The 72,089-nt window shown below is 37.8% G+C and overlaps 1 long non-coding RNA gene across 1 annotated transcript; it reads left to right on the top strand.

Moving 5' to 3' along the window:
• The first annotated feature begins 36,624 nt into the window (after positions 1 to 36,624).
• LOC134808079 (uncharacterized) lies at positions 36,625 to 67,693 on the top strand. Its single transcript, XR_010150275.1, has 3 exons — positions 36,625 to 36,704; positions 38,149 to 38,225; positions 67,515 to 67,693. It is a non-coding gene; the product is annotated as an uncharacterized LOC134808079 (long non-coding RNA).
• Positions 67,694 to 72,089: the final 4,396 nt, after the last annotated feature.

Genomic DNA, 72,089 nt, shown 5'->3' with positions numbered 1-72,089 from the left:
GTGTAAATATTTCCATGTTTAAACAGATCGTGGTGTAGATATTTCCATGTTTATACAGATACCGGTGTAGAAATTTCCATGTTTATACAGACCGCAGTGTAGATATCTCCATGTTTATACAGATAGCGGTGTAGATATTTCCATGTTTGTACAGATGGCGGTGTTGGTGTTTCCATCTATACACAGATTGCCGTGTAGGTATTTCCATGTGTATGCAGATGGCATTGTAGATATTTCCATGTTTATACAGATGGTGGTGTAGATATTTCCATGTTTATACAGATGACTGTATAGGTATTTCCATGTTTTTACAGATGGCATTGTAGATATTTCCATGTTTATACAGATAGCAGTGTAGATATTTCCATGTTTATACAGACCGCGGTGTAGATATTTCCATGTTTATACAGATAGCGGTGCAGATATTTCCATGTTTGTACAGATGGAGGTGTTGACATTTCCATCTATACAGAGATGACCGTGTAGATATTTCCATGTTTATACAGAAGGTGGCGCAGATATTTCCATGGATATGTAGAAGGCGGTGTAGATATTTCCATGTTTATACACATAGCGGTGTAGATATTTCCATGTATATACAGATGGCGGTGTAGATATTTCCATGTTTATAGAGATAGCGGTGTAGATATTTCCATATTTATACAGATAACGGTGTAGATATTTCCATGTTTATACAGATAGCAGTGTAAATATTTCCATGTTTATACAGATCACGGTGTAGATATTTCCAGGTTTATAGAGATAGCAGTGTAGATATTTTCATGTTTATACAGATAGCGGTGTAGCTATTTCCATGTTTATACAGACTGCGGTGTAGATATTTCCATGTTTATACAGATAGCGGTGCAGATATTTCCATGTTTGTACAGATGGAGGTGTTGACATTTCCATCTATACACAGATGACCGTGTAGATATTTCCATGTTTATACAGAAGGCGGCGCAGATATTTCCATGGATATGTAGAAGGCGGTGTAGATATTTCCATGTTTATACACATAGCGGTGTAGATATTTCCATGTATATACAGATGGCTGTGTAGATATTTCCATGTTTATACAGATGACTTTGTAGGTATTTCCATGTTTATACAGATGGCGGTGTAGGTATTTCCATGTTTATAGAGATAGCTGTGTAGATATTTCCATGTTTATACAGATAGCGGTGTAGATATTTCCATGTTTATACAGATCGCAGTGTAGATATTTCCATTTTTATACAGACAGCAGTGGAGATATTTCCATGTTGATACACCTAGCGGTGTACATATTTCCATGTTTATAGAGACAGCGGTGTAGGTATTTCCATGTTTATACAGATAGCTGTGTAGATATTTCCATGTTCCTACACATGACTGTGTAGGTATTTCCATGTTTATACAGATGGCTTTGTAGATATTTCCATGTTTATAGAGTTAGCAGTGTAGATATTTCCATGTTTATACAGATAGTGGTGTAAATATTTCCACGTTTATACAGAGCGTGGTGTAGATATTTCCATGTTTATACAGATACCGGTGTAGAAATTTCCATGTTTATACAGACCGCAGTGTAGATATTTCCATGTTTATACAGACCGCAGTGTATATATCTCCATGTTTATACAGAGAGCGGTGTAGATATTTCCATGTATATACAGATGGCTGTGTAGATATTTCCATGTTTATACAGATGGCTGTGTAGATATTTCCATGTTTATACAGATGACTTTGTAGATATTTCCATGTTTATACAGATAGCAGTGTAAATATTTCCATGTTTATACAGATCACAGTGTAGATATTTCCAGGTTTATAGAGATAGCAGTGTAGATATTTCCATGTTTATACAGATAGCGGTTTAGCTATTTCCATGTTTATACAGACCGCGGTGTAGATATTTCCATGTTGATACAGATAGCGGTGCAGATATTTCCATATTTGTACAGATGGCGGTGTTGATATTTCCATCTATACACAGATGACCGTGTAGATATTTCCATGTTTATACAGATCACGGTGTAGATATTTCCAGGTTTATAGAGAGAGCAGTGTAGATATTTTCATGTTTATACAGATAGCGGTTTAGCTATTTCCATGTTTATACAGACCGCGGTGTAGATATTTCCATGTTTATACAGATAGCGGTGCAGATATTTCCATGTTTGTACAGATGGAGGTGTTGACATTTCCATCTATACACAGATGACCGTGCAGATATTTCCATGTTTATACAGAAGGCGGCGCAGATATTTCCATGGAAATGTAGAAGGCGGTGTAGATATTTCCATGTTTATACAGATAGCGGTGTAGATATTTCCATGTATATACAGATGGCTGTGTAGATATTTCCATGTTTATACACATGACTTTGTAGGTATTTCCATGTTTATACAGATGGCGGTGTAGGTATTTCCATGTTTATAGAGATAGCTGTGTAGATATTTCAATGTTTATACAGATAGCGGTGTAGATATTTCCATGTTTATACGGATCGCTGTGTAGATATTTCCATTTTTATACAGACAGCAGTGGAGATATTTCCATGTTGATACACCTAGCGGTGTACATATTTCCATGTTTATAGAGACAGCGGTGTAGGTATTTCCATGTTTACAGAGATAGCATTGTAGATATTTCCATGTTTATACAGATAGCGGTGTAGATATTTCCATGTTTATAGAGATAGCGTTGTAGATATTTCCATGTTTATACAGACAGCAGTGGAGATATTTCCATGTTTATACACATAGCAGTGTACATATTTTCATGTTTATAGAGACAGCGGTGTTGGTATTTCCATGTTTATACAGATAGCGGTGCAGATATTTCCATGTTTATACAGATGCCTATGCAGATATTTCCATATTTATACAGAGGTCTCTGTATTTATTTCCATGTTTATACAGATGGCTGTGTAGATATTTCCATGTTTATACAGATGACTTTGTAGGTATTTCCATGTTTATACAGATGGCGGTGTAGCTATTTCCATGTTTATAGAGATAGCTGTGTAGATATTTCCATGTTTATACAGATAGCGGTGTAGATATTTCCATGTTTATGGAGATAGCAGTGTAGATAGTTCGATGTTTATACAGACAGCAGTGGAGATATTTCCATGTTTATACACATAGCGGTATACATATTTCCATGTTTATAGAGACAGCGGTGTAGGTATTTCCATGTTTATACAGATAGCGGTGCAGATATTTCCATGTTTATACAGATGCCTATGCAGATATTTCCATATTTATACAGAGGGCTCTGTAGATATTTCCATGTTTATACAGATGGCAGTGTAGATTTTTCCATGTTCCTACACATGACTGTGTAGGTATTTCCAAGTTTATACAGATGGCTTTGTAGATACTTCCATGTTTAAAGAGATAGCGGTGTAGATATTTCCATGTTTATACAGATAGCGGTGTAAATATTTCCATGTTTAAACAGATCATGGTGTAGATATTTCCATGTTTATACAGATACCGGTGTAGAAATTTCCATGTTTATACAGACCGCAGTGTAGATATCTCCATGTTTATACAGATAGCGGTGTAGATATTTCCATGTTTGTACAGATGGCGGTGTTGGTGTTTCCATCTATACACAGATTGCCGTGTAGGTATTTCCATGTGTATGCAGATGGCATTGTAGATATTTCCATGTTTATACAGATGGTGGTGTAGATATTTCCATGTTTATACAGATGACTGTATAGGTATTTCCATGTTTTTACAGATGGCATTGTAGATATTTCCATGTTTATACAGATAGCAGTGTAGATATTTCCATGTTTATACAGACCGCGGTGTAGATATTTCCATGGTTATACAGATAGCGGTGCAGATATTTCCATGTTTGTACAGATGGAGGTGTTGACATTTCCATCTATACAGAGATGACCGTGTAGATATTTCCATGTTTATACAGAAGGTGGCGCAGATATTTCCATGGATATGTAGAAGGCGGTGTAGATATTTCCATGTTTATAAACATAGCGGTGTAGATATTTCCATGTATATACAGATGGCGGTGTAGATATTTCCATGTTTATAGAGATAGCGGTGTAGATATTTCCATATTTATACAGATAACGGTGTAGATATTTCCATGTTTATACAGATAGCAGTGTAAATATTTCCATGTTTATACAGATCACGGTGTAGATATTTCCAGGTTTATAGAGATAGCAGTGTAGATATTTTCATGTTTATACAGATAGCGGTGTAGCTATTTCCATGTTTATACAGACTGCGGTGTAGATATTTCCATGTTTATACAGATAGCGGTGCAGATATTTCCATGTTTGTACAGATGGAGGTGTTGACATTTCCATCTATACACAGATGACCGTGTAGATATTTCCATGTTTATACAGAAGGCGGCGCAGATATTTCCATGGATATGTAGAAGGCGGTGTAGATATTTCCATGTTTATACACATAGCGGTGTAGATATTTCCATGTATATACAGATGGCTGTGTAGATATTTCCATGTTTATACAGATGACTTTGTAGGTATTTCCATGTTTATACAGATGGCGGTGTAGGTATTTCCATGTTTATAGAGATAGCTGTGTAGATATTTCCATGTTTATACAGATAGCGGTGTAGATATTTCCATGTTTATACAGATCGCAGTGTAGATATTTCCATTTTTATACAGACAGCAGTGGAGATATTTCCATGTTGATACACCTAGCGGTGTACATATTTCCATGTTTATAGAGACAGCGGTGTAGGTATTTCCATGTTTATACAGATAGCTGTGTAGATATTTCCATGTTCCTACACATGACTGTGTAGGTATTTCCATGTTTATACAGATGGCTTTGTAGATATTTCCATGTTTATAGAGTTAGCGGTGTAGATATTTCCATGTTTATACAGATAGTGGTGTAAATATTTCCACGTCTATACCGAGCGTGGTGTAGATATTTCCATGTTTATACAGATACCGGTGTAGAAATTTCCATGTTTATACAGACCGCAGTGTAGATATTTCCATGTTTATACAGACCGCAGTGTATATATCTCCATGTTTATACAGATAGCGGTGTAGATATTTCCATGTATATACAGATGGCTGTGTAGATATTTCCATGTTTATACAGATGGCTGTGTAGATATTTCCATGTTTATACAGATGACTTTGTAGATATTTCCATGTTTATACAGATAGCAGTGTAAATATTTCCATGTTTATACAGATCACAGTGTAGATATTTCCAGGTTTATAGAGATAGCAGTGTAGATATTTCCATGTTTATACAGATAGCGGTTTAGCTATTTCCATGTTTATACAGACCGCGGTGTAGATATTTCCATGTTGATACAGATAGCGGTGCAGATATTTCCATATTTGTACAGATGGCGGTGTTGATATTTCCATCTATACACAGATGACCGTGTAGATATTTCCATGTTTATACAGAAGGCGGCGCAGATATTTCCATGGATATGTAGAAGGCGGTGTAGATATTTCCATGTTGATACAGATAGCGGTGTAGATATTTCCATGTATATAGAGATGGCTGTGTAGATATTTCCATGTTTATACAGATGGCTGTGAAGATATTTCCATGTTTATACAGATGACTTTCTAGGTATTTCCATGTTTATACAGATGGCGGTGTAGGTATTTCCATGTTTATACAGATAGCGGTGTAGATATTTCCATGTTTATACAGATCACGGTGTAGATATTTCCATGTTTATGCAGACAGCAGTGGAGATATTTCCATGTTTATACACATAGCGTTGTACATATTTCCATGTTTATAGAGACAGCGGTGTAGGTATTTCCATGTTTATACAGATAGCGGTGCAGATATTTCCATGTTTATACAGATGTCTATGCAGATATTTCCATATTTATAGAGAGGGCTCTGTAGATATTTCCACGTTTATACAGAGGGCAGTGTAGAGTTTTCCATGTTCCTACACATGACTGTGTAGGTATTTCCATGTTTATACAGATGGCTTTTTAGATACTTCCATGTTTATAGAGATAGCGGTGTAGATATTTCCATGTTTATACAGATAGCGGTGTAAATATTTCCATGTTGATACAGATCGTGGTGTAGATATTTCCATGTTTATACAGATACCGGTGTAGAAATTTCCATGTTTATACAGACCGCAGTGTAGATATTTCCATGTTTATACAGATAGCGGTGCAGATATTTCCATGTTTGTACAGATGGCGGTGTTGATATTTCCATCTATACACAGATGACCGTGTAGATATTTCCATGTTTATACAGAAGGCTGCGCAGATATTTCCCTGGATATGTAGAAGGCGGTGTAGAGATTTCTATGTTTATACAGATAGCGGTGTAGATATTTCCATGTATATACAGATGGCTGTGTAGATATTTCCATGTTTATACAGAAGGCTGTGTAGATATTTCCATGTTTATACAGATGACTTTGTAGGTATTTCCATGTTTATACAAATGGCGGTGTAGGTATTTCCATGTTTATAGAGATAGCTGTGTAGATATTTCCATGTTTATACAGATAGCGGTGTAGATATTTCCATGTTTATACAGATGCCTATGCAGATATTTCCATATTTTTACAGAGGGCTCTGTTGATATTTCCATGTTTATACAGATGGCAGTGTAGATTTTCCATGTTCCTACACATGACTGTGTAGGTATTTCCATGTTTATACAGTTGGCTTTGTAGATATTTCCATGTTTATAGAGATAGCGGTGTTGATATTTCCATGTTCATACAGATAGCGGTGTAAATATTTCCATGTTTATACAGATCGTGGTGTAGATATTTTCATGTTTATACAGACAGCAGTGGAGATATTTCCATGTTTATACACATAGCGGTGTACATATTTCCATGTTTATACAGATAGCGGTGTAGATATTTCCATGTTTGTACAGATGGCGGTGTTGATGTTTCCATCTATACACAGATTGCCGTGTAGGTATTTCCATGTGTATACAGAGGACATTGTAGATAATTCCATGTTGATACAGATGGTCGTGTAGATATTTCCATGTTTATACAGATGACTGTATAGGTATTTCCATGTTTTTACAGATGGCATTGTAGATATTTCCATGTTTATAGAGATAGCAGTGTAGATATTTCCATGTTTATACAGGTAGCGGTTTAGCTGTTTCCATGTTTATACAGACCGCGGTGTATATATTTCCATGTTTATACAGATAACGGTGTAGATATTTCCATGTTTATACAGATAGCAGTGTAAATATTTCCATGCTTATACAGATCACGGTGTAGATATTTCCAGGTTTATAGAGAGAGCAGTGTAGATATTTTCATGTTTATACAGATAGCGGTTTAGCTATTTCCATGTTTATACAGACCGCGGTGTAGATATTTCCATGTTTATACAGATAGCGGTGCAGATATTTCCATGTTTGTACAGATGGAGGTGTTGACATTTCCATCTATACACAGATGACCGTGTAGATATTTCCATGTTTATACAGAAGGCGGCGCAGATATTTCCATGGATATGTAGAAGGCGGTGTAGATATTTCCATGTTTATACAGATAGCGGTGTAGATATTTCCATGTAGATACAGATGGCTGTGTAGATATTTCCATGTTTATACACATGACTTTGTAGGTATTTCCATGTTTATACAGATGGCGGTGTAGGTATTTCCATGTTTATAGAGATAGCTGTGTAGATATTTCCATGTTTATACAGATAGCGGTGTAGATATTTCCATGTTTATACGGATCGCAGTGTAGATATTTCCATTTTTATACAGACAGCAGTGGTGATATTTCCATGTTGATACTCCTAGCGGTGTACATATTTCCATGTTTATAGAGACAGCGGTGTAGGTATTTCCATGTTTACAGAGATAGCATTGTAGATATTTCCATGTTTATACAGATAGCGGTGTAGATATTTCCAAGTTTATAGAGATCGCGGTGTAGATATTTCCATGTTTATACAGACAGCAGTGGAGATATTTCCATGTTTATACACATAGCTGTGTACATATTTTCATGTTTATAGAGACAGCGGTGTAGGTATTTCCATGTTTATACAGATAGCGGTGCAGATATTTCCATGTTTATAAAGATGCCTATGCAGATATTTCCATATTTATACAGAGGGCTCTGTAGATATTTCCATGTATATACAGATGGCAGTGTAGGTTTTTCCATGTTCCTACACATGACTGTGTAGGTATTTCCATGTTTATACAGATGGCTTTGTAGATATTTCCATGTTTATAGAGATAGCGGTGTAGGTATTTAAATGTTTATACAGATAGCGGTGTAAATATTTCCATGTTTATTCAGATCGTGGTGTAGATATTTCCATGTTTATACAGATTCCGTTGTAGAAATTTCGATGTTTATACAGACCGCAGTGTAGAAATCTCCATGTTTATACAGATAGCGGTGTAGATATTTCCATGTTTGTACAGATGGCGGTGTTGGTGTTTCCATCTATACACAGATTCCCGTGTAGGTATTTCCATGTGTATGCAGATGGCATTGTAGATATTTCCATGTTTATACAGATGGTGGTGTAGATATTTCCATGTTTATACAGATGACTGTATAGGTATTTCCATGTTTTTACAGATGGCATTGTAGATATTTCCATGTTTATAGAGATAGCGGTGTAGATATTTCCATGTTTATACAGATGGCGGTGTAGATATTTCAATGTTTATAGAGATAGCGGTGTATATATTTCCATATTTACACAGATAACGGTGTAGATATTTCCATGTTTATACAGATAGCAGTGTAAATATTTCCATGTTTATACAGATCACGGTGTAGATATTTCCAGGTTTATAGAGATAGCAGTGTCGATATTTTCATGTTTATACAGATAGCGGTGTAGCTATTTCCATGTTTATACAGACCGCGGTGTAGATATTTCCATGTTTATACAGATAGCGGTGCAGATATTTCCATGTTTGTACAGATGGAGGTGTTGACATTTCCATCTCTACACAGATGACCGTGTAGATATTTCCATGTTTATACAGAAGGCGGCGCAGTTATTTCCATGGATATGTAGAAGGCGGTGTAGATATTTCCATGTTTATACACATAGCGGTGTAGATATTTCCATGTATATACAGATGGCTGTGTAGATATTTCCATGTTTATACAGATGACTTTGTAGGTATTTCCATGTTTATACAGATTGCGGTGTAGGTATTTCCATGTTTATAGAGATAGCTGTGTAGATATTTCCATGTTTATACAGATAGCGGTGTAGATATTTCCATGTTCATACAGATCGCAGTGTAGATATTTCCATTTTTATACAGACAGCAGTGGAGATATTTCCATGTTGATACACCTAGCGGTGTACATATTTCCATGTTTATAGAGACAGCGGTGTAGGTATTTCCATGTTTATACAGATAGTGTTGCAGATATTTCCATGTTTATACAGATGCCTATGCAGATATTTCCATATTTATACAGAGGGCTCTGTAGATATTTCCATGTTTATACAGATGGCAGTGTAGATTTTTCCATGTTCCTACACATGACTGTGTAGGTATTTCCATGTTTATACAGATGGCTTTGTAGATATTTCCATGTTTATAGAGATAGCGGTGTAGATATTTCCATGTTTATACAGATCGTGGTGTAGATATTTCCATGTTTATACAGATACCACTGTAGAAATTTCCATGTTTATACAGACCGCAGTGTAGATATTTCCATGTTTATACAGATAGCGGTGTAGATATTTCCATGTTTGTACAGATGGCGGTGTTGATGTTTCCATCTATACACAGATTGCCGTGTAGATATTTACATGTGTATACAGATGACATTGTAGATATTTCCATGTTTATACAGATGGTGGTGTAGATATTTCCATGTTTATACAGATGACAGTATAGGTATTTCCATGTTTTTACAGATGGCATTGTAGATATTTCCATGTTTATACAGATAACGGTGCAGATATTTCCATGTTTGTACAGATGGCGGTGTTGATATTTCCATCTATACTCAGATGACCGTGTAGATATTTCCATGTTTATACAGAAGGCGGCGCAGATATTTCCATGGATATGTAGAAGGCGGTGTAGATATTTCCATGTTTATACAGATAGCGGTGTAGATATTTCCATGTATATAGAGATGGCTGTGTAGATATTTCCATGTTTATACAGATGGCTGTGTAGATATTTCCATGTTTATACAGATGACTTTGTAGGTATTTCCATGTTTATACAGATGGCGGTGCAGTTATTTCCATGTTTATAGAGATAGCTGTGTAGATATTTCCATGTTTATACAGATAACGGTGTAGATATTTCCATGTTTATACAGATAGCAGTGTAAATATTTCCATGTTTATACAGATCACAGTGTAGATATTTCCAGGTTTATAGAGATAGCAGTGTAGATATTTCCATGTTTATACAGATAGCGGTTTCGCTATTTCCATGTTTATACAGACCGCGGTGTAGATATTTCCATGTTGATACAGATAGCGGTGCAGATATTTCCATGTTTGTACAGATGGCGGTGTTGATATTTCCATCTATACACAGATGACCGTGTAGATATTTCCATGTTCATACAGAAGGCGGCGCAGATATTTCCATGGATATGTAGAAGGCGGTGTAGATATTTCCATGTTTATACAGATAGCGGTGTAGATATTTCCATGTATATAGAGATGGCTGTGTAGATATTTCCATGTTTATACAGATGGCTGTGTAGATATTTCCATGTTTATACAGATGACCTTGTAGGTATTTCCATGTTTATACAGATGGCTGTGAAGATATTTCCATGTTTATACAGATGATTTTCTAGGTATTTCCATGTTTATACAGATGGCGGTGTAGGTATTTCCATGTTTATACAGATAGCGGTGTAGATATTTCCATGTTTATACAGATAACGGTGTAGATATTTCCATGTTTATACAGACAGCAGTGGAGATATTTCCATGTTTATACACATAGCGTTGTACATATTTCCATGTTTATAGAGACAGCGGTGTAGGTATTTCCATGTTTATACAGATAGCGGTGCAGATATTTCCATGTTTATACAGATGTCTATGCAGATATTTCCATATTTATAGAGAGGGCTCTGTAGATATTTCCACGCTTATACAGAGGGCAGTGTAGAGTTTTCCATGTTCCTACACATGACTGTGTAGATATTTCCATGTTTATACAGATGGCTTTTTAGATACTTCCATGTTTATAGAGATAGCGGTGTAGATATTTCCATGTTTATACAGATAGCGGTGTAAATATTTCCATGTTGATACAGATCGTGGTGTAGATATTTCCATGTTTATACAGATACCGGTGTAGAAATTTCCATGTTTATACAGACCGCAGTGTAGATATTTCCATGTTTATACAGATAGCGGTGTAGATATTTCCATGTTTGTACAGATGGCGGTGTTGATGTTTCCATCTATACACAGATTGCCGTGTAGGTATTTCCATGGGTATACAGAGGACATTGTAGATAATTCCATGTTTATACAGATGGTCGTGTAGATATTTCCATGTTTATACAGATGACTGTATAGATATTTCCATGTTTTTACAGATGGCATTGTAGATATTTCCATGTTTATAGAGATAGCAGTGCAGATATTTCCATGTTCATACAGGTAGCGGTTTAGCTGTTTCCATGTTTATACAGACTGCGGTGTATATATTTCCATGTTTATACAGATATCGGTGCAGATATTTCCATGTTTGTACAGATGGCGGTGTTTATATTTCCATCTATACACAGATGACCGTGTAGATATTTCCATGTTTATACAGAAGGCTGCGCAGATATTTCCCTGGATATGTAGAAGGCGGTGTAGAGATTTCTATGTTTATACAGATAGCGGTGTAGATATTTCCATGTATATACAGATGGCTGTGTAGATATTTCCATGTTTATACAGAAGGCTGTGTAGATATTTCCATGTTTATACAGATGACTTTGTAGGTATTTCCATGTTTATACAAATGGCGGTGTAGGTATTTCCATGTTTATAGAGATAGCTGTGTAGATATTTCCATGTTTATACAGATAGCGGTGTAGATATTTCCATGTTTATAAAGATGCCTATGCAGATATTTCCATATTTATACAGAGGGCTCTGTTGATATTTCCATGTTTATACAGATGGCAGTGTAGATTTTCCATGTTCCTACACATGACTGTGTAGGTATTTCCATGTTTATACAGTTGGCTTTGTAGATATTTCCATGTTTATAGAGATAGCGGTGTAGATATTTCCATGTTTATACAGATAGCGGTGTAAATATTTCCATGTTTATGCAGATCGTGGTGTTGATATTTCCATGTTTATACAGATACCGGTGTAGAAATTTCCATGTTTATACAGACCGCAGTGTAGATATTTCCATGTTTATACAGATAGCGGTGTAGATATTTCCATGTTTGTACAGATGGCGGTGTTGATGTTTACATCTATACACAGATTGCCGTGTAGGTATTTCCATGTGTATACAGATGACATTGTAGATATTTAAATGTTTATACAGATGGTGGTGTAGATATTTCCATGTTTATACAGATGACTGTATAGGTATTTCCATGTTTTTACAGATGGCATTGTAGATATTTCCAGGTTTATAGAGATAGCAGTGTCGATATTTCCATGTTTATTCAGATAGCGGTTTAGCTATTTCCAAGTTTATACAGACCGCGGTGTAGATATTTCCATGTTTATACAGATAGCGGTGCAGATATTTCCATGTTTATACAGATGCCTATGCAGATATTTCCATATTTATACAGAGGGCTCTGTAGATATTTCCATGTTTATACAGATGGCAGTGTAGATTTTTCCATGTTCCTACACATGACTGTGTAGGTGTTTCCATGTTTATACAGATGGCTTTGTAGATATTTCCATGTTTATAGAGATAGCGGTGCAGATATTTCCATGTTTATACAGATAGCAGTGTAAATATTTCCATGTTTATACAGATCGTGGTGTAGATATTTCCATGTTTATACAGATACCGGTGTAGAAATTTCCATGTTTATACAGACCGCAGTGTAGATATCTCCATGTTTATACAGATAGCGGTGTAGATATTTCCATGTTTGTACAGATGGCAGTGTCGGTGTTTCCATCTATACACAGATTGCCGTGTAGGTATTTCCATGTGTATACAGATGGCATTGTAGATATTTCCATGTTTATACAGATGGTGGTGTAGATATTTCCATGTTTATACTGATGACTGTATAGGTATTTCCATGTTTTTACAGATGGCATTGTAGATGTTTCCATGTTTATACAGATAGCAGTGTAGATATTTCCATGTTTATACAGATGGCGGTGTGGTTATTTCCATGTTTATAGAGATAGCGGTGTAGATATTTCCATATTTATACAGATAACGGTGTAGATATTTCCATGTTTATACAGATAGCAGTGTAAATATTTCCATGTTTATACAGATCACGGTGTAGATATTTCCAGGTTTATAGAGAGAGCAGTGTAGATATTTTCATGTTTATACAGATAGCGGTTTAGCTCTTTCCATGTTTATACAGACCGCGGTGTAGATATTTCCATGTTTATACAGATAGCGGTGCAGATATTTCCATGTTTGTACAGATGGAGGTGTTGACATTTCCATCTCTACACAGATGACCGTGTAGATATTTCCATGTTTACACAGAAGGCGGCGCAGATATTTCCATGGATATGTAGAAGGCGGTGTAGATATTTCCATGTTTATACAGATAGCGGTGTAGATATTTCCATGTATATACAGATGGCTGTGTAGATATTTCCATGTTTATACACAAGACTTTGTAGGTATTTCCTTGTTTATACAGATGGCGGTGTAGGTATTTCCATGTTTATAGAGATAGCTGTGTAGATATTTCCATGTTTATACAGATAGCGGTGTAGATATTTCCATGTTTATACGGATCGCAGTGTAGATATTTCCATTTTTATACAGACAGCAGTGGAGATATTTCCATGTTGATACTCCTAGCGGTGTACATATTTCCATGTTTATAGAGACAGCGGTGTAGGTATTTCCATGTTTACAGAGATAGCATTGTAGATATTTCCATGTTTATAAAGATAGCGGTGTAGATATTTCCAAGTTTATAGAGATCGCGGTGTAGATATTTCCATGTTTATACAGACAGCAGTGGAGATATTTCCATGTTTATACACATAGCTGTGTACATATTTTCATGTTTATAGAGACAGCGGTGTAGGTATTTCCATGTTTATACAGATAGCGGTGCAGATATTTCCAGGTTTATAAAGATGCCTATGCAGATATTTCCATATTTATACAGAGGGCTCTGTAGATATTTCCATGTATATACAGATGGCAGTGTAGGTTTTTCCATGTTCCTACACATGACTGTGTAGGTATTTCCATGTTTATACAGATGGCTTGTAGATATTTCCATGTTTATAGAGATAGCGGTGTAGATATTTAAATGTTTATACAGATAGCGGTGTAAATATTTCCATGTTTATTCAGATCGTGGTGTAGATATTTCCATGTTTATACAGATTCCGTTGTAGAAATTTCGATGTTTATACAGACCGCAGTGTAGATATCTCCATGTTTATACAGATAGCGGTGTAGATATTTCCATGTTTGTACAGATGGCGGTGTTGGTGTTTCCATCTATACACAGATTCCCGTGTAGGTATTTCCATGTGTATGCAGATGGCATTGTATATATTTCCATGTTTATACAGATGGTGGTGTAGATATTTCCATGTTTATACAGATGACTGTATAGGTATTTCCATGTTTTTACAGATGGCATTGTAGATATTTCCATGTTTATAGAGATAGCGGTGTAGATATTTCCATGTTTATACAGATGGCGGTGTAGATATTTCCATGTTTATAGAGATAGCGGTGTAGATATTTCCATATTTATACAGATAACGGTGTAGATATTTCCATGTTTATACAGATAGCAGTGTAAATATTTCCATGTTTATACAGATCACGGTGTAGATATTTCCAGGTTTATAGAGATAGCAGTGTAGATATTTTCATGTTTATACAGATAGCGGTGTAGCTATTTCCATGTTTATACAGACCGCGGTGTAGATATTTCCATGTTTATACAGATAGCGGTGCAGATATTTCCATGTTTGTACAGATGGAGGTGTTGACATTTACATCTATACACAGATGACCGTGTAGATATTTCCATGTTTATACAGAAGGTGGCGCAGATATTTCCATGGATATGTAGAAGGCGGTGTAGATATTTCCATGTTTATACACATAGCGGTGTAGATATTTCCATGTATATACAGATGGCTGTGTAGATATTTCCATGTTTATACAGATGACTTTGTAGGTATTTCCATGTTTATACAGATGGTGATGTAGGTATTTCCATGTTTATAGAGATAGCTGTGTAGATATTTCCATGTTTATACAGATAGCGGTGTAGATATTTCCATGTTTATACAGATCGCAGTGTAGATATTTCCATTTTTATACAGACAGCAGTGGAGATATTTCCATGTTGATACACCTAGCGGTGTACATATTTCCATGTTTATAGAGACAGCGGTGTAGGTATTTCCATGTTTATACAGATAGCGGTGCAGATATTTCCATGTTTATACAGATGCCTATGCAGATATTTCCATATTTATACAGAGGGCTCTGTAGATATTTCCATGTTTATACAGATGGCAGTGTAGATTTTTCGATGTTCCTACACATGACTGTGTAGGTATTTCCATGTTTATACAGATGGCTTTGTAGATATTTCCATGTTTATAGAGATAGCGGTGTAGATATTTCCATGTTTATACAGATAGCGGTGTAAATATTTCCATGTTTATACAGATCGTGGTGTAGATATTTCCAAGTTTATACAGATACCAGTGTAGAAATTTCCATGTTTATACAGACCGCAGTGTTGATATTTCCATGTTTATACAGATAGCGGTGTAGATATTTCCATGTTTGTACAGATGGCGGTGTTTATGTTTCCATCTATACACAGATTGCCGTGTAGGTATTTACATGTGTATACAGATGACATTGTAGATATTTCCATGTTTATACAGATGGTGGTGTAGATATTTCCATGTTTATACAGATGACTGTATAGGTATTTTCATGTTTTTACAGATGGCATTGTAGATATTTCCATGTTTATACAGATAGCAGTGTAGATATTTCCATGTTTATACAGATAGCGGTTTAGCTATTTCCATGTTTATACAGACCGCGGTGTAGATATTTCCATGTTTATACAGATAGCGGTGCAGATATTTCCATGTTTGTACAGATGGCGGTGTTGATATTTCCATCTATACACAGATGACCGTGTAGATATTTCCATGTTTATACAGAAGGTGGCACAGATATTTCCCTGGATATGTAGAAGGCGGTGTAGATATTTCCATGTTTATACAGATAGCGGTGTAGATATTTCCGTGTATATACAGATGGCTATGTAGATATTTCCATGTTTATACAGATGGCTGTGTAGATATTTCCATGTTTATACAGATGACTTTGTAGGTATTTCCATGTTTATACAGATGGCGGTATAGCTACTTCCATATTTATAGAGATAGCTGTGTAGATATTTCCAGGTTTATACAGATAGCGGTGTAGATATTTCCATGTTTATACAGATGCCTATGCAGATATTTCCATATTTATACAGAGGGCTCTTTTGATATTTCCATGTTTATACAGATGGCAGTGTAGATTTTTCCATGTTCCTACACATGACTGTGTAGGTATTTCCATGTTTATACAGTTGGCTTTGTAGATATTTCCATGTTTACAGAGATAGCGGTGTAGATATTTCCATGTTTATACAGATAGCGGTGTAAATATTTCCATGTTTATACAGATCGTGGTGTTGATATTTCCATATTTATACAGATACCGGTGTAGAAATTTCCATGTTTATACAGACCGCAGTGTAGATATTTCCATGTTTATACAGATAGCGGTGTAGATATTTCCATGTTTGTACAGATGGCGGTGTTGATGTTTACATCTATACACAGATTGCCGTGTAGGTATTTCCATGTGTATACAGATGACATTGTAGATATTTAAATGTTTATACAGATGGTGGTGTAGATATTTCCATGTTTATACAGATGACTGTATAGGTATTTCCATGTTTTTACAGATGGCATTGTAGATATTTCCAGGTTTATAGAGATAGCAGTGTCGATATTTCCATGTTATTCAGATAGCGGTTTAGCTATTTCCAAGTTTATACAGACCGCGGTGTAGATATTTCCATGTTTATACAGATAGCGGTGCAGATATTTCCATGTTTGTACAGATGGCGGTGTTGATATTTCCATCTATACACAGATGACCGTGTAGATATTTCCATGTTTATACAGAAGGCGGCGCAGATATTTCCATGGATATGTAGAAGGCGGTGTAGATATTTCCATGTTTATACAGATAGCGATGTAGATATTTCCATGTATATACAGATGGCTGTGTAGATATTTCCATGTTTATACAGATAGCGGTGCAGATATTTCCATGTTTGTACAGATGGCGGTGTTGATATTTCCATCTATACACAGATGACCGTGTAGATATTTCCATGTTTATACAGAAGGCGGCGCAGATATTTCCATGGATATGTAGAAGGCGGTGTAGATATTTCCATGTTTATACAGATAGCGATGTAGATATTTCCATGTATATACAGATGGCTGTGTAGATATTTCCATGTTTATACAGATGGCGTGTAGATATTTCCATGTTTATACAGATGACTTTGTAGGTATTTCCATGTTTATGCAGATGGCGGTGTAGGTATTTCCATGTTTATAGAGATAGCTGTGTAGATATTTCCATGTTTATACAGATAGCGGTGTAGATATTTCCATGTTTATACAGATCGCGGTGTAGATATTTCCATATTTATACAGACAGCCGTGGAGATATTTCCATGTTTATACACATAGCGGTGTACATATTTCCATGTTTATAGAGACAGCGGTGTAGGTATTTCCATGTTTATACAGATAGCGGTGCAGATATTTCCATGTTTATACAGATGCCTATGCAGATATTTTCATATTTATACAAAGGGCTCTGTAGATATTTCCATGTTTATACAGATGGCAGTGTAGATTTTTCCATGTTCCTACACATGACTGTGTAGGTATTTCCATGTTTATACAGATGGCTTTGTAGATATATCCATGTTTATGGAGATAGCGGTGAAGATATTTCCATGTTTATTCAGATAGCGGTGTAAATATTTCCATGTTTATACAGATCGTGGTGTAGATATTTCCATGTTTATACAGATACCGGTGTAGAAATTTCCATGTTTATACAGACCGCAGTGTAGATATCTCCATGTTTATACAGATAGCGGTGTAGATATTTCCATGTTTGTACAGATAGCGGTGTTGGTGTTTCCATCTATACACAGATTGCTGTGTAGGTATTTCCATGTGTATACAGATGGCATTGTAGATATTTCCATGTTTATACAGATGGTGGTGCAGATATTTCCATGTTCATACAGATGACTGTATAGGTATTTCCATGTTTTTACAGATGGCATTGTAGATATTTCCACGTTTATAGAGATAGCAGTGTAGATATTTCCATGTTTATACAGAGGGCGGTGTAGATATTTCCATGTTTATAGAGATAGCGGTGTAGATATTTCCACATTTATACAGATAACGGTGTAGATATTTCCATGTTTAAACAGATAGCAGTGTAAATATTTCCATGTTTATACAGATCACGGTGTAGATATTTCCAGGTTTATAGAGATAGCAGTGTAGATATTTCCATGTTTATACAGATAGCGGTTTAGCTATTTCCATGTTTATACAGACCGCAGTGTAGATATTTCCATGTTTATACAGATAGCGGTGCAGATATTTCTATGTTTGTACAGATGGCGGTGTTGATATTTCCATCTATACACAGATGACCGTGTAGATATTTCCATGTTTATACAGAAGGTGGCGCAGATATTTCCATGGATGTGTAGAAGGCGGAGTAGATATTTCCATGTTTATACAGATAGCGGTGTAGATATTTCCATGTATATACTGATGGCTGTGTAGATATTTCCATGTTTATACAGATGGCTTTGTAGATATTTCCATGTTTATACAGATGGCGGTGTAGGTATTTCCATGTTTATAGAGATAGCTGTGCAGATATTTCCATGTTTATACAGATAGCGGTGTAGATATTTCCATGTTTATACAGATCACGGTGTAGAAATTTCCATGTTTATACAGACAGCAGTGGAGATATTTACATGTTTATACACATAGCGTTGTACATATTTCCATGTTTATAGAGACAGCGGTGTAGGTATTTCCATGTTTATACAGATAGCAGTGCAGATATTTCCATGTTTATACAGATGCCTATGCAGATATTTCCATATTTATACAGAGGGCTCTGTAGATATTTCCATGTTTATACAGATGGCAGTGTACATTTTTCCATGTTCCTACACATGACTGTGTAGGTACTTCCATGTTTATACAGATGGCTTTGTAGATATTTCCATGTTTATAGAGATAGCGGTGCAGATATTTCCAAGTTTTTACATAGAGCGGTGTAAATATTCCCATGTTTATACAGATCGTGGTGTAGATGTTTCCATGTTATACAGATACCGGTGTAAAAATTTCCATGTTTATACAGACCGAAGTGTAGAAATATCCATGTTTATACCTATAGCGGTGTAGATATTTCCATGTCTGTACAGATGGCGGTGTTGATGTTTCCATCTATACAGAGATTGCCGTGTAGGTATTTCCATGTGTATACAGATGGCATTGTAGATATTTCCATGTTTATGCAGATGGTGGTGTAGATATTTCCATGTTTATACAGATGACTGTATAGGTATTTCCATGTTTTTACAGATGGCATTGTAGATATTTCCATGTTTATAGAGATAGCAGTGTAGTTATTTCCATGTTTATACAGATGGCTGTGTAGATATTTCCATGTTTATAGAGATAGCAGTGTAGATATTTCCATATTTATACAGATAACGGTGTAGATATTTCCATGTTTATACAGATAGCAGTGTAAATATTTCCATGTTTATACAGATCATGGTGTATATATTTCCAGGTTTATAGAGATAGCAGTGTAGATATTTCCATGTTTATACAGATAGCGGTTTAGCTATTTCCATGTTTATACAGACAGCGGTGTAGATATTTCCATGTTTATACAGATAGCGGTGCAGCTATTTCCATGTTTGTACAGATGGCGGTGTTGATATTTCCATCTATACACAGATGACCGTGTAGATATTTCCATGTTTATACAGAAGGCGGCACAGATATTTCCATGGATATGTAGAAGGCGGTGTAGATATTTCCATGTTTATACAGATAGCGGTGTAGATATTTCCATGTATATACAGATGGCTGTGTAGATATTTCCATGTTTATACAGATGGCTGTGTAGATATTTCCATGTGTATACAGATGACTTTGTAGGTATTTCCATGTTTATACAGATGGCGGTGTAGGTATTTCCATGTTTATACAGTTGGCTGTGTATATATTTCCATGTTTATACAGATGACTTTGTAGGTATTTCCATGTTTATACAGATGGCGGTGTAGGTATTTCCGTGTTTATAGAGATAGCTGTGTAGATATTTCCATTTTTATACAAATAGCGGTGTAGATATTTCCATATTTATACAGATCACGGTGTAGATATTTCCATGTTTACACAGAGAGCAGTGGAGATATTTCCATGTTTATACAAAAAGCGTTGTACATATTTCCATGTTTATAGAGACAGCGGTGTAGGTATTTCCATGTTTATACAGATAGCGTTGCAGATATTTCCATGTTTATACAGATGCCTATGCAGATATTTCCATATTTATACAGAGGGCTCTGTAGATATTTCCATGTTTATACAGATGGCAGTGTAGATTTTTCCATGTTGCTACACATGACTGTGTAGGTATTTCCATGTTTATACAGATGGCTTTGTAGATATTTCCATGTTTATAAAGATAGCGGTGTAGATATTTCCTTGTTTACACAGATAGCGGTGTAAATATTTCCATGTTTATACAGATCGTGGTGTAGATATTTCCATGTTTATACAGATACCGGTGTACAAATTTCCATGTTTATACAGACCGCAGTGTAGATATTTCCATGTTTATACAGATAGCGGTGTAGATATTCCCATGTTTGTACAGATGGCAGTGTTCATGTTTCCATCTATACACAGATGAACGTGTAGATATTTCCATGTTTATACAGAAGGCGGCGCAGATATTTCCATGGATATGTAGAAGGCGGTGTAGATATTTCCATGTTTATACAGATAGCGTTGTAGATATTTCCATGTTTATACAGATCGCGGTGTAGATATTTCCAGGTTTATAGAGATAGCAGTGTAGATATTTCCAGGTTTATACAGACGGTGGTGTAGATATTTCCATGTTTACACAGATGACTGTATAGGTATTTCCATGTTTTCACAGATGGCATTGTAGATATTTCCAGGTTTATAGAGATAGCAGTGTAGATATTTCCATGTTTATGCAGATGGCGGTGTAGATATTTCCATGTTTATAGAGATAGCGGTGTAGATATTTCCATATTTATACAGATAACGGTGTAGATATTTCCATGTTTATACAGTTAGCGGTTTAGCTATTTCCTTGTTTATACAGATGACTGTATAGGCATTTCCATGTTTTTACAGATGGCATTGTAGATATTTCCATGTTTATAGAGATAGCAGTGTAGATATTTCCATGTTTATACAGATAACAGTGTAAATATTTCCATGTTTATACAGATCACGGTGTAGATATTTCCAGGTTTATAGAGATAGCAGTGTAGATATTTCCATGTTTATACAGATAGCGGTTTAGCTAGTTCCATGTTAATACAGACCGCGGTGTAGATATCTCCATGTTTATACAGATAGCGGTGCAGATATTTCCATGTTTGTACAGATGGCGGTGTTGATATTTCCATCTATACACAGATGACCGTGTAGATATTTCCATGTTTATACAGAAGGCGGCGCAGATATTTCCATGGATATGTAGAAGGCAGTGTAGATATTTCCATGTTTATACAGATAGCGGTGTAGATACTTCCATGTATGTACAGATGGCTGTGCAAATATTTCCATGTTTATACAGATGGTGGTGTAGGTATTTCCATGTTTATAGAGATAGCTGTGTAGATATGTCCATGTTTATACAGATAGTGGTGTAGATATTTCCATGTATATACAGATCGCGGTGTAGATATTTCCATGTTTATACAGACAGCAGTGGAGATATTTCCATGTTTATACACATAGCGGTGTACATATTTCCATGATTATAGAGACAGCGGTGTAGGTATTTCCATGTTTATACAGATGCCTATGCAGATAATTCCATATTTTTTCAGAGGGCTCTGTAGATATTTCCATGTTTATACAGATGGCAGTGTAGATTTTTCCATGTTCCTACACATGACTCTGTAGGTATTTCCATGTTTATACAGATGGCTTTGTAGATATTTCCATGTTTATAGAGATAGCGGTGTAGATATTTCCATGTTTATACAGATAGCGGTGTAAATATTTCCATATTTATACAGATCGTGGTGTAGATATTTCCATTTTTATACAGATACCAGTGTAGAAATTTCCATGTTTATACAGACCACAGTGTAGATACTTCCATGTTTATACAGATAGCGGTGTAGATATTTCCATGTTTCTACAGATGGCGGTGTTGATGTTTCCATCTATACACAGATTTCCGTGTAGGTGTTTCCATGTGTATACATATGGCATTGTAGATATCTCCATGTTTATACAGATGGTGGTGTAGATATTTCCATGTTTATACAGATGACTGTATACCTATTTCCATGTTTTTACAGATGGCATTGTAGATATTTCCATGTTTATAGAGATAGCTGTGTAGATATTTCCATGTTTATACAGATGGCGGTGTAGATATTTCCATGTTTATAGAGATAGCGGTGTAGATTTTTCCATATTTATACACATAACGGTGTAGATATTTCCATGTTTATACAGATAACAGTGTAAATATTTCCATGTTTATACAGATCACGGTGTAGATATTTCCAGGTTTATAGAGATAGCAGTGTAGATATTTCCATGTTTATACAGATAGCTGTGCAGATATTTCCATGTTTGTACAGATGGCGGTGATGATATTTCCAACTATACACAGATGACCGTGTAGATATTACCATGTTTATACAGAAGGCGGTGCAGATATTTCCATGGATATGTAGAAGGCGGTTTAGATATTTCCATGTTTTTACAGGTAGCGGTGTAGATATTTCCATGTATATACAGATGGCTGTGTAGATATTTCCATGTTTATACAGATGGCTGTGTAGATATTTCCATGTTTATACAGATGACTTTTTAGGTATTTCCATGTTTATAAAGATGGCGGTGTAGGTATTTCAATGTTTATAGAGATAGCTGTGTAGATATTTACATGTTTATACAGATAGCGGTGTAGATATTTCCATTTTTATACAGATGCCTATGCAGATATTTCCATAATTATACAGAGGGCTCTGTAGATATTTCCATGTTTATACAGATGGCAGTGTAGATTTTTCCATGTTCCTACACATGACTGTGTAGGTGTTTCCATGTTTATACAGATGGCTTTGTAGATATTTCCATGTTTATAAAGATAGCGGTGTAGAAATTTCCATGTTTATACAGACCGCAGTGTAGATATTTCCATGTTTATACAGATAGCGGTGTAGATATTTCCATGTTTGTACAGATGGCAGTGTTCGTGTATCCATCTATACACAGATTGCCGTGTAGGTATTTCCATGTGTATACAGATGGCATTGTAGATATTTCCATGTTTATACAGATGGTGGTTTTGATATTTCCATGTTTATACAGATGACTGTATAGGTATTTCCATGTTTTTACAGATGGCATTGTAGATATTTCCATGTTTATACAGATGACTTTATAGGTATTTCCATGTTTATACAGATGGCGGTGTAGGTATTTCCATGTTTATAGAGATAGCTGTGTAGATATTTCCATGTTTATACAGATAGCGGTGTAGATATTTCCATGTTTATACAGATCACAGTGTAGATATTTCCATGTTTATACGGACAGCAGTGGAGATATTTCCATGTTTATACACATAGCGTTGTACATATTTCCATGTTTATACAGATAGCGGTGTAGGTATTTCCATGTTTATACAGATTGCGGTGCAGATATTTCCATGTTTATACAGATGCCTATGCAGATATTTCCATATTTATACAGAGGGCTCTGTAGATATTTCCATGTTTATACAGATGGCAGTGTAGATTTTTCCATGTTCCTACACATGACTGTGTAGTTATTTCCATGTTTATACAGATGGCTTTGTAGATATTTCCATGTTTATAGAGATAGCGGTGTAGATATTTCCATGTTTATACAGATAGCGGTGTAAATATTTCCATGTTTATACAGATCGTGGTGTAGATATTTCCTTGTTTATACAGATACCGGTGAAGAAATTTCCATGTTTATACAGACCGCAGTGTAGATATTTCCATGTTTATAGAGATAGCGTTGTAGATATTTCCATGTTTGTACAGATGCAGTGTTGATGTTTCCATCTATGCACAGATTGCCGTGAAGGTATTTCCATGTGTATACAGATGGCATTGTAGATATTTTCATGTTTATACAGATGGTGGTGTAGATATTTCCATGTTTATACAGATGACTGTATAGGTATTTCTATGTTTTTACAGATGGCATTGTAGATATTTCCATGTTTATAGAGATAGCAGTGTAGATATTTCCATGTTTATACAGATGGCGGTGTAGATATTTCCATGTTTATAGAGATAGCGGTGTAGATATTTCCATATTTATACAGATAACGGTGTAGATATTTCCATGTTTATACAGATAGCAGTGTAAATATTTCCATGTTTATACAAATCACGGTGTAGATATTTCCAGGTTTATAGAGATAGCAGTGTAGATATTTCCAGGTTTATACAGATGGTGGTGTAGATATTTCCATGTTTACACAGATGACTGTATAGGTATTTCCATGTTTTCACAGATGGCATTGTAGATATTTCCATGTATATAGAGATAGCAGTTTAGATATTTCCATGTTTATGCAGATGGCGGTGTAGATATTTCCATGTTTATATAGATAGCGGTGTAGATATTTCCATATTTATACAGATAACGGTGTAGATATTTCCATGTTTATACAGTTAGCGGTTTAGCTATTTCCATGTTTATACAGATGACTGTATAGGCATTTCCATGTTTTTACAGATGGCATTGTAGATATTTCCATGTTTATAGAGATAGCAGTGTAGATATTTCCATGTTTATACAGATAGCAGTGTAAATATTTCCATGTTTATACAGATCACGGTGTAGATATTTCCAAGTTTATAGAGATAGCAGTGTAGATATTTCCATGTTTATTCAGATAGCGGTTTAGCTAGTTCCATGTTTATACAGACCGCGGTGTAGATTTCTCCATGGTTATACAGATAGCGGTGCAGATATTTCCAAGTTTCTACTGATGGCGGTGTTGATATTTCCATCTATACACAGATGACCGTGTAGATATTTCCATGTTTATACAGAAGGCGGCGCAGATATTTCCATGGATATGTAGAAGGCGGTGTAGATATTTCCATGTTTATACAGATAGCGGTGTAGATATTTCCATGTATATACAGATGGATGTGTAGATATTTCCATGTTTATACAGATGGCTGTGTAGATATTTCCATGTTTATACAGATGACTTTATAGGTATTTCCATGTTTATACAGATGGCGGTATAGGTATTTCCATGTTTATACAGAAGGCGGTGTAGACATTTCCATGTTTATAGAGATAGCGGTGTAGATATTTCCATGTTTATACAGATCACGGTGTAGATATTTCCATGTTTATACAGACAGCAGTGGAGATATTTCCATGTTTATACACATAGCGTTGTACATATTTCCATGTTTATACAGATAGCGGTGTAGGTATTTCCATGTTTATACAGATTGCGGTGCAGATATTTCCATGTTTATACAGATGCCTATGCAGATATTTCCATATTTATACAGAGGGCTCTGTAGATATTTCCATGTTTATACAGATGGCAGTGTAGATATTTCCATGTTTATAGAGATATCGGTGTAGATATTTTCATGTTTATACCGGTTGCGGTGGAGATTTGTCCATGTTTATACAGATAGCAATGGAGATATTTCCACGTTAATACACACAGCGGTGTAGATATTTCCATGTTTATACAGATAGCGGTGTAGATATTTCCATGTTTATATATATGGCTGAGCCGATATTTCCATGTTTATACAGAGTTCTCTGTAGGTATTTCCATGTTTATATAGATGACAGTGCAGATATTTCCAGGTTTATACAGATGACTGTGTTGATATTTCCATGTTAATACAGATGGCGTTGTAGATATTTCCATGTTTATAGAGATAGCGGTGTAGATATTTCCATGTTTATAGAGATAGTGGTTTAAATATTTCCATCTTTATACAGATAGTGGTGTAGATATTTCCATGTTTATACAGATGGTGGTGTAGATACAGCCATGTTTCTGAATATGGCAGTGTAGATATTTTCATGTTTAGATAGATGGCGGTGTAGATATTTCCATGTTTACAGAGATTGCGGTGTAGATATTTCCATGTTTAAAGTGCAAGTCGTGTAGGTATTTCCATGTTTAGAGAGAGAGCAGTGTAGACATTTCCATATTTATACAGGTAGCGGTGTAGGTATTTCCATGTTTATACAGACGGCGGTGTAGATATTTCCATGTTTCTAAAGATGGCGGTGTAGATATTTCCTTGTTTATACAGATAGCGGTGTAGATATTTCCATGTATATACAGATAGCGGTGTAGATATTTCCATGTTTACACAGATAGCGGTGGAGATATTTCCCTGTTTATACAGATAGCGATGTAAATATTTCCATGTTTATACAGATAGCGGTGCTGATATTTCCATGTTTGTACAGATGGCGGTGTTGATATTTCCATGTATACACACATTACCGTGTAGATATTTCCATGGTTACACAGATGGCGGCGCTGATATTTCTATGGATATGCAGATGGTGGTGTAGATATTTGCATGTATATACAGATAGCGCTGTACTTATTTCCATGTTTGTATAGAGAGCGGTGTAGATATTTCCATGTATGTACACATGGCTGTGTAGATATTTCCATGTTTATGCAGATGGCGGTGTAGATATTTCCATGTTTATACAGATAAATTTGTAAGTGTTTCCATGTTTATACAGATGGCGGTGTAGATATTTCTAACTTTATAGAGATAGCAGTGGAGATATTTCCATGTTTATACAGATAGCGGTGCAGAGATTTCCATGTTTATACAGATGCCTATGCAGATATTTCCATATTTATATAGAGGGCTCTGTAGATATTTCCATGTTCATAAAGATGGCAGTGCAGATCTTTCCATGTTCCTACACATGACTGTGTAGGTATTTCCATGTTTATACAGATGGCTTTGTAGATATTTCCATGTTTATAGAGATAGCGGTGTAGATATTTCCATGTTTATACAGATAGCGGTGTAAATATTTCCATGCTTATACAGATCGTGGTGTAGATATTTCCATGTTTATACAGATACCGGTGTAGAAATTTCCATGTTTATACAGACCGCAGTGTAGATATTTCCATGTTTATACAGATAGCGGTGTAGATATTTCTATGTTTGTACAGATGGCGGTGTTGATGTTTCCATCTATACACAGATTGCCGTGTAGGTATTTCCATGTGTATACAGATGACATTGTAGATAATTCCATGTTTATACAGATGGTCGTGTAGATATTTCCATGTTTATACAGATGACTGTATAGGTATTTCCATGTTTTTACAGATGGCATTGTAGATATTTCCATGTTTATAGAGATAGCAGTGTAGATATTTCCATCTTTATACAGGTAGCGGTTTAGCTGTTTCCATGTTTATACAGACCGCGGTGTAGATATTTCCATGTTTATAGAGTTATCGGTGCAGATATTTCCATGTTTGTACAGATGGCGGTGTTGATATTTCCATCTATACACAGATGACCGTGTAGATATTTCCATGTTTATACAGAAGGCTGCGCAGATATTTCCCTGGATATGTAGAAGGCGGTGTAGAGATTTCTATGTTTATACAGATAGCGGTGTAGATATTTCCATGTATATACAGATGGCTGTGTAGATATTTCCATCTTTCTACAAATGGCAGTGTAGATATTTCCATGTTTTTAGAGATGGCGGTATAGATATTTCCATCTTTATATAGATGGCAGTGTAGATATTTTCTTGTTTATGTAGATGGCGTTGTAGTTACCTCCATGTTTAGAGAGATGGTGGTGTGTATATTTCCATGTTGATGGAGATAGCGGTGTAGATATTTCCATGTTTATAGAGATAGCGGTGTAGTTATTTCCATGTTTATAGAGATAGCGGTGTAGATATTTCCATGTTTCTACAGATGACTGTGTAGATATTTCCATGTTTGTACAGATGGCAGTGTAGATATTTCCATGTTTATAGAGATAGCGGTGTTGATATTTTCATGTTTTTACAGATTGCGGTGGAGATATGTCCATGTTTATACAGATGGCTGTGCCGATATTTCCATGTTTATTCAGAGTTCTCTGTAGATATTTCCATCTTCATATAGATGACAGTGTAGATATTTCCAGGTTTACACAGATGACTGTGTAGATATTTCCATGTTAATACAGACGGCAGTGTAGATATTTCCATGTTTATAGAGATAACGGTGTAGATATTTCCATGTTTATAGAGATAGCGGTTTAAGTATTTCCATCTTTATACAGATAGTGGTGTAGATATTTCCATGTGTATACAGATGGCGGTGTAGATACAGCCATGTTTCTGAATATGGCAGTGTAGATATTTTCATGTTTACATAGATGGCGGTGTAGATATTTCCATGTTTACAGAGATTGCGGTGTAGATATTTCCATGTTTATAGTGCAAGTGGTGTTGGTATTTCCATGTTTATAGAGATAGCGGTGAAGACATTTCCATATTTATACAGGTAGCGGTGTAGGTATTTCCATGTTTATACAGATGGCGGTGTAGATATTTCCATGTTTCTAAAGATGGCGGTGTAGATATTTCCTTGTTTATACAGATAGCGGTGTAGATATTTCCATGTTTACACAGATAGCGGTGGAGATATTTCCCTGTTTATACAGATAGCGATGTAGATATTTCCATGTTTATACAGATAGCGGTGTAGATATTTCCATTTTTATAGAGATAGCGGTGTAGATATTTCCAAGTTTATACAGATGGCGGTGTAGATATTTCCATGTTTATACATATAGCAGTGTAGATATTTCCATCTTTACAGATATAGCGGTAAAGATATTTCTATCTTTGCACAGATTGCGGTATAGACATTGCAAACTTTACACAGATAGCGGTGTAGATATTTCCAAGTTTACACAGATACCTGTGTCGATATCTCCATGTTTACAGAGATATCATTGTAGATATTTCCATGTTTATACAGATAGCGGTGTAGTTATTTACATGTTGATACAGATAGCGGTGTAGTTATTTTCAGGGTTATACAGATAGTGGTGTAGATATTTCCACATTTTACAGACAGCTGTGTAGATGTTTCCCTGTTTACACAGATAGCGTTGTAAATATTTCCATGTTTACACAGATAGTGTTGTAGATATTTCCATGCTTACACAGATTGCGGTGTAGATATTTCCAAGTTTACACAGATAGCTGTGTAGGTATTTCCCTGTTTACACAGATAGCGTTGTAGATATTTCATTGTTTATACAGATAGCGGTGTAGTTATTTCCATGTTTTTAAAGATACCGGTGTAGGTATTTCCGTGTTTAAAAGGTAGCGGTGGAGATATTTCCATGTGTATACAGATAGCGGTGTAAAAATTTCCATGTTTATACAGATAGCGGTGTAGTTATTTCCATGTTTATACAGATAGCGGTGTAGATATTTCCATGTTTATAGAGACTGCGGTGTATATATTTCCAACTTTACACAGATTGCTTTGTAGATATTTCCATGTTTATACAGATTGCGGTGTAGTTATTTCCATGTTGATACAGATAGCGGTGTAGATATTTCCATGTTTTTACAGGTAGCGGTGTAGAAATTCCCATGTTTATACAGATCGCTTTGTAGATATTTCCATCTTTCTACAGATGTCATTGTAGGTATTTCCAAGTTTATACAGATGTCTGTGTAGATATTTCCATGTTTATGCAGATGGCGGTGTAGATATTTCCATGTTTATAGAGATGGCGGTGTAGTTATTTCTATGTTTATAGAGATAGCGGTGTAAATATTTCCTTGTTTTTAGAGATGGTGGCGTAAATATTTTCATATTTATAGAGATAGCGGTGTAGATATTTCCATGTTTATACAGATAGTGGTGTAGGTATTTCGATGTTTATAGATATAGCTGTGTAGATATTTCCATGTTTATACCGATAGTGGTGTAGATATTTCCATGTTTATACAGATCGTGGTGTAGATATTTCCATGTTTATACAGACAGCAGTGGAGATATTTCCATGTTTATACACATAGCTGTGTACATATTTCCATGTTTATAGAGACAGCGGTGTAGGTATTTCCATGTTTATACAGATAGCGGTGCAGATATTTCCATGTTTATACAGATGCCTATGCAGATATTTCCATATGTATACAGAGGGCTGTGTAGATATTTCCGTGTTTATACAGATGGCAGTGTAGATATTTCCATGTTCCTACACATGACTGTGAAGGAATTTCCATGTTTATACAGATGGCTTTGTCAATATTTCCATGTTTATACAGATAGTGGTGTAGATATTTCCAGGTTTATACAGACCGCGGTGTAGATATTTCCATGTTTATACAGATAGCGGTGCAGATATTTCCATGTTTGTACAGATGGCGGTGTTGATATTTCCATCTATACACAGATGACCGTGTAGATATTTCCATGTTTATACAGATGGCGGCACTGATATTTCTATGGATATGTAGATGGCGGTGTAGATATTTCCATGTTTACACAGATAGCGGTGTAGTTATTTCCATGTTTATATAGATCGCGGTGTAGATATTTCCATGTATATACACATGGCTGTGTAGATATTTCCATGTTTATTCAGATGGCGGTGTAGATAATTCCATGTTTATACAGATAACTTTGTAAGTATTTCCATGTTTATACAGATGGCGGTGTAGATATTTCGATATTTATTGAGAGAGCAGTGGAGTTATTTCCATGTTTATACAGATAGCGGTGTAGATATTTCCATGTTTATACTGATCGCGGTGTAGATATTTCCATGTTTATAGAGATGGCGGTGTAGATATTTCCATGTTCATAGAGATAGCAGTGTTGATTTTTCCATGTTTATAGAGATAGCTGTGTGGATATTTCCATGTTTATATAGATGGCGGTGTAGATATTTCCATGTTTATAGAGATGGCGGTGTAGATATTTCCATGTTCATAGAGATAGCAGTGTTGATTTTTCCATGTTTATAGAGATAGCTGTGTGGATATTTCCATGTTTATACAGATAGGGGTGTAGATATTTCCATGTTTATATAGATGGCGGTGTAGATATTTCCATGTTTATGCAGATCACGGTGTAGACATTTCCATGTTTATACAGATCGCGGTGTATATATTTCCATGTTTATACAGATCATGGTGTAGATATTTCCATGTTTATACAGATCGCGGTGTTGATATTACCATGTTTATAGGGATAGCGGTGCAAATAATTCCAAATTTACACAGATAGCGGTGTAGTTATTAGCATGTTTATACAGATAGCGGTGTAGATATTTGCATGTATAAACAGATGTCTCTGTATATATTTCCATGTTTAAACAGATGGCGGTGTAGATATTTCCTTGTTTATACAAATAGCGGTGTAGGTATTTCCATGTTTATACAGATAGCGGTGTAGATATTTCCATGTAATATACAGATGGCTGTGTAGATATTTCCATGTTTATACAGATGGCTGTGTAGTTATTTCCATGTTTATACAGATTAATTTGTAGGTATTTCCATGTTTATACAGATGGCGGTGTAGATATTTCTATGTTTATAGAGATAACTGTGTAGATATTTCCATGTTTATACAGACAGCGGTCTAGATATTTCCATGTTTATACAGATCACGGTGTAGATATTTCCATGTTTATACAGATCGCCGTGTAGATATTTCCAAGTTTATACAGATAGCGGTGTAGATATTTCCATGTTTATACAGATGGCGGTATAGTTATTTCCATGTTTATAGAGATGGCGGTGTAGATATTTCCATGTTTATAGAGATAGCGGTGTAGATATATCCATGTTCATAGAGATAGCAGTGAAGATATTTCCATGTTTATACAGATAGCAGTGTAGATATTTCCACATTTATAGAGACAGCGGTTTATATATTTCATATTTTTACAGAAAGCGGTGTATATATTTCCGTGTTTATACAGATTGCGGTGTAGATATTTCCATGTTATACAGATAGCGGTGTAGATATTTCCACGTTTATACAGATGGCGGTGTAGATATTTCCATCTTTCTACAAATGGCAGTGTAGATATTTCCATGTTTTTAGAGATGGCGGTATAGATATTTCCATCTTTATATAGATGGCAGTGTAGATATTTTCTTGTTTATGTAGATGGCGTTGTAGATACCTCCATGTTTAGAGAGATGGTGGTGTGTATATTTCCATGTTGATGGAGATAGCGGTGTAGATATTTCCATGTTTATAGAGATAGCGGTGTAGTTATTTCCATGTTTAAAGAGATAGCGGTGTAGATATTTCCATGTTTCTACAGATGACTGTGTTGATATTTCCATGTTTGTACAGATGGCAGTGTAGATATTTCCATGTTTATAGATAGCGGTGTTGATATTTTCATGTTTTTACAGATTGCGGTGGAGATATGTCCATGTTTATACAGATGGCTGTGCCGATATTTCCATGTTTATTCAGAGTTCTCTGTAGATATTTCCATCTTCATATAGATGACAGTGTAGATATTTCCAGGTTTACACAGATGACTGTGTAGATATTTCCATGTTAATACAGACGGCAGTGTAGATATTTCCATGTTTATAGAGATAACGGTGTAGATATTTCCATGTTTATAGAGATAGCGGTTTAAGTATTTCCATCTTTATACAGATAGTGGTGTAGATATTTCCATGTGTATACAGATGGCGGTGTAGATACAGCCATGTTTCTGAATATGGCAGTGTAGATATTTTCATGTTTACATAGATGGCAGTGTAGATATTTCCATGTTCACAGAGATTGCGATGTAGATATTTCCATGTTTATAGTGCAAGTGGTGTAGGTATTTCCATGTTTATAGAGATAGCGGTGAAGACATTTCCATATTTATACAGGTAGCGGTGTAGGTATTTCCATGTTTATACAGATGGCGGTGTAGATATTTCCATGTTTCTAAAGATGGCGGTGTAGATATTTCCTTGTTTATACAGATAGCGGTGTAGATATTTCCATGTTTACACAGATAGCGGTGGAGATATTTCCCTGTTTATACAGATAGTGATGTAGATATTTCCATGTTTATACAGATAGCGGTGTAGATATTTCCATGTTTATAGAGATAGCGGTGTAGATATTTCCAAGTTTATACAGATGGCGGTGTAGATATTTCCATGTTTATACATATAGCAGTGTAGATATTTCCATCTTTACAGATATAGCGGTAAAGATATTTCTATCTTTGCACAGATTGCGGTGTAGACATTGCAAACTTTACACAGATAGCGGTGTAGATATTTCCAAGTTTACACAGATACCTGTGTCGATATCTCTATGTTTACAGAGATATCATTGTAGATATTTCCATGTTTATACAGATAGCGGTGTAGTTATTTACATGTTGATACAGATAGCGGTGTAGTTATTTTCAGGGTTATACAGATAGTGGTGTAGATATTTCCACATTTTACAGATAGCTGTGTAGATGTTTCCCTGTTTACACAGATAGCGTTGTAAATATTTCCATGTTTACACAGATAGTGTTGTAGATATTTCCATGCTTACACAGATTGCGGTGTAGATATTTCCAAGTTTACACAGATAGCTGTGTAGATATTTCCCTGTTTACACAGATAGCGTTGTAGATATTTCATTGTTTATAGAGATAGCGTTGTAGGTATTTCCATGTTTTTAAAGATACCGGTGTAGGTATTTCCGTGTTTAAAAGGTAGCAGTGGAGATATTTCCATGTGTATACAGATAGCGGTGTAAAAATTTCCATGTTTATACAGATAGCGGTGTAGTTATTTCCATGTTTATACAGATAGCGGTGTAGATATTTCCATGTTTATAGAGACTGCGGTGTAGATATTTCCAACTTTACACAGATTGCTGTGTAGATATTTCCATGTTTATACAGTTTGCGGTGTAGTTATTTCCATGTTGATACAGATAGCGGTGTAGATATTTCCATGTTTTTACAGGTAGCGGTGTAGAAATTCCCATGTTTATACAGATCGCTTTGTAGATATTTCCATCTTTCTACAGATGTCATTGTAGGTATTTCCAAGTTTATACAGATGTCTGTGTAGATATTTCCATGTTTATGCAGATGGCGGTGTAGATATTTCCATGTTTATAGAGATGGCGGTGTAGTTATTTCTATGTTTATAGAGATAGCGGTGTAAATATTTCCTTGTTTTTAGAGATGGTGGCGTAAATATTTTCATATTTATAGAGATAGCGGTGTAGATATTTCCATGTTTATACAGATAGTGGTGTAGATATTTCCATGTTTATACAGATCGTGGTGTAGATATTTCCATGTTTTACAGATAGTGGTGTAGATATTTCCATGTTTACAGAGATAGTGGTGTAGATATTTCCATGTTTATAGAGATAGCTTTGTAAATATTTCCATGTTTATACAGATAGCAGTGTAAGTATTTCCATGTTTATAGAGATAGCAGTGTAGATATTTCCATGTTTATACAGATAGCGGTGTAGATATTTCCACATTTATACTTATGGTGGTGTCGATATTTCCAGGTTTATAGAGTTAGCGGTGTAGATGTTCCCACGTTTATAGAGATAGCGGTGTAGATATTTCCATGTTTTTAGAGATAGCGGTGTATATATTTCCACGTTTATAGAGATAGCAGTGAAGATATTTCCATGTTTCTAGAGACAGCGGTGTAGATATTTCCATGTTCATAGAGATAGCGCTGTAGATATTTCCATGTTTATAGAGACAGTGATGTAGTTATTTGCGTGTTTATAGAGATAGCATTGTAGATATTTCCATGTTTATAGAGACAGCAGTTTAAATATTTCCATGTTTATACAGATAGCGGTGTAGATATTTCCATGTTTATACAGATAGCGGTGTAGATATTTCCATGTTTATAGAGATAGCGGTGTAGATATTTCCATGTTTATAGAGACGGCGGTGTAAATAGTTCCATGTTTATACAGATAGCGTTGTAAATGTTTACACATTTACAGAGATAGCGGTGTAGATATTTCCACGTTTACAGAGATTTTATGAAAAGTTATTTTATGAAGACCAAACAAGTCATTGTGGTACCTACCTTATGTCATTTTTTACATTGAGAGTGTTAAAAATATCCCTACCCTAACCGAAACCCTGACTTATAGAGCCAGGAAAGGCCATGCAATAAAGGATTCTTGGGCTTGTATGCCTGATAACAAAAACTTATCACAGAAGACTGCAAAAAACACAGTCTTGCACAAAGCCCATTGCAACTTTGCACACAACAATGCTTTTGAAGGATATTTGCCCAACAACTGCCTTTCCAACCTGTGCCTGGCATCACCTTTGTTATTGATCTTTGTAGCCAAGGATAGTCATTTCCAAATGATCATATAATCTTCCTCATTTTTTCTTTTGTCTTCCTTTACCTCCGTGAATATGCATATAGTTTACTCTGGCTTGCCTGTTTCTATTGCAAGGCTCTGTTTCCAAACGAATATCTTTTTCTTGTGGAGAGCCTCTCTCTGTTTCTTATTTAGGTTGATAAGAGAAATGTGAACATTTGAGAGCTCAGGTAAAAGGCCTTAGTCTACAGTGAAACTTTTTTGCACCCTTAGATGCTTACTTCCACTACAACTTGCAGGTGGGCCTTGAAAAGTTCTTGGAATAAGTTTGAGCTTTGGTCTTCTCCGATTCATTTAGCATAGATTCTCAAAATGTGGTCCCTGGACCCACAGCATCAGCATCACCTGGAGATTGTTAGAAATGCAAATCATCGGGCCTCATTCCAGACCCTCAGCTGGAAACTCTAGGGGCATGGCCAGACCCTCTGTAGCTGAACAAGCCATCCAGGTGGTTTTGATGCAGCTAAAGTTTTGGAACAACTAATGTAGCCCCATTTGGAAAACTTGCCTCTACAGGCCTCCCTAGCTGGTAAGCTGCTAGCATTTTTTGTTTGTTTGTTTCTTTGTTTTGATACAGGGTCTTGCTCTGTTGACCAGACCGTGACCTCCTGGGTTCAAGCGAGGACTCAGCCTCCTGAGTAGCCGGGACTACAGGTATGTGCCTCCACCATGCCCAACTACTTTTTGTATTTTTTTTTTTGTAGGGATGGGGTTTTAGCCCAGGCTAGTCTCAAACTCCTGGACTCAAGCAATCTGCCCACTTTGACCTCATGAAGTGCTGGGATTATAGGCATGGGCCACCACTCCTGGCCCAAAGTTCATATTTTAACTACTAACCTAAATTATTTTAAAAACAAAATTCTCCTTGGACTCAAACCAGGTCAGAGTGACATGATCATGTGCCTGTTTTGTGCAGGGTGAAGTGAGATTATTATCTAGGAAATAGCTGAAATGTCCTGAGGGTGACAAAGAGGAGCTGCGTTTTCAGCCAAATATCAGAACCAGGGCCACTGCCTGCCGCTGAACCCCAGCGGGGACCCCTACTTTGTGTTTATCTGTGGTGGCTACGCTTGCCCACCTGGGTGGGAACCCCGAGAATGACTCCAGACTTTTCCAGGGACTGCTTGCCAGGGTATTTTTACAATTTATGTGTAGACTTTGTTCGGGTGGAAAAGTTATTTTATGAAGACGAAACAAGCAATTGGGGTACCTACCTTATGGCATTTTTTACATTGAGAGTGTTAAAAATACACCTCCCCTAACCAAAACCCTGACAAATAGAGCCAGGGAAGGCCATGCAATAAAGGATTCTTGGGCTTGTATGCCTGATAACAAAAACTTATCACAGAAGACTGCAAAAAACACAATCTTGCACAAAGCCCATTGCAACTTTGCACACAACAATGCTTCTGAAGGATATTTGCCCAACAACTGCCTGTCCAACCTGTGCCTGGCATCACCTTTGTTATTGATCTTTGTAGCCAAGGATAATCATTTCCAAATGATCATATAATCTTCCTCATTTTTTCTTTTGTCTTCCTTTACCTCCGTGAATATGCATATAGTTTACTCTGGCTTGCCTGTTTCTATTGCAAGGCTCTGTTTCCAAACGAATATCTTTTTCTTGTGGAGAGCCTCTCTCTGTTTCTTATTTAGGTTGATAAGAGAAATGTGAACATTTGAGAGCTCAGGTAAAAGGCCTTAGTCTACAGTGAAACTTTTTTGCACCCTTAGATGCTTACTTCCACTACAACTTGCAGGTGGGCCTTGAAAAGTTCTTGGAATAAGTTTGAGCTTTGGTCTTCTCCGATTCATTTAGCATAGATTCTCAAAATGTGGTCCCTGGACCCACAGCATCAGCATCACCTGGAGATTGTTAGAAATGCAAATCATCGGGCCTCATTCCAGACCCTCAGCTGGAAACTCTAGGGGCATGGCCAGACCCTCTGTAGCTGAACAAGCCATCCAGGTGGTTTTGATGCAGCTAAAGTTCTGGAACAACTAATGTAGCCCCATTTGGAAAACTTGCCTCTACAGGCCTCCCTAGCTGGTAAGCTGCTAGCATTTTTTGTTTGCTTGTTTGTTTGTTTTGATACAGGGTCTTGCTCTGTTGACCAGACCGTGACCTCCTGGGTTGAAGTGAGGACTCAGCCTCCTGAGTAGCCGGGACTACAGGTATGTGCCACCACCATGCCCAACTACTTTTTGTATTTTTTTTTTTTTGTAGGGATGGGGTTTTAGCCCAGGCTAATCTCAAACTCCTGGACTCAAGCAATCTGCCCACTTTGGCCTCACGAACTGCTGGGATTATAGGCATGAGCCACTGTGCCCGGCCCTGCCAGCTTTGTATAAGCTGAGGAGTTTTTAAAAATACCTAGACTCAGGGCAAACCCCAGACACTTAAGTCAGATTCTCTGGGAGGTGAAGCCCAGGCACTGGTATTTTTAAAGTCTCTACAGATGGTTCTAATGTGCTGCTAAGTTAGAGAACCGCTGATCTAGACCAGGCCTTTTCAAACTTAATGTGCACGTGAATTACCTGGACCTTGTTAAAATGCAGATTCAGTCTGCATAGGCCTGGGGTGGAGCCTGAGCTTCTGCATTTTTAACAAGTCTCTAGAGGATGCTGCTGCATCTGGGCTGCTAACTACACTTGGAGATAGGAGGTTCTGGAGAGCAGAGGAAAGAGCATGAACCATAACCTAGGGGCTGGTAGTCCTGACTTCCGAGCCAAGGTTTGCCTTTATGTGGCTGGCAACTTGCTTGGACTCCTACCTCAATTCTTTGGGCCCAAGGTTTGTCCTGCCTCAGAAGGATGTCAAGAAAATTGAGTGAGTAATGCAGAATTGTTTCTTAAAGTGTGTGCAGATGCTCCATGAATTTAGAGAGTATGTGGATGCACATTAGTAAATTTTAATAGTTGTGACCATCTTGTTATGAGTACTTAGAACAAGTAATAATGGCTTTTGATGTATAGTAGTAAGAAAGCTTCCTTTTAAAAGGCGTGTATTTAAGTTTCAAAAGTGGGTCTATTTAAAAATATATGAAATAAATAATAGTAGAGGTAATTGACAGATCAAAATTAGGAAGGCAGGATGAGAATGACTCAAGTTTGGGAAATGCTGAGAAAGCAGATGCCCAAGGGCTATGAAAACTTAAAAAAATAGGTAGCACTTGATTTTGATTGGCTGAATGAGATGATGTGTTTGATTATTTATGGGGTTGGCATTTGGCAACATGCACTGGGTGGCTGGGATCACTGTTTATTAAAAAATATTTGAGTCTCCACTTTGCACTAGATACTCTTTTAGTCTCTTGGAAAAGGGATTGGGGGGCAGGCAGGATAAAAACAAATCATTTATGCCCACAAGAAAATTGCAGGAAGATAAAAGTCATGAAATAAACTCTATGCTTCTAATTTAATATTTTTTATAGATTATGAGAAAAAAGTTTTGCTCACTATCAGCTAGGAAAGCTGTCTTAGCACAACCATTCATTCTTGCACAAATCAAAATCAAGACGAGCCAGATTTAATTTAATATTTTTTCACAGATTATGAGATAAAAGTTCTAATTTAATTTTTTTATAGATTATGAGAAAAAAAGTTTCGCTCTCTATCAGCTAGGAAAGCTGTCTTAGCACAACCATTCATTCTTGCACAAATCAAAATCAAGATGAGCCAGAAGGCTCCATTCTGACAGCTTCTAATGGAGAAGCTACATTTACTGGACATGGGGAAAGTTGCTGGGCTCTAAGGACTGTGCATTTCTTGAACTAGATAAATGGTCTTGGTGTAGCATAATACCAAAACTTCTTGTCGCAGCCTGTAAGGACAGAACTCAATCAGCCTGAAAAGGAAGTCAGTGACTCTGACTCAACACAGGAATGTTCTGTGATTCGTAAAGAAGGATGTAGGAGTGTGGCACAATTCAACCACAGTCTGTGGCCCTGTGCCTCTGCCTTGACATGAGTGGGATTTCCCAGCTGGTCATTTTCTTCTTATCTAAGACATTGGGAACAAATTACTTGACCTCCTCTGGGCTTCAGTACTCCCACTCATCAAATTAGAGGACTGGGCAGTCGCTAGGCTCTCTTTAGGCATCATATTTTAGTTTCTGTGATTTTAAATTTGAGAAGGGGTGTCTAAGGGAGAATACATAGGGGAGGGGGAAAGGCTTATTAAAAGTGTAGTTAGACACTGAATTTTTAAGAATTGCATTTTGTAATAATACCTTTACCTAATCAGGACTGACAATCTTACCTGATGACAGCACATGGAGGAATGGCTGCATTCAAAAATAAAAATGAAATAAAACAAGACCTTATTTGAAGTTAGCAATAATGCTGATTCCTCTTTTTGATTTGAGGAGGTTATAGCTGTTGTAAATGCTTGAATTGGGTCTGCCCAGGCAAAACGGAGTCAAGAGTCCATGTCGGATGAATTTTAACAATGTAGACAATAGAAAGGGTTGCTTAAACTGCCCCTCTTTTAGCAAAACACATTTACAAATGAAAGAACAACACTTCCATTTTTTAAAAACATTTTTTGAGATGAAGTCTTGCTTTGTCACCCAGAGTGGAGTGCAGTGGTGCGATCTTGGCTCACTGCAAACTTTGCCTCCCGGGTTCAAGTGATTCTCCTGCCTCATCCTCCCGAGTAGCTGGGACTACAGGCGCCCACCACCATTCCTAGCTAATTTTTGTATTTTTAGTAGAGACAGGGTTTCACCATGTTGGCCAGGCTGGTCTCGAACTCCTGACCCCAGGTGATCTGCCGACCTCGGCCTCTGAAAGTGCTGGGATTACAGGCGTGAGCCAACAGGCGTGGCCAAAAAATTTCCATTTTTAATTGCAGGGTCTGGGGAATTAAAATGCATCCGTAATTTCTTGCATCTCTCCGCTCGGGCTTGCATGAATGCAGAGGGATGGGGAGGACTTCTTGAGGCAAGCATCCCCCTCTTGTCGCCTGCCATCTGGAGAGAGAGGGCTGTGATTTATCTCACTTTAATCAGGAAGGACCCGATGGGTGGGTGGAGAGGTCTGACGGCTTTGTTGCTCCATGTGGGAAAGAAACGGACAGAGTGAATTTGTGTATGATCCCTAAGGAGAAAGCGTCTTTGTGCTCTATTTCATTTTGACCTGGAGCCCCTGAAAGCAAGCTAGTTACAAGTTGAAATAGGCCATTTCTAAAGTGTGATTTTGTTTGTGTATGAGCCTTGATTACAAAGGGGAAAAAACCCGCTTAATTTACATACACCACATGTAGCGCAGGATCCCCTGGGCTGTCTTTTCAGGTATCAGGAAACTTTGATGAAAGTCGCTTGCCTCATCTAGGACTCATTTGATATTGTTTAGCAGAGCCTGGTATTAACATTTCCTTCCAATTGTTTACTGGAATCTGTGTGTTCCCTTCAAGTGATGCATACTAGGTGCACAGGCTTCCTGCCACTGTCATCCTAATCTTTCCATGCAGACAGGAGCAGAGGGGAGAGCGCTGAGCCAGGCCCCAGCTTGCTTTTCTTTCCTGACACAGCCCGGCTCCGCTGCACTTCTCAGCTCTTGCTCTAGGTGGTGCTGTTTGACCATTTTCTTCATGTGACCCTCCACTCGGTAATATAAATTCATTCGGAGGATGACCTGATATCAAAAAAAAATTCCTTTTGATTAGTAGAATCAACTTGTTCCTTCACACGATACTCTTCCCACTGAGACACATGGAGACAATTCTGACTCCAGGTTTGCAACCTTGAGATTTCTCTCAGATGCAATAAAAAAAACAAAAAAGCATTTTGAGTGGCACAGTGATGCCTAGTGCATGATCATGTTTGTCTGCTCAAACATTAAAGGGAAACTTGTGGGTTTGAGGATGCCCAGCAGCACGACAGCTGCCAATGTAAATGAGCCGTATAGAGAGAGAGGGGGCGGGAGGGGACTACAAACTTCAGAATATGAGCTGTTCGTTTATAAGTTAAAAAAAAAAAAAGTCAAAAGGGAGCCCAGGATGGTGCAAGAAAGAGGAGAAAGGAAGATTTTCCTTGCAGCTAATCAGGAGAGTTCATAAGGGCTGATTACATGAGTGGAAGCCTTAAGTTCTTTTTTTTTAAAAATGTGAAAGTTTGCATGTATGTATGTATGTATGTATGTATGTATGTATGTATAGCTTCGTGTATTACCATTATTATTGCAATCAGCAAATGGATTTACTTCCTTTATCTCATGGGCTCCTTCCCACTCACTTCTGGCAGCACATTTTCCTTTCTCCTTCATCCCAGAACATCAAAGAACAGATGCGCTTCCTAACCCTGGCTCCAGGGGACTTTATACATTGTAAACAGTGCACCTCTAACGTGGTTCACCGCTTAGAGAACGTGTGTCCCATTTTAAAACTGTGACTCCTTTATATTTTGCAGTGCTTATTTTAATAAGAGACATTGGACTTGTGACATATTTTTCATGGAGGAGTGAGCTTAATGGTTGAAAGTAATCGATAAACTTGTTTTTCCTCTGATGCCATCAGCCAAGATCCTATGGCAATAGTAAGAGGATGACACTGGGCTGGCACCCCCTCCATAACATATTTGGACCATGTTTTCCCCCCAGAATGCACATGCAATAGCTTTGGTTTGGTAAGAGAGAGATGGTGTACTTGGTTTCCTTCTGTCACACTTTTGGTGAAATGAATTAGACTTTTAAATCAGGAAATTCAGTGAGATGAGTTAGATTTTTACACAAGAGCAGTGGAGGACTTCCAGCTGGTTGGGGGAATGATATGGAAATATCTTGCTAAATCAGGGTCTGGTGGAATGCTGCTCCCCTTGCAGGCTCCTCTTCACAGGGAGCAATCTGTGGGTTGCTTATAGAACAGAGCGAGCAGGAGGCGTAGCATGGTCTTGCTCAGGGGAAGACCCGGTGTTCAGATGTTTGTCATTAGGAACTGGGTGTGGGCTTTTTCAAGTTAAACTGAAGCAGCAGTTCTATTAGGAAGAGCCTCCCAGATCAGCATCTTCTGTTTCTGGATACTCTCCCTTTGAAAAGCCAGATTTCAGCAAAAAGCTTTGCTAATGGTGAAATTGCACAACTGAAACCCTATGGGAGCAATGGGAAAGATGGAGAAAGAGGTGGTTATATCATGTACTTCAACAGTTTATTTAGAGGCTGTTGACGTTAGAATAACAAGCCAAGACAAACAAAAATACTCATTTTGGATGAAAATATTGTCTTTTCATGTTATTATAGATAGCTGAGTCCTAAGACTTCTGCAGAAACACATTTTCTTAATGAGTGGCTGATTTTTCTGGTTGTGCAAGTAATGTCCAAATTATTGTACAAATTTTTGGCTCAGGAGCAAACATTGTATTGCATATTGAGCTAATCACTTGCCCTTTCTAAGGTAAGCCCTTACCTCTGCTTTCCCTTCATCTTGTCATTTCTGTTTGTTGGGTACAGGTTTCCTGTTGGTTCTTTCTGTTGGCTCTGATGTAACATGAATGAAGTTCTTAACATCCTTTCAGACATAAACACAACTTAGCTCATTGTTTCTGAGTTCATATAGAGGTTTTATTGCCCCTGAGACTTTCGTGTCAGACAGCTGGATGTTGCTGTGTTCAAGGCTCTATCTGTTGATTTTGTATCCTACAACTTTACTGATTTCACCTATCAGTTCAGTTCTAACAGTTTTCAAATTTTATTTATTTGTTTTTGTTTTTTAAATATTGTATGTTTCATTTTAGAGTCAGGAGGGTAGATGTACAGGTTTCTTAAACAGGTATATTGCATGGTGCTGAGGTTTGGGCTTCTAATGATCCCACCACCCAAGCAGTGAGCATAGTAATCGATAGGTAGTTTTCCAACCCTTGCTCCCACCATCCTTCCCTCCCACCTTTGGAGTCCCCCAGTGTCTATTGTTCCCTTCTTTGTGTTGAGTTCTAACCTTTTTTTAGTGAAGTTTGTAGGGTTTTCTATATATAACAAGATCATGCCCTCAGTAGAGACAGTTTCACTTCTTCCTTTCCTATTAGGATGCCTTTTATTTCTTTCTTTTGCCTGATTACCCTGAGAAGTGGTGTCTGTGGGCATCCTTGTCTTGTTCCTGATGGTAGAGGAAAAGTTTCAACTTTTCACCATTGATCATGGTGTTAGCTATGGGTTTGTCATATATGGCCTTTATTTTGTTGGGATACAGTCCCTCAATACGTGATCTGTTGGGTGTTTTTTTTTTCACCATGAAAGGGTTTCGAATTTTGTCAAAAACTTTTTCTATATCTATTGTGATGGCCATATAGTTTCTATCCTTTATTTTTCTAATATGGTATATTATATGTATTGATTTGCTTATGTTGAACCATGACATGATCATGGTGAATGATTCTTTCAATGTGCTATTGAATTTGGTTTGCTAGGATTTTGTTGAGGATTTTTGCATCTATGTAGATCAAGGATATTGGCCTGTCATTTTCCTTTCTTGTAGTGTTCTTGTCTGGCTTTGGAATCAGGGTAATGCTGGCCCTGTAAGATGAGTTTGGAAGTATTCCCTCCACTTCAGCTTTTTGGAAGAGTTTGAGAAGGACTGGTATTAGTTCTTCTTAAAATATTTGGTAGAATTAATCTGGGAAGCCATCTGGTTTTGGGTTTTTCATTGATAGGAGACATTTTCTTACGGATTCAACCTCCTTGCTTGCTATTAGTCTGTTCAGATTTTTAAATTTCTTCATGAGTCAATCTTGGTAGGTTTTATGTGTCTGGGAATTTATCCATTTCTTCTAGATGATCCAATTAGTTAGTGTGTAATTATACCTAGCAGTTTCTTAGGATCCTTTGTATTTCTGTGATATTGGCTATGATGTTTCATCTTTCATTTCTGATTTTATGCTCTATTGAAAACATGAGGCATAGCAGGTAGGGGGCACTGGTCAGGACTTGGGGTATAAACTGGCAGATGTTAAGGTGGGTGATTCTGGTTAACTCAGAAACTCCGAAGTCCCGTGTGGAAGAATTAACTGCCTGTACTCACCTAGTAATGTATATCCTTGGTCAAAAAAGATCCAGCTGAGAATGTTGGATGAAGGGACCAAATCAATATTCATCATTATATTGAAAACAAGTCAGATTGGCTGTGGTCTTTTGACAGCAGGTCAGTGGCTAAGTCTATTTGAACAAAGTTAGGGCAGGTTCAAGGGAGAATCCTGAGATCGGTATTCTTTGTTCCATACAAACTTGCCTTTCAGTTTCTTCTCCCCATGCCTCCAGGATGTCCCTGCACGGCCCGTAGGGCCCCCTCCTTCAGTACCTTGCCTTACGAAGGGGAGAAAATGAGTTTTCCAATGTTAGCATATATTTAGCCTTCCAAAATTTTCTATTTCTATTTTAGGGGAGCTCTAGGAAAACAGCAGATTACTCTAAATCCCCAGGTAAAAATCTGAAATGGTGGAATTTCATATGACCAGGAGACATATTTTGGGGCAAGTGGGCTTTTCACAATCACTTGGACATGAAGGCATCTGCTTCTTCTATGCCTAAAATAGTCCTTCAATTTAGTAGTGTAATTCCTCTTCCTCTTTTTCAAATTTCAAGACAATACATGTAGTGACTGAACAATTTGGATCCAAGTTTCACTATTTAACTGCCAGTGTGACCTTGGGCGAGTCACTTAATCTTTTCAAGGCTCAATTTCATCATGTAAAGTAGAAGTACAAACAATCCCTGACTTAGAATATTTTGACTTATGAGTTTTCAACTTTAAGATAGTTTGAAAGCAATACACATTCAGCAGAAGCTGTACTTTGAGTACTCATACAACCATTCTGTTTTCCACTTTCAGTACAGTATTCATTATATTACATGAGATATTCAAAGCCCACTTTATTATAAAATGGGCTTTCTGTTAGATGATTTTGCCTAACTGTAGGTTAATGTGAGTGTTTAAGGTAGGCCGAGATAAGCTATGATGTTTAGTAGGTTAAGTGTATTAAATGCATTTTCAGCTTACAATATTTTCATAAGTTTATTGGAATATAACCCCATTGTAAATTGAGGGGTATTTGTAATAATGATATCTCTTCAAGGAGACTTTGTGAGCCTCTCATAGGAAAATGCATACACAGATGCATATAAATATATAATCTTTCTTTTCCATACATATGATATTCTTTAAGGATATTCAAAAATCTGGAAACAGTTGCCTCCAGGGAGATAAATGGTAGTGGGTTGGGAAACTTTTAACTGTATACGCTTTTGTACCTTTTGCATTTTGAATCAGATGAATGTATAATCTACATAAAATATTAAGATTAAAACATCACCGAATAACTTATCAGGAGTTTGGTGAACATAAGGGAAGGCCTCCTATGGTGGCTGTATTTTATTCAGTGTTGGTCACTGTTGGGCACTTCATAGAGCTTATTTCATTTCATCCTTACAAGCGCCGTAGGAGGAAGGGGCCCCAGAGGGATTCATGGTTAGAATAGCAGAGTAGGAGCATTTGGCAGCTATATTCTGTGTAGGTGATAACTTTAAAGATATTTCTGTTATAAAATGTTTCAAACATACAAAAAATATAGAGAAGCAGTTTCTATAGTTATTAAATATTCTTAATGGGTAGTCACAGAAATTATCATCCAAAGTGGGATATTCTTGAGAGAAAAAGGAGGTTCTATTTATAATTATGGTGGGATAACAAACTTAAGATGAACAGCTCTGGACAAACTGGGTTGTATGGTTCCTGGAAAACAAGGATTACTGTAAATGTGAGTCCCGCCTTGTGCTTCTCTCTGTCCCACCAAGAAAATATGATCTTGATACAGATGTTCATTGTGTCAAGGCAACCATGGCAACCATGATCTAGATACACTGTTCAAGTTTTATGCTGATCCTACATATATATATCTCAGGAACTTTCCAGAGTTTCCTTTGAGTGCTTCTAAATTTTGCATAAATGGTATGTTGTCCCTTGTCTCTTCTTAAAACCAGTAAGCCATTTTCCCTTCTTTTCCTGGAAAATTAAAGGAACAAAGACCAGGAAATAACAATGTATTAGCTAAGGTTCTGTTGATTGAAAGCAACAGAACCTAATTCTGGCTAGCTTAAACCATGCTAGGATTTAATGAAGAATACTGCAGAATCTTAGATATCTTATGACTGGGAAAGAGGAGGTTCAGGCAGTTCCTGGGATGTCAGCAACAGGTAGCTGTCAATTAACTGCCCCCACACCACCCACTGCTGCCATCATCAATATAGCACACCACGATGGCTCCCAGCCTCTGTACGTCTGGGTTCCGGTGTTCAAATTCTAGAGACAGCAAGAGAAATCCCATTGAGTCAGGGATCCTTCCCTGGGTCACACTCCCTGCATATGGTCAGAAATGCAGGATTATGTACTAAAGACACAGCTAAAGAGGACCCACTTCACTGTTTTGGGACCATTTGCAGGGGAGGCAAAATTGTGAGCTACTCACTTAAAGAGGTGATAACCATAAGTTTGCAGGAAAAAAAAAATTGGAGAAGAGAAGGATAACACTATCCTACGGTTTCTTCTGAAAATGGACGAAGGGAACAGCATTTCCATTTGGAAATTCTCTCCTGGCATTTCAATATTTCTGGATTCTGAATTCTGAGAAAAATCAGTTGAGAAATTAGGAAAATGGGAAGGAACATTCTAATTTTCCTGTGAAAATTACAGCTTAATAGTCAGTATAGAGAACTTACTGGCTTGAAGAAATGCACTGACTTCAAGTCAAGCAAGATGAGGAAGCACTGACATGTGGAGATGAAAGTTAAGGTGAACAGGACAGGAGCAGTAAAGGAGCCTCAGTCAGACTTTCTTGTATCTGTTGCTGTGTTACAAGTGTGTGTTCATGGCCTTGTCCACTGCTAACAGTGAACCATTTCTGCAAATAAATATTAATGTGTTCCTAGGCATAGTATATGTTTTACAAATCCTATGAGAGGTTTTCTAAGAAATGCCCAGTTTTAGAAACAAAATATGCCCTTAAATCGGCAATTTTGACAGTTGCTTCTTTCTAGTGCTATTCATCTTTCCAGGAGATCAGAATGTTATGTTATTTAAATGGTATTGGAGGGGATGATTGATGCCTTGTTTAACAATGTCATGTAAACAACGATTAAAGCATTAAGTATTTGTGGTGTTACCTTTCAATCTTTAAAGGACTTTTCTTTAGCATTTATTTTGTGATAATATTCATTTCTTTTTAGTGTTTTCTCTATTAATGCTATTGGATTTTATAATCTTGTTACAATATGTTGGCTCATAATAATAATAAATCATCATTTGTTATCATATCTCTTTAAAACAGAAGACTACTAAAACTTTTCATATAATCCTGTTACAGAAAAAAACGACTATTTGCTTGTTATTATAGTCATTTATTATTTTTCAAAAACTTGTAAGTGAAGTGTTATGAAAATCATATGAATTTGGGAATTCCCAAGCATTCTCAGAAATTCTATTTCCTTTTTCCCAAATCCCAATGATTAATATCTGCCAGGAGTCGGAAAACAGTGAAAGGAAGTAACATCCTATGTTGGATACCTGGTAGGGTTAGTGAAGAAACGTTATTGCTGAGCTCTGTGTTACGCTCACGAATGATGCCATTGAGGAAGTCACGCTTGTTGAAAGGAACGCAGATACACAAAGAGTTTTGCTGCTGTCTGTTGGATAAGAACCCCCTGGTCGATTTCAGCTCCTACTGCAAGTTACAAAAATCAATCCAATGATAAATGAAAAGTGCCCAGTGTGCTGGGAAATAACTTATTTTTTGGCTTCAGAGGAAATTTTAGAAACAGTGCCAAGTGAAACGTAAAAACAAACTACGAAGACGTTCATGAATTTCCCTCTGAAGCTGACAGCCGTATTTTAGCAGATGGAACTCCTACTATTAGCCCAACTCTTGGGTTGAAACAGTGTGTCCAGGAAACCCTATGTTAAAATGCAGTGTGTTGGGGATATTGTTCCTCTATTTGCTTGAGTTAATTTTCAAATTAGTGTACTCTTGCTTAGCTGTGCTCTGAGGGAATGAACAAAAGATTGGTAAACTCTGATGGAGAACACTGGTCAGGCAGGGCACATAGAATCCCTGGGGATGGTGGTTCCTGGCAAATGGGGGAGGAGGACCTGAGCCAGGCTTGGGCTGGGCTGGAGGAACATGAAGATGGGATCTACTCACAACCCCCAAAACTGAGGGGTCCTGGTAACATATTATTTCACCCTCAGCCATGCAAATTCATTATTTTTATGGATAAAATAGTTTTAAAAAACTAATTTACATTGAAATGTTAAAATATTTATATAGAGATTAGAAATATTTATATAGAGATTATTGGGAATCCCCTCCTAAAGCCAAACATAAAAACTACCAAAAAAAAAATTCTGTGTAGGCTAAGATTGCAAATGACTGATGGAATGTCATTTAAATTAAACATGGAAAATATATTTCCTCTTTAATAAAGATCTAAATTCTATTCTTTTTAGGAGCCTTCAGAAATGAAATTCAACTATTAAAAAAAGTATAGAGAAGCCTTTAGAAAAGAAACTTTTCTTTTGCTGTATTATATATTAAAGAACTTTGATGAGAATAGTTCTAAAGTGTTTAATAATCGATTCCACTGATGTTTCTAGGTATTGTGGGGAACACCTAGAAATTAAATCTTCATCTTTGGCAGATCAGAGGCCTATTATTTTTAGGTAAAACAATTAAAATCTGCTTTTAATAAATCACAAATTTTGCAAGTTAGCCATTAATAGTAAGTGCTTTTCAAAGTTTGGCCCAATACATGAAAAAGCCAGAAAAACATACCTGCATTAGTTTTGCCCATCACCTTCTTATGCTGGCCTCAGGAGATTTATTAACAGCATTCAATATTTTAGGTAGGCTGGATGTGGTGGCTCATGCATGTAATCCCAGCACTTTGGGAGGCTGAGGTGGGAGGATGGCTTGAGACCAGGAGTTCAAGACCAGCCTGGTCAACCTAGTGAGCCCCTCAGTCTCTCTGAAAAGAAAAAAAATTTAGGTATCCTGTGGCTACCTCCAAAAACAAACTCCAGGCCGGGCGCGGTGGCTCACGCCTGTAATCCCAGCACTTTGGGAGGCCGAGGCGCGTGGATCACGAGGTCAGGAGATCGAGACCATCCTGGCTAACACGGTGAAACCCCGTCTCTACTAAAAATACAAAAAATTAGCCGGGCGTGGTAGCGGGCGCCTGTAGTCCCAGCTACTCGGGAGGCTGAGGCAGGAGAATGGCGTGGACCCGGGAGGCGGAGCTTGCAGTGAGCCGAGATCGCGCCACTGCACTCCAGCCTGGGCGACAGAGCGAGACTCCGTCCCAAAAAAAAAAAAAAAAAAAAACTCCAGAGGAACTGAATTTTCTTTTTTATTTCATGTGTTGGGATAATGGCTTCTTTTGCAGTTACTTACGAAGAATTGAAGGGTCAGTAAAAATATTTTTTCATCCTTAATAACATGAATTCTCTAATTTGTGTGTGATATAATGCTAGATATTGTGCCAAAAGTGTTACATAGACATAATCCATGCCCATTTTCAAAGATAATACTAATATAGAGAATAAAAATCATTATTATTGTAGTAATTATTATTTTAGTAATAGGAGTAATAATCAAAACAATTACATCAAACACTTATTAAACCCTTATTATGTGATAGGTACTGTGTAAGCAATTTCCACATATTAGCTCCTTAAATGTCATCACTAACCCCATGAGGTAGGTAGCATTATGTCCATTTTATAGATGCAGAAACTGAGCTTTGAAGAGGGAAAGCAACTTGCCCAAGGCCATGCAGGCAGTCATTGATAAGGGTGGGGAGGGAGAAGTTGAAGTCTGAGATGTAAGTTCACAGACACGAGTACACAAACACGTACAAGATACTCGTATGACATGTGGGGTTGCTTGAAATATGTAATTGACTTTCCCCAGCACAAGAAAGTGTTTGGACAGATTTCAAAGGGATCTAACACTTCCTCAGAGGACTGCCCTACGACATTTTTCCGTGTGCTTTTCTGCCTCTTGTCCTATACTTTTGGCATTTCTTCTGCTCTTAGAGGCAATGAGTCAACAGCATATTTTTAGCACCTCCTGTGTGCATAGAAGTGGCCCCTGACTCAATGGGAGTGTATAACTACCATGGGCCAAATCAGTGTGCTTTCCTGTTAGCCAGGGGATTATAGAAGAACACGCTCCCCTGATTCCAACAGAACTTGCTGCCACTCTGATGTCTTCATTGTAAGGCCTCTAAAGGAATGTTCAAGAAATTCATGTTAAAGGCACGTGTCATATGTGTAACTTGTAAACATTTGTGTACTTGTCTCTGTGTCCTTACACCTCAGGCTTCAACTCTTGTTTTTACCTTTATCAATGACTACCTGTGTGCTGTGTGGCTTTGGACCAATTGCTCACCCCCTCTGAAGCTCAGTTTCTGCATCTGTAAAATGGATATAATGCCATATATACATAGATATAAATATACATACACCAATATATATACACACATATAGATGTGTGTATATACATATATATATATAATATACAAACTGAAATATATAGTTATATAAATATTTCAGTTTAAGTTTCAAAAATCACTGGAGGGTATTTTTATAATACCCTTCAGCAATTTTACCTGCTGCCTTTGCACATTCTGGTGAATTTCTAAATGGAAGTCTGATAGAGATTAATCTTTTAATGCATCATAAATAAAAAAGAAAATCACAGAATGATGTAGCTGGAGAGGACCTTGGGGATCTAGTGTTTCATGAAAGATTAATGTCCTTGATCTGTTTGTAAGTGTTTTGGAAAAATCTTCCATGGTCAAATAAAACTTGGCAATGTTGGATTAAAGTTAAATAGGTTTTTTTTTCCTGCAGAACTTCATAGTCTTTAATATGCTAATATGTTTTGTGAATCTACAAGGAATGAAGTGTTTCAATGCTTATTTTACCCAGATTCTCATTTTGGTACAGACTGGTCAAGCTGAGTCAGCTAGTATATTCTCTAGATGGAGATGATGGCTGATGCCTTTTTGAGAGCAAGAGAGTCCCCAGGGGAAGCAAGGGTATATCAGTTGCTCCATTTCATGCCAAGGATCCTCAGTCTTTAGAGGCTCAGAGAAGGCTGAAAGGCTACTCTAGGCTATCAGGGCTACCATTCATTGTGACCCATGCTACAGAGAAGCTTTGAGCTCAGTGCAAAGGAGTGACCAGCCCTTGAGAATCAGGAAAATTTATTTATTCCTGACCTAGTCCACTGAGGACATACAAGGAATGGGGCAGGGGAGTGTCACCAGCTATGGTTACAAGCTAGTCTGATTCTCTTTCATTAAGAAAACTGGTCCCTGTGAGTTTAGATTGGGAAGCAATAGGTTAAAAAATTTTTAGGCCAGGAGTGGTGGCCACTGTACTCCAGCCTGGGTGACAGAGTGAGAATCTGTCTTAAAAAAAAAAAAAAGTTATGTGATGTCTTCTGTTGAGGACCTCTCAGAACTTTTAATATGAAAGTGTGCATTGTGAAGAATGGGAGTAGAGTGTACAGGAGTTTTAAAAGCTACTTGGTCATGAAACTCTTGCTTTGTGCAGGATTCGAGGGGCACTAACATTCTGAGGAAAATATTTTGGGAAACATTGATCTAATCCAAACTTCTCATTTTACCAGCAAACAACTGTGGGGCCCTCTAAGTTTCCTTTCTCCATCATTGTGACAAATTCATTGGAATTAATTCAATCAAACCTGGGGTCAGCTTTGAAGAGATTTATTTAGCAGGTAAATCTGTTTTGTACATTTTGAGGGAGTTCTGAGTTTCCATAGTCAAAAACCACAGATCAATTTAACCAACCTTTATGGAATATCACCTATGGCCCAAAGACCCTTTAGCTACAGTGATGGTCTACAAAAATATAAACTGTAATTCTTGCAATACAGGAGATTAGTAATAATGGTAAATATAATGATGATGACACCATGAATAGCTAACATTTATTGAATGCCTTTCTATTAGTCAGGCACTTTACTAAGTATTTTAATCCTCCCAACAATTTATGAGGTAGGGATTATAATAATTCCCATCTTATAGTGAGGACACTGAGGTTAGGAAATTATCCTAGCCTAAACGTTAAGTGTAAGCATGAATAGAAAGGTGTTATCAGCCTATAAGACATTCCTTTATGAGTGATACAAAATCCTATATAAATTCAGAGAAAAGAAAAGTGGTTTTAGAAGTCCTTGATCAGTGAGTGTGAAGCATGTGGTGGCCCGGTTACTGTTTGTTTGCCCATCTGTCCTCCCTCTGGGGATCAGCACCCCCTTACTTTGGAAGAATTGTTTTCCTTTTCACTGTAAGGTTCTTTCTGGCTATGCGATGGGGCACATTGCCTCAAACTAGCCCTGTTCCAGTCTTTGAGAACCTTGAAATTGGAACCAAGGGAAGAGGATTGCCTCTTGAATGGTAATTCTCTAAAATCTAGTCTGAGGTGCTGGTGCCTAGTCCCTGGGTCTGTGGAAGGAGTTGGGCTGTGAGAGGGGAGAATGATGTTGATGTCAAGAGAGAGGCAGGTGCTAGGAGCAGAGAGATGGAGGCCTGGAGGGTTTCTGGGCTTCTCTGAGGCTTAGGGTTTGGATCATTGTCTTCATTACTGGAACAAAGGATTTACCATACCTGCTCTTCTGGGAATGAAACTGTCCTGCTTTGCAAAATAAAGTGTCATTAGCAAGAGATCTTAAAAACCCCACACCATAGACAGGTGCACAGATCCGTAGAAGTGTTAAAGTTCTGTCTGTTGGATGCTAAGCCAAGACTCTTAAGTATGTTCTAAAGAGAAACTGGTGTGTGTAGGCTGTGCACTCCCAGGGAGATAAAAAGTTAGGAACTTTATGGGTTGGGCTTGGTGGCTCCCACCTGTAATCCCAGCACTGTGGGAGGCTAAAGTGGGCAGATTGATTGAGCTGAGGAGTTCGAGACCAGCCTAGGCAACATGGTGAAACCCCATGTCTACAAAAGCTACAAAAATTAGCTGGGCGTGCTGGCATGTACCTGTAGGCGGGAGGATCGCTTGAGCCCCAGAGGGAGAGGGTGCAGTGAGCCATGATTGTGCCACTGCACTCCACCTGGGTGACAGGAACTTTATGGGGAATGGGATCTTGGAGACTGAGTAGAGACTAGAGGAAAAAAAAAAAAATACCTCCCCAACTGGCCACACTATTCTTTTAAAAAAATGTTAGCCGGGCGCGGTGGCTCACGCCTGTAATCCCAGCACTTTGGGAGGCCGAGGCGGGCGGATCACGAGGTCAGGAGATCGAGACCATCCTGGCTAACACGGTGAAACCCCGTCTCTACTAAAAATACAAAAAATTAGCCGGGCGTGGTAGCGGGCGCCTGTAGTCCCAGCTACTCGGGAGGCTGAGGCAGGAGAATGGCGTGAACCCGGGAGGCGGAGCTTGCAGTGAGCCGAGATCGCGCCACTGCACTCCAGCCTGGGCGACAGAGCGAGACTCCGTCTCAAAAAAAAAAAAAAAAAAAATAAAAATAAAAAAATGTTAATTGACAAATTAAAATTGTATGTATTTACGGAGGTATAATGTGATGTTATGATATATGTATACATTGTGGAATAATTAAATCCAGAGAATTAATAGATTCATCACCTCAAAACCTATCTTTTTTGTGGTGAGAACATTTGAAATTTATTGTCTTAGCAATTTTGAAATACACAATACTTCATTGTAAACTACAGTCACCATGCTGTGCTGTAGATCTCAACAAAATGTATTCTTCCTGTCTCAACTAAAACATTGTACTCTTTGACAACATTTCCCCATTCCTCTCACCCCCTCCAAAAACACCCATTCTTTATGTTGAAGAGAATGGCTAAAAAGTCCCAGCAGGTTTCAACTGACAGCTTCAGTGGTTGTCCCATCACACTTCAATGTTATTAATAGAAAGGGGAGGGGCAATACATAATTCGGACAGGCAGAAAGTACCATTGTAACCACTTTCCTGACTTCACAGAAAAAGTCCTCTTGTTTTCATCTGTAAAATGGGAACTGCGTGAATACCATTATTCTTTTCTTCAGCCTCCAAAGAAAAAACAGATGCAAAGCCTTTTATCAATTGCAAAACAGTATACAATGTGTGTTATTACTCACAGTTGTCTTACTGTGACCAAACACTTTATAAGCCTGCGGCAAGTCAGCCTTACTCTCAGGAAGTGGACAATATTTGGGGAAGGAGAAGCAGCAGGATCTTTCAGGACAGTAGCCTTGGTGGGTCCAAAAATTCCTTGAGCGAAATGGGAGACAAAACTTTCTTCCTGCTTTGGGGTTTATCCTGTCAGTCTTGTCTCTCTTCACTCCTATTTTCTATGGAGAATTTCCTGGTTTTGGAGTTTGGGTGCGTTTTATGGAGAGGAGGCAGAACATCTTTAGCTCCAGCAGAATGAAAGGATACATGCAAAGGAACCTAGCACAGTATGTGGTACCCAGTTCCCCTTTAACTTGGCTTTATTCATTCACTCCTGGTAGGGCATTAATAAGGGATTTAGCCCCCTCCTATTGAAAACGATTAATTCAGGGAAGAGTTCAGGCAGTGTGGACAGATACAGTGTAGGCCAAGCCTGTTTCTAAGGCAGGAGCTGGGTAGGGAGGGCGAGAAGGGCGAGAAGAATAGGGAAATATGTGTCGTCTGTGTTGCTGCTGTTGCAAACACCACAACAAACAAACAAGTGAAAAAAAAAAAAAAAGAATTGTCCATACCGGAAAGTGTGCTGTTTTGGAGGAGGCTGGGGAAAGTGTGGATGGCTCGAGTGGGTCCTGTTGGATTGAAGTCTGACAGTGGTGATTCCCTTCAACAAATGGTCGGGGTGGGAGGGTACACACACACACACACACACACACCCCCCACATGCAGCACCCAGCCTCCGATTTCAGCGCTGGCAGGAGATAACCATTCTTAGCTCGCCTTTCCAGGGTTATTTTTGGCTGAGGCTGTTCGCTGATGGCAAAAGGTTTCAGCCCTCTCCCAAATCCCTCCCCGTGCTTGTTCTAAAGAGAAACTGGTGCGTGTAGGCTGCGCACTCCCAGGGAGACAGGGAGACGGGCCTGGCGCCGGAGAGGAACCCGGACTCTGCCCAAAGTCTCGCCGCCTGCCGGCTGTTTTCTGGCGGAGGGTGTGCCCCGGAGGGCGGCGATCGCACGTGAAGGCTGGGGCCAGGCGCCGGTGCAGGCGTCACCGGGGTCGGGCTAGCAGGCCCTGGAATCAGGCTTTTGGGACACCCCGAAAGTGAGTCCAACTTGGGGAGAAACTGAGGACACCTCGGGCGGTCTGGCAGCGGAGAAGGTGGGCGGGAGAAAACTTTACAGGAAGGCAGAAGCAATCTCCGCCGAGGGAGTCAGCGAGCAGCCGCACGGAGAGGAGGGGCGGGCAGTCCCCAGGCGGGCGGGTGCAGGGCGCAGAGTGCCGACCTGCCGGAGAGGGGGCCTGGGCGCGAGGCGGAGTCCCGGTGCGTGGCCAGGTGGGCGGAGGCCCCCGGCAGGCTGCAGATTGCCTCCGGCCCCGGAAGCCTCAGCAGGACCGGCCAGGAGGCGCCACAGAGGGGAGCCCCATCCCGGTGCTGACAGTGCCCACCGCGCCCTACGAGGACCGGCGGCCGGCCGGCGGCGGGGGTCTGCGGTGACCTACCGGCCTCTTCGAGGGCCAGCGCAACTACCTGCCCAAATTCATCCAGAGCGTGCTATCGTCCATCGACCTGTGCGACCGCCGGGGCTGCACCATGGTGGTGGGCAGCGACGGCAGGTACTTTAGCAGGATGGCCATCGAGATCCTGGGGCAGATGGCTGCGGCCAATGGGGTGAGTGTCCGGATGCCCCTCGCTTCCCGCCGCGCTGCCGCCATGCCCTCTCCTAGCCCTTGTCCCCCTGCTGCCTCCGGGCCCAGCTGGGAGGCCCCTGCCCGGCCCAGGCTTTGCTTCCTCACTCCCGCGTCCTCACCCTCCAGCGCCCCACTCCCGCCGCGCTCGCAGCCTCCCCTGTGCACCCCGGACACTGGGTTCTATTAGTACCCACCGCCCCCAAAAGCCTTGAGGGGTGTCCGTCGTTCCTGGAGCCACTCCGGGCGCCCTGGACTCTTCTCCGACTCTGCACACATCCCGCACCTGCTCATTTTTCTTTCGGACATTCTCTTACCCGGCCCTGTAGATTCCAAGGCAGCTCCCAGTTTTCCACATTGTTCCCAACGCGTTCACTGCCCACAGTCCCCACACAAACTTCTTTCCCAGGCTCACAACATAGTCCCTCTGCCCCGTGCCCTTTTTGCAATAATCTGCCAGTCCCCTAAGTCTTAGCTCTGCCTATTTAACAGTAGTGGTGTCTCAGAACACACACACACACACACACACATTTGAATTCCCTCCTTCCTTCCCAACCCTTTCCTTTTCATTTTCTCATTTATTATTAAAAACATTTTTAAAGGATCTCCATGCTTCATATTTATCTACTATAATTCCTCCTTCTCGGTGTTGCAGGGATAGGGAAAGAGGATTTTTTAAAAAAACACAATAAAAAGCAATTGGGAGAAACAGGGCCAGTGGTGTTGGGGTGGGTAGTGGAATTGTGATTTTTGACTCCAGTAGACAATGATGCTGGATATATGGGGTTTGATTTCTCTCTGGCTCCTCACTTGAGATTGATGAAGTTTGGCTAGAATCAGGGAGTTGAAGAGAGGTTGACAAATGGTCTTTCACTCTTCTCTGACAGGCTGTTCCTGTGGAGTGATGGAGAATAATGAGCCTTGGGAGAGCTATGGGAGCTCTCATACTCCTTCCCGAGCCAATTTTTTAGGGAGTGAGAGAAACATGGCCTGTCCAATACTTGTTGTGGGTCAGGATATTTTTGAAGCTACGGTTGTTGATTTGCATGGGAAAATTATTATGTCTTATTATTTCTTGTCCCACTTTACCATAAGGGCTCCTCAGCTTCTTACTTCAATGGGTCTTCCATGACACACACACTTTATTAACTCTAAGAGTGGAATTTATTTTAACAGATAATTAGCATAGGTCAATATATGCTTAAAATAGAGTCAAATTAAACGCACTAGCTGTTATAAAGGACAGCTGACAAAATCCACATAGAAGCATCGACTCTTAAATAATCTGAAAGTACTACTTCTAAGAGGGGCGGGCATGGGTGAAGGGAATGGTGGACATGTTTCAGAATTTCAAACGCCAACTTTAACCAATCGTTTCCTCATTTTGTTCACCTTCTTGGGGGCTTATGCTAAAGTGAAGTGAATAGCCATAAGGCTGGCTTCAGGAGAAAGGTTGTCTAAAAGAACTGGTTAATTATAAGCAAAATTGGTCTCGAATGATTGAAAATTGATGAGAATGTGCTTGTCTCCTGATTTGGCATCCTGAGTTAGACTCAGGAATACTGAACATGGATCCCAAAGGCTTTGGTCTTTTTTGATATCCTATTGGATAATCATAAGCAGGCTAGAAAAATAGGAAACTAGAATTTTTTCTCTTTGAACTGACAAATCTGACCAGTGGGCTGCATTCTCTATATCTGAAAAATCTTGGTTTTGATTGAAAAAGTTAATTTTACAAAGCAATTTTCTTTTTTTAAATTAAATTTCATTTTTTTTTGACACAGGGTCTCACTTTGTTGCCCAGGCTGGAGTGCAATGGTACAGTCTTGGCTCACTGTAGCCTTGACCTCCCCAGATTCAGGTGATCTTCCCACCTCAGCCTCCTGAGTAGCTGGGGCTATAGGGGCACGCCACTACGCACAGCTGATTTTTGTGGTTTTTACTACTCATAGGGTTTCTCTGTGTTGCCCAGTCTAGTCTCAAACTCCTGATCTCAAGAGATCTGCCTGCCTTGGCCTCCTAAAGTGTCATGAACCACCATGCCCAGCCTACAAAGCAATGTTCTAGGAAAAAACTACAGTTACTCTTTGATTATGTAATTGCTGGAGAAGAAAAGCATGGCATTTCTAAAATGATGAACTATATTACTTATATTTTAATATCTCATAAAGTTTGAAATAGACATTTCAAACATAAACATGTATAAAAATTTTTATAAATTATAAAATCAAAAACATTTTACAATTATTTTATTATAAAATTATTATAGAATCAAAAACATTATAAATTTAAACAACTTTTTTAAAAAATTATTTTGGGATTTCCCATGGAGTGATGGAGAATAATGAGCCTTGGGAGAGCTATGGCAGCTCTCATACTCCTTCCTGGGCCAACTTTTTTAGGAAATGGGAGAAATATACCCTGTTCAATGTTTATTGTGGGTCAGGATATTTTTGAAGCTATAGTTGTTGATTTGCTTCAAACTTTAAAAAAATTATTATAAAATTATGGGATGTAAAAAAATTTATTATAAAACTTTGAAATTTTCAAACTTTCAGAAAAGCAGAGAGATGAGATTAATGGCACTCACAGGCAAGCATAGAACATAGATTGTAAACATTTTGCTATATTTGTGTCATGACTATTTTTTGCTTGTGTTTGAAAGTATATTAAAGAAAATGATATTTTACCCCTAAATTCTTTAGTAGAGATTTCTAAAAAAATAAGAACATTTTCCTGTATAGTTACAAAATCATCTTTTCAAACAAAATAAAAAAATGGCTTTTTTATATCATTTATTACCCAGTCCACATTCAGATTTCCTCAATTATTATGAAATGTCCTTTTATTTTTTGAGACAAAGTCTTGCTCTTTCACACAGCCTGAAGTGCAGTGAAACAATCATAGCTCATTGCAGCCTCAAACTCCTGGGCTCAAGTGATCTTCCTGCCTCAGCTTCCTGAGTAGCTAGGACTAGAGGTGCACACCACCATGCCCAGCTAATTTATTGTTTTTGTAGAGATGGAGGTCTTACTACGTTGCCCAGGCTGGTCTCAAACTCCTGGCCTCAAGTGATCCTTCCAGCTTGGTCTCCCTGAAATATCTTTTGTGGCTGGTTTGTTCAAATTAGTTTCTTCTAATCAAGGGATACACATTGCATTTGATTATTTAGCTCAAGACTGTTTTAACCTGGAAAATACACATACTCTTTGTTTATGTATTTATTTAGTGAAATTGACTTGTTGAAAAACTAGTCAGTTGTCCTGTAGAATATTTCCCCTTCTGGAATTTTCTGGTTGCTTTTTATGGTGTCATTTAACTTTTCACTCTGTTTTTTCCTGGTTAACTGGAAGTTAGTTCTAAAGGCTTTTAGGCCTGCTATATCAAAATACCAAAAACTGGATGACTTATAAAGAACAGAAATTTATTTCTCACAGTCCTAGAGGCTAGCAAGTTTATAATCAAGGAGCATGTGGTTTTGATATCTGGTTAGGACCAACTTTCTGGTTCATAGATTGGCCTTCTTGCTGGGCCCTCACATAGTGGGAGAGACTAGCTAGCTCTCTGGGGCCTCTTTTATAAGGGCACTAATTCCAATCATGAAGCCTCTGTCCTTATGATCTAATGACCCCCTAAAGGCCCCACCTTTTAATACCAGCACCTTTGGGGTTAGGATGTCAACATATTCATTTGGGGAAGACATACACGTTCAGCCCATTGCAAGGTTTAGTTAGATTCAGGTTCGACTTCTTTTTTTAAAGACCATTTCATAGGCAATAATGTGTATTCACATCCCATCATTAGTGATGGTGAGATGATCGCAAGGTTAGGGTGATCACTGCCTATCTCCTCTGCTATATTCCCCCTTGGGTCAAGCCAGTAGTCTGTGACGTGAACTTTGTACCATGTGTATATTCAGTTATATTCTGTATCAATAGTTACTTGATTGTTTTAGCATTTATTAATGATCCTTGCTTGAGTTGATTATTTCATTAGGGGTTTCAAAATGGTGAATTTCTAATTCTCTAATTCTATCTACATGTTTTAGCTGGCATTTTTCTATAAGCAGACCATTTTCTTCACAACTGGGTTATTTGGCTATCCTGAAACATAATTCCTTCCGGGAAGACAGAACATATGTTTATTTCTGTCTTTTAAAAATTACTGGTGTTTGGAGTGAAGATTAGGTGAGCTAACTACCTCCACAGGTGACAAATGAATTTTGTTTTGTCTCACTTTTGCTTTTTTGAATATCACTGTGGCTGCTTGGATTTTTATATTTAATTTGAATGGATTAGGGAATAAATGAGAAGATAGGTTTTATCTGTTTCTGTAGTTTTTATGTGGCTGTGTGAACTTACTTTTAAAAATTCCCAGAAATATTTTAATTCCCCTTTAAAGATATAAACTATGTCATACTATAAAGCAAAAGAAAAAACAATCATGTGAAGAGTAAATAGTACCGTTTAAACGAATTGTGGTTAAGCTTAGTTTGTACCTAATTAGTTTTTTATTTTCTTTCTACTTTTATCTGCTTCAGAGCCTCTTCAGTGGTTTAGATCTTCTATGTGTCAAATTATTCTAATCTCTTAAAAAGTTTAAGAGCTAAAATACAACACAATGACTACAAGAATGCCTTTGTCCTTTTCTGGGTAGGTACACCTAAGGCAACTTCTTTTTCTCTTCTTTGTTCTCTTCTTCTTTCTTATTCTTAAATCATCTTCAATATTGGACAGATGACAGCACTATGCCTGCCTCAAGATGTTTCTGACTTTTTCTTTTTCTTTTTTCTTTTTTTTTTTTGAGATGGAGTCTTGCTCTGTCACCCAGGCTAGAGTGCAGTGGCACAATCTTGGCTCACTACAACTTCTGCCTCCTGGGTTCCAGTGATTCTCCCAACTCAGCCTCCTGAGTAGCTGGGGTTACAGGCATGCACCACCACGCCTAGCTAATTTTTTGTAATTTTACTAGAGACGGGGTTTCACCATGTCGGCCAGGCTGGTCTTGAACTCCTGACCTCAAGGGATCTGCCTGCCTTGGCCTCCCAAAGTGCTGGGATTACACGTGTGAGCCACTGCACCCGGCCGTTTCTGACTTTTTCTAAAGTCTTCTTTCTCTGGAGATGACATTATATAATAGCACTGTTCAATAGAAGTTTCTTTGATGATGGAACTGTTCTATAATCTGCATTGTCCCAGCCACTAGCCATATGTGACTACTGTAACACTTGAAATGTGGCTAGAGCAACTGAAGAACTGAATTTTGCATTTTACTGAATTTTAATTAATTAAAATAGAAATGCAAATAACCATAAGTGGTTAGTAGCTACCATACTGGACAGCAAAGATCTATAATTCAGCATTTAAAATCGATTTTGTTTTGTTTTCAAAAATGGAGTCAGACTGTTACAACCCAAAAGAACTGTAGGTTAAATTAAGGTAAATCCCCAAATACTACATACACATTTGGGAAATCCAAACCAGATTTTTTCATGTGATAACCACACCCTCTTTTGACTTTAGCCTTGGAGGTAATGGAGTATGGCAGAAAAAACCCTGTATCAGCAGCTGGAAGACTCACCTTCTTTTCCTAGCTCTGCCATATATTGACCAAAAGAGTCAAAGTCCATTCAGATGGTTGAAGGGCCTTGGAATTTTGTTTTTGGTTTTCACATACAAGTTGGAGGGCAGATGCGTTAGCCTCCTGAAATACCCAGAAACCACTTGTTTCCTCATCTAAAAATCAGGTATGACAGGATCATTTAATTATCCTGGAAATCAGATGAAGCACTGCATATGAAAGCACTTTGTAACATCGATAGCACTGGGAAATGTAAAGACCTTTTACTGAAATATAAAGGTGTATGGTCAACTGAATATATCTCAGATAGTTAGGATTTGACTGTATATATTGAATATAACCTGTAGTGGGCCCCTTGGTAAACAGCTTACAGTTTTGTTGCAAGTTTTAGCCAAGAGAAAATTTATTTGTTGACTAGTCATGCCCTTTATTGGCCACATGATGAGCAGCCAAGATATTAACACACAGTGCACCTTGCAGAATTCAAGAATGTCTCAGTGTCTTGTGAACTAGGAAGCTGAAATGCAGTGGTATGCAGAAGGCTGGCTCAGTAGGAGCCTTGGGAGTGTCCTCCAGATAGATGTTCGTGCAGGTTGTGTTTCATTCCAGTTGGCCATGAAAAGCTGGTTGCTCTAAAGAATGAGAATATACTTGGTTTTGCATTTACTAGAACTATCTGGGGAACAAATCTTGGGGTGGAAGAAAGAAGGGAGGGAGGGAAAGCTGTGCTTCAATACCTAGGGCTTCTTTCCTGGAATGGATCTGAGAATCTTGGATTGGGTGGCTAATATCTCATCTCTAGAAGGGAGAAAGAACTGGGTGGTGATGGCTTTGTATTTTCTATTGGAGTTCACTAGAGAATAGGTGAATGGAATGGGCTGCTATGATCCAGACATTAGGGAGGACAGGTTTGTGATACATTAGAAAACTTGAATGAGCCCTTCTATGATTCTCTCTTCCCTCTTTCTGCTTCCCGTTCTTAATCACCATCCGCAGGATGTGGAATTAGCAAATCTATTATGTGAGCAATAGCAAACTTACAGGAGCCCTTGGCTCCATCTATCTCCCTGTTTGTGTCAGTTCCTTCTGGATGCTTTTAGTCTGTGGTCTTCATTCACTCTTTTTCTGGGGAAGTAAAAGGAGTGGGACAGATTATGAGAACAGCTGGGTCCTCCCAGTTGCTGGGGTGGTTATTTTAAGCTTTGTTTAATGTGTCCAGAGACCCAGATGGCATTTTTAACTAAGCTGCTTTATTAAATCTTGTGATAAAGCATAGTGATGTTTATTGAAAAGGCAGACACGCATCAGCAACATTATGCGTGAAACTTGCTCTAAGAATTTTCTATAAAACATCTGTTCTCTTTGAGCCTTTTGTGAACTCTGGAAGTTTGCTAGTTTCTATACAGACTTGAGGACAAGAAGTTGGAACCCACTTTTGGAGATGTCCAAGCATAGGTATTGGAATCATTAATCCTAACCCTCTCAGTTTTAAGGCCCCGGATACCCTTCTGTTAGACAACAGTAACATGAGCAAGCACTGTAATAACCTTTAAACAAGATTATTTGGAAATAATGGACAAGAAAAATTAGTATACATTGTTTGGGGATTTTAAAATTAAAGATAAAAAGCTAGGGCTTCAATGACCTGTGCCAGCCTATAGCCTTAAGAGTCAATTTGCAAACACTCAAGATTTGGCCAATATGCCTCTACTACTTCTACTTAACACAGTCAAAGGGAAATTTTTAGATTCTTTCATCTGATTTGACTCTCTTAGTTACGAATAAGAGGATATCTAGAATATATATGTGACTTGTTAAAATGAAAATCCACCTTCTCTGAGTCTTCAAATATCTTTCATATCTTACATTTTTTAGTCACATCAACTTTTGAAGTCATGTCCGTAGTTGTATGAAAAGAAAAATTTCAGGAACATTCAACCTCAAAAGTTCTTTTTCTTAGTCTGAAGTCGTAGAAGCATTTGACTTTTACTTTCTCTTTTTAAGTTTGTACTAGTAGGTATTTTGTATAAATATAATATTTAATTATTGCCTTTGTATTCTTTTTCTCTAGTAAACATCCTAGTTTTTAGCTATCAATATGTAGTTTTACATTTAGGGATTTCTAATGGAAAGAGAAAGGAATCTGAAATCAGAGGACGAGAGTTTATTCTACTTGACCAAAAACATACACAATACTGGAAGGAGAGTTTTACAACAAATATTTAATATCTATGACATGTAAAACGTTTTTTGAAATCAAGAAAATTCAAACAATTCAATACAAATATCATCAATAATAAGACATGAACAGGTGGCCAACCTTATTAATAACCAGAGAAATATAAATTAAAACAATCCATCAACTTGTAAAAAACATGAAATTACCCAGAGTTGGTGTAGGTGATGGAAAATTGTCATGTTTGTATACTGTTCATAGAAGTTAAATTGACATAACTTTTTGGTCAGGCAATTTGGAAGTATATATCTAAATTAATAGAGTAGTTTTCTAATAACCTGGGAATCTCTTAATCTAAGAATCTTTGCTGTAGATTTTTCTAGAACAAATGTACAAACATCTGTGTACAAGGGTACTCACTGCAGCATTTTGCTAAGGAAAAACTCAGAAAAAATCTATATGTTCAACAGAGAACAGGTACATAATTTATGACACAACTGCACAATATACACCACTAAAATAAAGGATATAAATTTATATGTAGTATGAAAAAGATGTGAATGATAGCTTGTTGGTGAAAAACAGCAATGACTGGAATATTGTGTGTAACGTAATCCTGCTTTTCTGTATATAATGTAGGCATAGAAAATAGGATTGAAAGGACATACTCTAGTCAACAGTGTATATAGCTTGGGTGGAGGGGGTGTATAATGGGGAAGGAGAGTCCCTTTTCCTATCTATTCCATATACATCTCTGGATTTAAAAGATCATACATGCATATGCATTACCTTCAAAATTAAAATGATAAAGACAAAAGGAGAAGCTTTGGATTTGAATCATGATACTACTGTTTGCAACTTCTATGACCGTGGGGAAGTCGCCTAGCCTCCTGGGGTTTATTTCCTCATTTATAAAAATAGGGAAAGTAATAATACTTGTCTACATATCTTCTAGGGTTGTTGGGAGGATTGAATGTGATAATGGGTTACAGCATTATGAATTATTTATTCATAGAACACAATTATTATAAAAATATTTTGCTCTGATTAAAATAAAAGAAGGACGAGATCGTGTGTGTGTTTTCAGTCCCAGTAGCTTTACTAACCAGAAAGCGCCTGCTGGTGTGGTGATCACAGTTGCTTTGGTGCAGCTTCCTCTTGACTTTTGGCAATTCTCCACGCTGCTAGCTAAGGCTGAGGTGGCGACTGTGGAAGGTGTGATCTCCTCCCCCTCCCAGCACACATTTGTGTGCATACTCACACTCATGCACACACAAACACACACATGCACACTCTATCACAGTACATGAGGTGGCAGCAGCTGCTCCGGCATAGACTTTCACACAACACAAAGGGCTTTTTTGGTGTGGTCTGTGCATTATTTCCTGTTAAGCATGAGCTGAGTCAGTGCCATGCTTTTCCATCTGAAATCTTTCTGAGGCTCAGGCTGTGTTAAGAGCAAACTCTCTCCCCTCCATGTCCACCCCATGGCCCTCTACTGAAGCCAGATCATAATCTGCTCATTTCATGAGGATTTTCAAACCGAATGGACTGGGCCATGTGAGAGATCACTGAAAGGAACAGACCAAGCAGAGGCTAAGAGACTCCACGCTAATCTGCTGAGTCATCTGAAAATACACAGCTGTGGCAGCTCACGGTGCTTTAAAGTACTTTGGCAGGATGTTTGTTCAGGGGGCCTGTTCCTGCAGCCCTGCTGAATGTTTGGTTAGGAGGCATGATCATTTTTTGGACAGGATCTCCCAAATGTAAGGTGATAGATGCTAATGTGGAATATAACACAGAAGATACAGCTTGGATGTCATAAATAACAATAAATTGTTTAATCTTGCTGAGTTGTAAATCTATGATTGCCAGAGGTCTTTAGTTCACTGGAACACAGTATGGGGGCAGGGGCACTTAGCAAATAGGCAGTTATTATTTTCCAACCAGACAGAAACTGGTCTGATGAAATTTATCTAAAAAGGCATACACATGTATTTTAATTAATTGTGACAATTACTCAGAGAAAACACATGGCCCTAAAGAGGCTGAGGGTTTTTTTGTTCTACCTATAAATATATATGTATATTCACCTATATTCTACCTATGTATAAGTAAGAGAATGAGTTTTTGTTTTGGGGATATATATTTGTACGTATCTATACAGACAGATATACACATACTTAATTTCTGTGTACCTATTAAGGTGCGGTGACAGATGGAAAGTATTTTTAAGCATTTAGATAGCTTATTCTATAGCATATGTGTGCATATAGCCCCCCCATAAAGCTTTGTCTCTTTTCTGGATATATTTAAAAAGAGGCTAGAACAGAGTCCAAAATGTCAGAAATGTTTGAACATTCCATAGAAATGAAGGAGGTGTTTCCAAATGACCTATGTTTCTATGGCAATAAATAGAACTTGTGCTGCGTTGGATGGGTCAGGAGTAAGGAATATAAACAGTGTAAGTATGGCTATTCCAGGCAGAAATCTACCTTGTAAGAACAGATTTGTGCAGTGAGCTCGACAACATTGATCAGTTAGCAGTCCGGTTCAGTACAACATTGATCAGGTAGCAAGACGGATCGGCAGTGCCAGTCGGAGACACAGATGGGGACAATCAAAGAAGATGCAGGTCAGGACAAGGATGCAGACATGTACCTGTCACTACCATGGACTTCAGCAGCTTCTTAGTGAGCAGGTTTATGATCAAAGAAGAAAGACATCGTTGATATGTAAGCATGTTACAATTAATTTGCTGTTTAGATACTAGCAAACTACATCCAGTTTTTAGTTTTTAGGTTTTTTTTTCTTTTTTCTTTTTTGAAACAGGTTCTTGTTCTGTCATCCAGGCTGGAGTGCAGTCGTTATCCAAGCTCACTGCAGCCTTAAACTCCTGGGATCCGTGGATCCTCCCACCTCAGCCTCCAAAGAAGCTGGGACTACAGGTGCACACCACCATGGCCAGCTAATATTTCTTATTTTTTGTAGAGATGAGGCCTTGCTGTATTGCCCAGGCTGCTCTTGAGCTCCTGGCAGAGTAGATATTTCCATGTTTATACAGATGATGGTGTAGATATTTCCATGTTTATACAGATGAGTGTGTAGATATTTCCATGTTTTTAAAGATGGAGGTGTAGATATTTCCATGTTTATAGAGATAGCGGTGTAGATATTTCCATGTTTATAGAGACAGAGGTGTAGATATTTCCACGTTTATACAGATAGCGGTGTAGTTATTTCCATGTTTATACAGATCGCAGTGTAGATATTTCCATGTTTTTAAAGATAGCGGTGCAGATGTTTCCATTTTTATAAGGTAGCGGTGTAGATATTTCCATGTTTATACAGATGGCGGTGTAGATATTTCCATGTTTATTGAGATAGCGGTGTAGACATTTCCATGTTTATACAGATAGTGGTGAAGATATTTCCATGTTTATAGAGATAGCGGTGTAGATATTTCCATATTCATACATATAGCAGTGTAGATATTTTCATGTTTATACAGATAGCGGTGTAGGTATTTCCATGTTTATACACATACCGATGTAGATATTTCCATGTTAATACAGATGGCTGTGTAGATATTTCCATGTTTATAGAGATGGCTGTATAGATATTTCCATGTTTATACAGATGGAAGTGTAGATATTTCCATGTTTATGCAGACGGTGGTGTTGATATTTCCGTGTTTACAGAGATAGCGGTGTAGTTATTTCCATCTTTTCACAGATTGCGGTGTAGGTATTTCCATCTTTACACAGATAGTGGTGTAGATATTTCCCAGTTTACACAGATAGCTGTGTAGATATTTCCATGTTTACACAGATAGCATTGTAGATATTTCCATGTTTACACAGACAGCGTTGTAGATATTTCCATGTTTATACAGATAGCGGTGTAGTTATTTCCATGATTATTCAGATAGCGGTGTAGATTTTTCCATGTTTATACAGATAGCGCTGTAGATATTTCCATATTTATAGAGATAGCGGTGGAGATATTTCCATGTTTATACAGATAGTGATATAGATATTTCCATGTTTATACAGATAGCCATGTAGATATTTCCATGTGTATAGAGATGGCAGTCTTGATATTTCCATGTTTATAGAGATGGTGGTGTAGATATTTCCATGTTATACAGATGGCTGTGTAGATATTTCCATGTGTATAGATATGGCTGTCTAGATATTTCCATGTTTATTGAGATGGTGGTGTAGATATTTACATGTTTATACAGATGACTGTGTAGATATTTGCATGTTCATATGGATGTCGGTGTAGATATTTCCATGATAATAGAGATAGCGGTGTAGATATTTCCATGTTGATAGATATAGCGGTGTAGATATTTCCATGTTTATACAAATAGCGGTGTAGATATTTCCATGTTTACCGAGATAGCGGTGTAGATATTTCCATCTTTGCACAGATTGCGGTGTAGGTATTTCCATCTTTACACAGATAGCGGTGTAGATATTTCCAAGTTTACACAGATAGCTGTGTAGACCTTTCCACGTTTGCACAGATAGCGTTGAAAATATTTCCATGTTTATGCAGATAGCGGTGTAGATATTTCCACGTTTATTCAGATAGCGGTGTAGATAATTCCACGTTTATACAGATAGCGGTGTAGATATTTCCACGATTATACAGATAGTGGTGTTGTTATTTCAATCTTTATAGAGATAGCGGTGTATATATTTCCATGTTTACACAGATAGCGGTGTAGATATTTCCATGTTTACACAGATAGCGTTGTAGATATTTCCATGTTTATACAGATAGCGGTGTAGATATTTCCATGTTTATACAGACGGCGGTGTAGATTTTTCCATGTTATAGAGATAGCGATGTAGGTATTTCCATGTTTATAGTGATAGCGGTGCAGATATTTCCATGTTTATACAGGTAGCTGTGTAGATATTTCCATGTTTATATGGATAGCGGTGTTGATATTTCCATGTTTATGGGGATAGTGGTGTAGACGCTTGCATGTTTATACAGATAGCGGTGTAGGTATTTCCATTTTTATACAGTTAGCGGTGTAGATATTTCCATGTTCATAGACATGGCTTTGTAGGTATTTCCATCTTTATACAGATGGCAGTGTAGATATTTCCATGTTAATGCAGAAGGCAGTGTAGATATTTCCATGTTTATAGAGATGTTGGTGTAGATATTTTCATGTTTATAGAGATATCGGTTTAGATATTTCCATGTTTATACCGATAGCGGTGTAGACATTTCCATGTTTATAGAGATAGCGGTGTAGATATTTCCATATTTATACAGATAGCGGTGTAGATATTTCCATGTATATACAGATAGTGGTGTAGATATGTCCATGCTTCTGCAGATATCTGTGTAGATATTTCCATGTTTATAGAGATGGCGGTGTAGGTATTTCCATGTTTATAGAGATAGTGGTTTAGATATTTCCATGTTTATACAGACAGTGGTGTCCATATTGACACGTTTATACTGATAGCGGAGTTGATATTTCTATATTTATACAGATAGTGGTTTATATATTTCCACGTTTATACCGCTCACGGTATAGATATTTCCATGTTTATACAGATGGCAGTGTAGATGTTTCCATGTTTATACAGAAAGCGGTGTAGATATTTCCACTTTTATACAGATGGTGGTGTAGTTAGTTCCATGTTTATGGAGATGGCGGTGTAGATATTTTCATGTTCATAGAGATGGCGGTGTAGATATTTCCATGTTTATGGAGATTGCGGAGTAGATATTTCCATGTTTTAGAGATAGCTGTGTAGGTATTTCCAAGTTTATAGAGATAGCAGTGTAGGTATTTCCATGTTTATAGAGATGGCTGTGTAGATATTTCCATGTGTATACAGACGGCAGTGTATATATTTCCATGTTTATACAGATGGTGGTGTAGATATTTCCATGTTTGTAGAGATAGTGGTGTAGATATTTCCATATTTATACTGATAGCGGTTTAGATATTTCCATGTTTATACAGATCCTGTTGTACATATTTCCATGTTTATACAGATAGCGGTGTAGATATTTCCAAGTTTACACAGATAGCTGTGTAGATATTTACATGTTTACAGAGATACTGTTGTAGATTTTCCATGTTTATAAAGATAGCGGTGTAGATATAACCATGTTTATACAGATAGCCCGGTAGATATTTCCATGTTTATACAGATAGCGGTGTAGATATTTCCAAGTTTACACAAATGGCGGTTTAGATATTTGCATGTTTATAGAGATGGCGGTGTTGATATTTCCATGTTTATACAAATGGCGGTTTAGATATTTCCATGTTTATACAGATAGTGGTGTGGCTATTTCCATGTTAATACAGATAACGGTGTAGCTATTTCCATACTTATACAGATGGCGGTGTAGATATTTTCATGTTTATACAGAAGGTGGGGTAGATATTTCCATGTTTATACAGATGACTCTGTAGGTATTTCCATGTTTATACAGATGACTGTGTAGGTATTTCCATGTTTATACAGATGGCGGTGTAGATATTTCCATGTTTATGCAGATAGCGCTGTAGACATTTCCAAGTTTATACAGATAGTGGTGTAGATATTTCCAGTTTTGTACAGATAGTGGTGTAGATATTTCCATGTTTATACAGATAGCAGTGTAGATATTTCCATCTTTATACAGATGACCATGTAGATATTTCCATGTTTATACAAATGACTGTGCAGTTATTTCCACGTTTGTACAGATGGCGGTGTAGATATTTCCATGTTTATACAGATGCTGGTGTAGATATTTCCATGTTTATAGAGATGACTGTGTAGGTATTTACAGGCTTATACAGATGGCGGTGTAGATATTTCCATCTTTATAGAGATAGCCATGTAGATATTTCCATGTTTATACAGATAGCGGTGTAGAAATTTCCATGTTTATAGAGATAGCGGTGTAGATATTTCCATATTTATAAAGATAGCTGGGTAGATATTTCCATGTATATACAGATAGCTGTGTAGATATTTCCATGTTTATACAGATAGCAGTGCAGTTATTTCCATGTTTATACAGATCGCGGTGTAGATATTTCCATGTTTATTCAGAAAGCTGTGTAGATATTTCCATGTTTATATAGGTAGCGGTGTAGATATTTCCATGTTTATACAGATTGCGGTGTTGGTATTTCCATGTTTATTCAGATAGCGTTGTAGATATTTCCATGTTTATCCAGCTGGCGGTGTAGATATTTACATCTTTATACAGATGGCAGTGCAGATATTTCCATGTTTATACAGATGGTGATGTAGATACTTCTTTGTTTATGGAGATGTCAGTGTATATATTTACATGTTTATAGAGATGGCGCTGTAGATGTTTCCATGTTTATAGAGATAGTGGTGTAGATAATTGCATGTTTAT

Source organism: Pan troglodytes, chromosome 13, assembly GCF_028858775.2.
Source record: "Pan troglodytes isolate AG18354 chromosome 13, NHGRI_mPanTro3-v2.0_pri, whole genome shotgun sequence".
Taxonomy (NCBI): domain Eukaryota; kingdom Metazoa; phylum Chordata; class Mammalia; order Primates; family Hominidae; genus Pan; species Pan troglodytes.
Note: the sequence above shows the minus strand (reverse complement) of the source record. Positions and strands in the feature narration are given on the sequence as shown.